General features: G+C 39.3%; 3 protein-coding genes across 8 annotated transcripts; 1 reads left to right on the top strand and 2 right to left on the bottom strand.

Moving 5' to 3' along the window:
- Positions 1-26,790: 26,790 nt before the first annotated feature.
- lrrc8db (leucine rich repeat containing 8 VRAC subunit Db) lies at positions 26,791-31,772 on the bottom strand. Of its 3 annotated transcripts, none has more exons than XM_026159287.1 (2): positions 31,226-31,772; positions 26,791-30,127 (listed from the first exon to the last, which is right to left on the bottom strand). In XM_026159287.1, exon 2 carries the CDS (start codon positions 30,123-30,125, stop codon positions 27,570-27,572), a length of 2,556 nt encoding a protein of 851 aa, XP_026015072.1. In that variant the 5' UTR covers positions 30,126-30,127; positions 31,226-31,772; the 3' UTR covers positions 26,791-27,569. The 3 variants fall into 3 exon arrangements, with proteins under 3 accessions (XP_026015072.1, XP_026015073.1, XP_026015071.1); XM_026159288.1 differs by lacking the exon at positions 31,226-31,772 and adding an exon at positions 30,442-31,206; XM_026159286.1 differs by lacking the exon at positions 31,226-31,772 and adding an exon at positions 30,260-30,435.
- Positions 31,773-32,501: 729 nt separating this feature from the next.
- lrrc8c (leucine rich repeat containing 8 VRAC subunit C) lies at positions 32,502-43,880 on the bottom strand. The gene is made up of 3 exons (XM_026159289.1): positions 43,747-43,880; positions 37,831-37,973; positions 32,502-35,490 (listed from the first exon to the last, which is right to left on the bottom strand). The coding sequence occupies exons 2-3, from the start codon at positions 37,966-37,968 to the stop codon at positions 33,244-33,246; spliced, it is 2,385 nt and encodes a 794-aa protein (XP_026015074.1). The 5' UTR covers positions 37,969-37,973; positions 43,747-43,880; the 3' UTR covers positions 32,502-33,243.
- Positions 43,881-48,095: 4,215 nt separating this feature from the next.
- On the top strand, positions 48,096-57,101 carry LOC113016679 (kynurenine--oxoglutarate transaminase 3). 4 transcript variants are annotated; one of them, XM_026159688.1, is made up of 14 exons: positions 48,096-48,302; positions 49,452-49,542; positions 49,824-49,885; positions 50,054-50,198; positions 50,322-50,471; positions 50,571-50,657; positions 50,910-51,032; positions 51,130-51,250; positions 51,501-51,577; positions 51,663-51,752; positions 51,826-52,012; positions 56,411-56,484; positions 56,580-56,666; positions 56,772-57,101. In XM_026159688.1, exons 2-14 carry the CDS (start codon positions 49,453-49,455, stop codon positions 56,826-56,828), a joined length of 1,350 nt encoding a protein of 449 aa, XP_026015473.1. In that variant the 5' UTR covers positions 48,096-48,302; position 49,452; the 3' UTR covers positions 56,829-57,101. The 4 variants fall into 4 exon arrangements, with proteins under 4 accessions (XP_026015473.1, XP_026015470.1, XP_026015471.1 ...); XM_026159685.1 differs by having other exon boundaries at positions 48,096-48,313; XM_026159686.1 differs by having other exon boundaries at positions 48,279-48,360.
- Positions 57,102-72,089: the final 14,988 nt, after the last annotated feature.

Genomic DNA, 72,089 nt, shown 5'->3' with positions numbered 1-72,089 from the left:
TTTGTTTTTTCTCTTAAATCATTCATGCGGCACAAAGTGTGTGTGAGAGCGTACGGAGTAAATTGGCTGAATATGTATATTTAAATATAAACGCCCTTAAAAAGCATTTTGTGTCATACTTTAAGCGTACAATGTGACGTTAAAGGTATTTCTTGGATGCACCGGTTAGGCCCCCGCAGCCGTATATTTTATAATATAAAAGCTGTAGATTAAATGTGTGTGTATATATATATATATATATATATATATATCATTAATTGCACATTTATCTGCATCTATGTGGGGTCCATATGTTCTAAAAACTGACTTCTTACTTACAGTAGAGCCTGAAACAGAACAATATCTATAACTGCAGCCACTAATCCTGCTGAGATGCTACGCTTCTTTTGAAAGGAGTGCATGTATGGAGCCTCATTGAGAGCCGTATGATTATTTAGAGGCTGTTAAATTCACACGCAGTATACACGGCTTGTGGAAGCGTTGCTCATATGTGCTGTAAGGACTGCTTTTATAGAGAATAACATCGATTTGACTTTAAATTTTCATTTAATTTTTTTGGAGCGCGCACGCGGCCCTGTCAAAGCACCGGCTTCCTTAGCGGATGTTTTCAAGTCACATACTGCCCCCTGCTGCGTGCGCAGAGTATTGCTGCACATCAGTTCCTGGCAGTCTGATCCTCTGGGAGAATCTGCTGGATTTAGAGATGCATTGTGGCAAACATGCAGTGAATAGGGTTAGGGAAATGCATGATTGTCCAAAAAGTGTTTTTGTTGTTGTTTGTGTGTGTTTGTGTGCTTCTGAAAAATACCACAATAGCAGCCTTTTTAAGAGGGGAAAGCTTGTCAAACTGAAGATTTTTTTTCTCCCCCAAATCTACTTTTATTGCAGTTAAACTCTGTTGAATATGTGCTGTGTCTTAATAAAAGGTAAAAGTCAGGGTTAGGATTGTGTAAATATTACGTTTAGGATGCGCTAAAAGTTCACAGAGTAAATGGAATGCAAAACCATTTTTTAATAATTATGCTCTACTGTATTTAGTAGCATGTACATATTTAATACACATTTAATACACTGTGGTGTTTGTAATAAATTCCTTTGACCCCTAAGGTAATGATGGTTCCAAGTAGGTGAACACCCCCCACCCAGAGCATCATAACCTGTGTTGTTTTGCAAGAAACTGCAGCTTGCAAAGGGCCTACATGGCCCTGCAGTAAAGAAGGAAAGATGTAAGGGCGTACATCCACAGCCAGTGAACACTTTAATAGGGATCTCAGTTCTTGTTTACAACAGGCTTATGAGGACCTGGCAGCAATAATGTAAAAACTAAAAAGCTGGTTGTACAGGTAGATTTCGGTCCCATTTGTCCAGGTATGATAAATTAACAGATCAAAGACACAAACAGACACACGGATTTATCCGTGTTCAGCTCTTCAGACCGGGGTTAATGGAATACTTATGGATGTAGTGCGTCTGAGGCTGTGGGAAAGATTGAGGTGGAGGTGGGATTTGGGGTCGCAGTGCAGATCACCGCCTCAGTGAAGCCCTCGCTAACCGTCAGAGCGCATCCCTTCGTCAGGCTGGATTAAGAGCATGTCAGGCTAGATGGAGCAGATAGCCGGGTTTATATATCACGAAGGACGGACATACCACAGCGACACTGACACACACATCCTGCCCTTTTACAGAGGATTTTGTCACGTAACAGTTATTTATGACTGTGGATATGAACAGACATATGGGCAAATTATTCTAGGATTACATAGATGATGCTTGAAAGCCATCATTGTTATGAATTTGAATTAGGCGATAATATATTTGGATGTGATGGGGTATTATTTTATAGAGGTGGGGATAGAGCAGTAATATGTTGCAGCTGTTAGCTCAGATGTGCGGGATTTGCAGTCTGGAGTGATTTGAATGGTTCAAATTGGGAGTGCGATGTGTATGTTCAGTTCTACAATAGGCTAAAGAAACCATGAGAATCCTCCACATTCCTCCATTTGTAATGAACAGCGAAGACTCAAAGTGTCAGTGTTTAGAACTTGTTTAGATTTGATCAGCTCTGAACTCATCCCAAACCAAGGTAAACCTAACTGCAGCGTCTGTAGCACCAACGCGAGCCAAGGGTACAATTGTATCTCAGAACGACTTGTCATTATACTTGGGCTGTGCAAAAATAAACATTTGGATACCGTGAAGCCAAGAATTGATTGTGGCTTTGGGGAGGGTAACATTGTAGCCCATGTAGCTTTGCCTGAGGCTGAAGCTTACCAGTGCTTTTATACATAGTTTATTCCTACCTGTTCTCTCTCCATGTCTTGGACCTGTATGATAGTATCTGCTTCAATTCCCCAGTCTGAGCAATCTGTTTGAATCCACAAGGTTGTGAATAAAACAAACCTGCTCTCCTGCTCAGCTTAGTGTATAATGCAGGACCTCGCCATTGGTCATGAATTGACAAAGTCCACGTAGAGCTATATCCCGCACCCTTACCTGCTGGAAATAGCCATACAGCAGATATGCTAGTATCAAGCAATGAGGTGGGAGGTATTGCATGACGGCAGAGCAAATTCCCATTGAGTAGGGAAGGGAAAACCGAGAAGATGAGCAGAAAAAGGGACATTCTTTTTGGAGGGAGTAGACTCCTGAATTCACCCCCTGAGGACCTCGGTTCAAGGTGCAGAGTGGACACTGGACAGGAGTGCGGGGTGAGGCATGCTAACAAAGCCACAGCCACCAGCCTGGTCTCAGGGAGGCACTAAGCCTGAATATTTCATGGCTCCTCCAAGCACAAAAAGACTGCAAAACTGACCCAGCTCATTTGGAGCCGTGTGCTTGCTGAAGGTCAGGACCTGAAAACAGAAAGGCAGAGGCAAAAGACTTGTTTGAGAAAAAGGCCAACTATCAACCATACTGCTCAATGATATAATTTTGTTTTTGCATTTTGGTTGTTTCTCTATCAGTGTAGATTTACAGCTGAGAACATCAAGTGCATGTATCATTGTCGAGCACTTGAGACTCGCGTTCTCTCCAGAATAAATCGAGTTGGTTCATTAGATTGATGTATTTTTCTTCTAGTTGTAAATGCATAAAGTTGCTTTTTTATTATAGGGAGCCTTGACAAGGTGGGCGTAAAATTCACATTCACTCACTTCTCCTAACAACACAAAAGAGAAAACAATGGGGTGGTTTATACCCCGCAGACCCTAAAGGGAGGCGTTTAGCTCCTTGTGACTTTGTGTGCAAAGCAACCCAAACTCCCCGCGCTGGTGCATGGCAGAGAACAACAGCAAGAACTCAAGGGCTGTCTCTGACAAAAGGGAGCAGGATAGCGGTGTCTGAAACCCTCGTGTACCTCTTCTCCTATTCCCTCCCTAATCAATATCAAAAGCAACAAAAACGCAGGCGCGAGGAAGACACAAAAAAACACACGCAAAAGCAAACAAATGCCTGTTCAGTGGGGGGAGAGAATTAGAGCATGGCGCCATCTCCTCGTCTTACCTGTCATTATCTGCTTTAGCTCTTAATGAGTGCTCCTCAACACTTGGTCACATCACATTTGTTTTATACAAGTCCCTTTGAACAGCTGAGAGATATTGAGCCTCCTTTGATCATAGAATCCGTCTGAATTTCAAATCAGAAATGAACCTCCCCCCATATCTCGAGCTAGGTCGTCTCCACATTTTCAGTCACTATTTTGTTTGTTTATACTCCAGCAAAGGAAAAAACAGCGAGTGAAATAAAAAGAAAGAAAGAAAATGTGATAAAGAAAAACTGAAGATGTGGGAGCCGGCAGCATGTGGGCTGTATACATTTTGTTATTATTAATTAATGTTTATGAATTTAACAATGAAATCTTAAAAGAATGAAACAGAAGCGCTGCCACAAGATGCTGCCTATATATATATATATATATATATATATATATATATATATATATATATATATATATATATATATATATATATATATATATATATATAATTTTTTTTTTGCTTTTTGCTTTTTTTGAAGGCAGCCGTCCTCTAATGATGACCCTTGGCATGCTGTGGCACCTGGGACCTCCCCTAGCACAAGGGAGGCTGATGAAAATTAGCCCATTCACATTTCAAACAGAATTCGGCCTGGCCCCTGATCACAGTGCTGGGGCCCCCCTCACGGTCCTGCAGAGAGAACACGCACCACCAAAAAAGATCTCCACCCGGCCAGAGCCTCTCCCCTGGCGATCATTGCGGGAACACATGGTGACATGACTGTGGGACGCGAGGGGTCTGGATGTACTCCGGCTGTTATTCCCTGTTAAAAGATTTAAACCATTGGGGTATGATAGGTCCCTTTGATGTTTGCTAAGCATAGAGCTAGGGAACAAGGAAGAAGGAGAAAGGGGGAGAGAGGTGGGGTGAGGTACAGTGGTGATGGTAGCGGTGATGCGGGGCAGAGGCTTGTTACTAGAAGGCAATCATCTTTGTGGAGTCACACCAGAGGAGGGAGGAGACGCGCAGAATCTCTGTTTCAACGCTGCTACGCCGACAAAGGGAAGATAAAAGACAGAGGTTGAAGCCGAGGCCAAGACCCACTGTGAAGCCAAGATTACTGCCAGCACAAAGTTTTGGCACTTCTACCACTACAGCAACTTTTACGTTCCTAATTGCCCCAATTTGGCTCTTGTATAGAAGTGGGAAAGGGTAGCAGACATCACAGTCATAGTGATATTTTTTTAAACTACAGGAAGAGTTCTCATTGGCTCTTCAGATCAGTATCAATTTCAGGTATGTACGTTTATGGTAAACCGTTACAACTTGTTGTTCTTGATTGTGTTGGGGAAAAAAACAAGTTCAGTGGGACTAATTATTCAACAGGTTGTAAACAAGCATTTAGATTCATCTGGTTTATTTGGAAAAGTGGAAAAAATGGTAAAAAGCAGAGTTATTAGTAAAGTTTTTGTGCACCTCACAATTGAAAGCAAAATGTATTGCTATAAATAAATGTTTCAGGTTTTTTTTTTTTCTATTTGTGAACTTTTGTTGGCAGTAGAACTCTAGCTTTGCAGCTATGCTGTCATTTTAATTTTTACTCAATAAGTTAAAAGTCTGCAGGTTTCGGGTATATGTCTTATCACAGTGTGCCATAAAAAATGAATCATTATATATAAATTTTTAAATAAATGTAGTTTTCATAATTTGTGTGGTTTAAATAACATTTTAGATCTCAGCAGTCAGTTATATATAACCATAACCCATAACCCAATCAGAAGCCTGGTTTCAGCACAAAAATGACTAAAATTAGTGCACTACTGCAGGCATCTAAAAGTGATTGTTGAAAAAGCTGAGTGTATAAGCATGTACAGCTGAGTTCAGCTTTTCTATAAGTAAGAGCTAGAATCAGAATGTGCTTCAGGTTTAGAAGAGGGTGGGTTTAAAAAAACAATCTCACCCACCAACACTTCTAAGGCTGAATAATTCACACGGTGCATCTTGTTTAACTTGTGTATGAACAGAAATGTCAAAACATTCATCTGTGGTGTGTTCGTGGTCAGGCCAGCGCTGTAGTTAGGCTAAGAATGTCACGACTTCAAAATGTAGAAAATACCCATATGTTCAGAACTGTTTGAACATAGTGTCAAAACTGGGTATCTGTGTTAATCTGTGTGCTAATTATGCAGCAAATCATGAATAAAGGATTTTAAAGTGTTATCGTCTTCTTCATTTGAAGTTCAGGTTCGTCAAAATTTATTCCAAGTATAGAACTTTTTTAAATGCTGGTAAAAATAAATAAATATATATATATATATATATATATATATATATATATATATATATATATATATATATATAATGCCAGTTTGCATCCATTACAAGTTGGTTTGTCAAGGTAGCGAGCTTTTAGTGCTTAAAATGGTTAAGAAGAATAGGATATAGGAAGACATAGTCATTAGAAGAGCAGTAATTTTACAAAGAATGGAAATGTGATGGAAATGTTGGATTTGTGATGGTTTCTTGTTTCAGTCTGCTGCTATATTTTGTCTTCCAGGTGAAACAGATTACAAGAAATCCATATATCCACGAATTTACAAATGCGTATAAAAACACATATGTATACATATATACATGCCCATATTTATGCTGCAGACCCTACCATATCTATCAGCTAAGGTCCTTAAATGCAACACGAACCCTGGTTACAGGTAATTGATTCATATTTGGAATTTGTTCTTAATGATGCTCCTGTGCTAATGTGACGAGAATTAATCAAAGACGATGTGTTTGTCATCTGATCTTTAGCTTAACAGCCAATTAATAGTTGATATATTTATATCAGTAGGAGAACTTTACTCTCTGATGAATGAGTAGATCATAATTATTGGAGCCTTACATTTGTCCTGTGTGTATGCCAGCATGTGGTTGCATCCCCCTTCCCTTCATGGTGCAACGTTTGGGAGACAGATGGAAGACGGTCTCAGCAAAGGGAATACTAAAGATCTGAAAGCGTTTTAGGAACAATTAAAATCTTTGATGGTTTAATCTGTTCACATCAAAAGCACCAATCCCTCTGTTTGATTTTCTTTTGATGACACAGTATAAAACTGATTAAGCCAACGGTTAGCAAACACTTTTGTCAACCACAGACTGAGAAGAGAAATGCTATACAGTATACAACCATGGCGCAAACTAAACCATGTTGTAATCTGAAAAAAAAAAGATCATTTAATAGACAATAGATGCTTAAAACTAGAATTCCTTTAGCAATTTTCAAGTAGAAAGTCAACTTAAAGTACAGCACCATGGACTTAAAGTGATGTAAGTGTTTTCTTTTTTTTATTATGGATGCGTGGATGATCTTTTGGTTAAATGTTTGGCTTCACCGGACGGGTGGAAGAATTTTGAATGTTCACAACATCAGAGGATAAGGATCAGGAGCCTTATCAAACTGCCTAAGAAGCATTATTCTGACCTATTTCATTGCTGTCTTTGTGCATGTTCATTAGACAGTTAATCACAGGAGGGAGTACTTCATAGGCAAAGGGATTAGTTGAGTCAGGGAGGCTTTTTGACTTTCTGACAGAGCTCCACCAGGTCACACCTCCTCACTTTCCTCCAGAAACTTAGCCTCATTTGTTCCCGTGATACCCTCTCAATTTAACATTCTCCAGAAAAAGAATTCATTTACTCATTTCTAAATGAACAAGGCAGTCATTCTATACAGATATGAATGTGTCATTTTCTCCATGCGTGGATGCCGGTTTCAATGCAATCACATCGCTGTCATCAAATTACAGTCCAGTAAGAACTGTCAAACCAAAAGTGTTTTCACAGCTATTGTTTTGCGAATTTACTTTTCATAAAACATGTCTTTTCCTTTGTAATTTACACATTCTTTAGTTGAAGTCATATCAGATTCCTGCTTGTCTGCGTCAGATGACCTTAGACCACTGAGATTTGCACTTGTGCATTGCATGCGGTATGTTTACATTTGTCTAAAAGCAGTGTAAATTGAATTCTGCTGTATGTTCCCGACACTGACTACAAGTGTAAAGTGGTGTGTACAGAGATGTACATACCACTCCTCTGGGGCCCAACCCTCCCTCATTGTTCCATCAAGGCTCAGGATGATGGCTCTGAGAGCAGGAGGAAAATAATCAATAACTCACATGGCATCCTGCATCCAGGAAGACTCTGCTGTAAATTAACTTGACAACGGGGATGAAAAAGGAGAGAAAGCTCCTCTGGATATCTGTTTGTCTGCTCTCTTCCTCACAAGCGGCGGGGAAAGAACTACCAAACGGGGAGCAATTGAATGCAAAGTGCTCGTTTTCTCGCCGACTTTTCTGCAAGCGCAGCCTACCCCCCGACCCCTTGAGGCGAGACCAGCAGAAACCCGCATCAGATCAGAAGGTGACATATCAAAAACCATGTCACAAAAAAAGTCAGTAATGGTTGCCAAAGATGTGGCAGCAGTTCTAGTTTTCCACTGGGCTCTTTCTATTGCTCCCCTGTCTATTGGGGTTGTATGGTATCAGAGGGAAACGCACTCTCAGGCCTGCCATGTAGAAGCGGGATTTGATCTTGATGGCTTTGTGACAGTTTGGGATGAGGGATAGCGGTTAGTGCTGAACAAGAGACTCTGAGCTGATCAATGGGACTTTTCAGACAGGCCTATGTGCAGAGAAGTTATGGGATGGTACCTCTGTGCTGCTAGAAAGCTCCCTTTTCCACTTTCTCACTTGTTAATAACCACTCTATCTCTCTTCCTTCAGTTTTTAAGAGCACAAGAAGGCAACATACACAGGCAGCAAGTGACCTACTGTCCGCTTCTATTAAAAATTAAAAATAGGAAGCTTATGTTAATGACAGATGTAAAATAAAAGATCCTATCATTTAAAGAAGTAACATAGAGATATTAGTTGCATCATTATAAGAACAAAGGCTGTCACAGAAAGCATAGTTGGTCACGTTCAGTGGCTGGTGGTAGCTAGTAGCTAGCTGTAGTTTGGTTTAATTAGCTAACAGAAATTCAAACTGCTATGCTTCACAGTAGCATTTACCTGAAGCTTATTCGACAGTTGATAAATGATAACTTGATAAATATTTCCTGTTTTTAAGATTTCTTCCTAAATTTCATCAATACTTTACTGAAACAAACTGGTGCTTGGACACGTCTTTCACCCTCTGCTGGCAGTGGACAGATACAGTAGTGACCCTGTTTCATCCTCAACTGTGACTCATGAATAAATTACAATAGGAAGATGTTCTGTGACCAATAAATAAATGCATAAAAGTTCATATTTTCCATTTTTTTAATAAGATTGTGCCATCTTAGGAAATATTTGAAATAAAAAATGGGATATTCTTATTTTTAAGTCTACAACCAATTCTCTTGATATTAATTTTGCCACAAGGCAAAAAAAAAAAAAAAAAGAAAAAAGAAAAAAGAAAAAAATCAATTCTGCTAATATTTCTTTTTTGCCTGTAAGACAAAAAAAAATGCTGTGACCAATGAAGTGCCATAGATACAGTGGGGCAAAAAAGTATTTAGTCAGCCACCGATTGTGCAAGTTCCCCCACTTAAAATGATGACAGAGGTCAGTAATTTGCACCAGAGGTACACTTCAACTGTGAGAGACAGAATGTGAAAAAAAAATCCATGAATTCACATGGTAGGATTTGTAAAGAATTTATTCGTAAATTAGGGTGGAAAATAAGTATTTGGTCACCTCAAACAAGGAAAATCTCTGGCTCTCACAGACCTGTAACGTCCTCTGTAAGAAGCTTTTCTGTCCCCCACTCGTTACCTGTATGAATGGCACCTGTTTGAACTCATCATCTGTATAAAAGACACCTGTCCACAGCCTCAAACAGTCAGACTCCAAACTCCGTCATGGCCAAGACCAAAGAGCTTTCGAAGGACACCAGGAAAAGTATTGTAGACCTGCACCAGACTGGGAAGAGTGAATCTACAATAGGCAAGCAGCTTGGTGTGAAAAAATCAACTGTGGGAGCAATCATCAGAAAATGGAAGACATACAAGACCACTGATAATCTCCCTCGATCTGGGGCTCCACGCAAGATCTCATCCCGTGGGGTCAAAATGATCATGAGGAGTGTCTCCGTAAGAAGCATTTGAAAGTCCTGGAGTGGCCTAGCCAGTCTCCAGACCTCAACCCCATAGAAAATCTGTGGCGGGAGTTGAAAGTCCGTGTTGCTCGGCGACAGCCCCAAAACATCACTGCTCTCGAGAAGATCTGCATGGAGGAATGGGCCAAAATACCAGCTACTGTGTGTGCAAACCAGGTAAAGACCTATAGTAAACGTTTGACCTCTGTTATTGCCAACAAAGGTTATGTTACAAAGTATTGAGTTGTATTTTTGTTATTGACCAAATACTTATTTTCCACCCTGATTTACGAATAAATTCTTTACAAATCCTACCATGTGGATTCATGGATTTTTTTTTTTCACATTCTGTCTCTCACAGTTGAAGTGTACCTCTGGTGCAAATTACTGACCTCTGTCATCATTTTAGGTGGGGGAACTTGCACAATCGGTGGCTGACTAAATACTTTTTTGCCCCACTGTAGATGACATATCAAATATGACACAATAAATCATGCTCATAAATTATTCAAATTTTCTATTTTCTCATAAACAGAAAAAAAAGAGTGTTCTGCCCTGTATGTGTCAGAGCACATACAGCGCTCTGTAAGTACCTGCATCATTTTACATTTTTTCATGAATTCTTTCATGCAACATACTGTACAGAATAACACAAATACCAATCTGCAGTTATGGAATTATAATCATATAAAATGACTGTTAGTACAAAAAATTATTTATTTCCATTGAAATGATGGCACCACCAGCAGGTGAAATTTCTGTATTCTGTTTACGTGGGAGAAGGTACTCTTTGAATTACGGCAAGGTTAGTCTTCCACATTAAGGTCACAGGCTTGCTCCTCAGAGATGAGGTGGTCTTAAAGGTCCCTCCTACCTGTTCACAACACCTAATCAAAGAGCCACAGACAAAGCCACAGATGAATGAACCACGTAGGGCACCCAACTCCAGTGCCATGAAGGCAGGTCAAAGAGGTGAATGGTCACCAAAAGAGAAAACGCGTTAAGGATCAAATGCCAGTGACCACGTGAAATCAAAGACAAAGACATACAGGAAGGCACCTTTTACCATTTAGAAGCATCTGCAGAGGAAGTGCAGGTTTCATTATGGATGTAATGGAGAGCGGGCCAAGGTCAGAAAGCAATCATCATTCTGACACCTCACCCAGCAGGCAGCGCTACTCCTCAGAGCACTGCCATGCAGCGCCGGGAGAGCCATCTTACACATAACAACAACAGACGATGGAGGCCAAAGGCAATGTCACAGGCCACCCTTCCATCGATAGCACTGCAAAGGACCCGTAAGAGAGCTTTCTCTTAGCAGAAAATAGAGTCTGTCAGCGTGCAAAATTCTGGGGCTTCGTGTCAGAGATCTCAGTCCAGTAAGTTATTTTAGGTGCGGATATTTGTTGGCTTGACATACTGTACATCTGAACTAGCTGAAGAAGCAGCGAGTCAAGAATAAGTGCCTCTTTTATATAACCACATCAGAGCTCGGCATATGGCAGGGCCTGTGGTGGTGTAAAGTGAAGACAGGAGGCAGAAGAGTGCAAGCCTTGTCCCAGGCATGAGCTGACATCCCTGTAGAGGAGCCCTGTAATTAGCAAGGCTAATGAAGAATAGGGCCGAGACTAATGTCCCCGCTGACCTCTGAGCCCTGTTGGCAGGGCGAGAGGGTGGACTTCAACAGAGAAGAACATGATACTATGCTATAGCCATTAACCCTGACCCAGCACTCCCCTCAGGCTTACATCTGGTGCAGGACTGGATCGGTACCAAGTCTCAGTGGGCAACAAGACTGAATACTTGGGTCCACAGGTAATGAATTGCCAGATAGGTCCTATTATATCTCATCTGCTCCAGTTCACTAACTGTAAATTCAACCTTTAGAAGACAGTGTGTTATTACCAGGTTGTGCTTTTCATGCCGCTGCTGTTGACTTAAAAACGCAATTCAAAAGTCCATCCGAGGCATCCTCAAGAGTGCTTGTTTAAAGTCTGCACACCGTGGGTATTCCATCATTATAAAAACTGCTGTTGTCTGTTTTGCACAGCATGGGTCCTCACACTGTGATTACATACTGGAGGAAGACACCTGTCACATGGAGCTGTTACTAGCTGTTACTAGCTGTCATGGCTTCTTACAGATTGGTTGCTGCTCATATGAATGCGTGGAGAAAAACTTACGACAAAGTGATTCTTGAAAAGTATTATTTTGTCTTTGTGAATCAGAAACAAAATGACAATTTCTAAAGAGGCAAAGCAATTACGGGGGTTTCACATCATCCCAAGTTTTTGGTTGAGGCTGTAATGTTGCTTGATTGATGATGAGATACAGAAGCTATACAATGCTGAATGAAAGGGCTGTCCTATATTATACATTCCCATTACATTAGTTGTGGTGATGCATTTAAACAACAGCAAAGCAACATGACTGACACCAGACACCATTACAAACAAAAGTCCCAGCTGATGTGTTTCAAGCTTTCCATCTAGAAGAAAGATAAACTTTGAACAGTGTAAAATAATTCTAGTAGGAAGCAGTATAAAGTCGTGATAGTTATTATGAGAACACCTACCATCGAAAAACATATGAAAAAGTTAATATTTTAATCTTACATAATGTTGCAATAGTCCATTTACTCCATGGAAAAACCTCTCATTTTGACCCCATCTTTAAAATTTTCGTTTTTTTCAAAGAAGAAGGTGATATTCACTCATTCCATGTTTTATTTTGGACTTCCCTTATACACATAGGACCTAAACATATTGGAGTTTTAATTTATCAATAATGCAGTAATAATCGTTTCTTATTGTGTAATAATGTCTGCACAGGCAATTGGCTGTGTGCACTGCCCATGTCTGTATAGATTCACTGCTAATTGGGTAACAGCAAAAGAAAGCAAAGTACTTTAAAAACTGTTGCCCACTTTTTCACACCATTGCACACAATTTCAAAGAAACCGTCAAAAAAGTTGCACAACATTTTCAGGTTTTAACATTCTCCAGATGTGTGCACATTCAGTTTTATATATATATATATATATATATGGAGAGAGAGAGAGAGAGATACCAGACAAAAAATATCATGCTATGTTTAAAAAAAAAGGTTAATCTCTGATTTAATAAGGTTATTTGCTTTAAAATATTCTAACAAACAGTAAGAGAATTAAAAGAAAATGGTATTATTAAAATTGAGTTTAAAAGTGTACACACTTTTCCCATTTTTAACCTTTTGCTATTGAATATAATGAATTTAAAGAGGTTTTTTGTGGTTATTGTTATAATTACAGCTGCACTTTAAAGTCTTTAAACAGCGGCATTATGGGAAAGAAAAAATATTGGAGGATAATGAAGTTTGAAATAGAAATACATATAATGTGAAATAAGGCTAAAAAACACACTAGCTTTGTCTGTATGTCTGATTGATTAGACCAAGTTGAAGAAAAGGACAGATAAATATTGTATAAACGAATTTATTGTGTAATGTGAGCAATCAAATTAATTAAGGGGTCCACAGCTGTTGGAGGCGAATAAGGCCATAAATTTTTCAGTGCTACCACTTCTCCCTAAGATTTTACAATAAATATTTCTGGAGGTCTTGGATGAATTTTTCATGGCTGAGTGGGGGAGATGAAAGGCGAATGAGGGATCCAGGGGACGGGAGCTCTCTGCTGCTGACACACCACAGAGAGGTGCATCGGCTCCAATCTTTATCAATGAAACCCAACAGGCAGTATTGCTTTAATTACCCTCCTTTGTCAAGCATTCCACTATCAATAAAGAAAGGCTGGGCCGCGCGAACGGCTAAAGGAGGAGCAGGAGGGGGAGGAAGAGGATGAGAGGGGGTGATATCATGAGTTCCTCTTGTTTTCTTGCCCTCCCACTTTAAGAGAGGAAATGATGTAACTGAGCAGTGATTGAACAGACAAACCTAGACCACCTCGTCATGCCACTGCAATACAACTGCAACCTTTTTGTTTTGGTGAGATTTCCTTGCGGTCATTTAAATCCCAGCAGTGTGGTGTCAAAAACAGCAGCAACAACTTTAATTCAAGTCACAATCATTTATTTATCTATGATATCTTTACAGGAGACAAATCAATAAAGCATGCAATTGCCATATATAGTATACTGCTGTATACTCACTGTAGACTTTATACCATAAATGAGTAACAGATGCCATTGATTTTCATGCTGTTGTCTAGGCATGAGGTATAGCCCGGATGAATAAATCAGAACTGGGCACAACTTGTATCTTCCCCCTCATTTGGTATTCAGCGAGGCTCCAGAGGTAACTAATTCAGGGGAGACATCTGTTTGGTGGGCAATACACCAGCAATATTCCACCTGGAATCGCATCCATAAACAGCATCCTCATTTTCCCCCTGAACTAAAATACGCAGAGCAGCATGTGGTGGTAGTGGCAACAGTGTAGATTATATCCATGTATGCCCAGGGTATGACACTTATACCAGGTTTTTTAAAAAAACAACAAAAAAACCATAGATTTTGAACATCTTTATGTGGAAGTAAAGGGGATGTCTGGTATCCAAGAACAGCAATTGGTGTTATTTATTATCATAAGTAACTACATTACAAATAGTACAGTACCTGCTGGAAATATGTTAAATCTTGTAGACTTTAGGTCATGAATATTTTTTCATAGTTTGAGCTTGGTGTCTTAGTCCCTGTTATGGGAAACTGCATTATTTGCTTACTTGGGGCTAAGTACGTGTTAGCAAACAATAGCCCTTTGTATGAGGCTATCAAGGAGAGAAACGTTAGCATTTTTTAGAGGCAACTTGAGTGAAAGATTCTTCAGTTATCTAGACTGCATATAAAAGATAGACAGAGCTGCCATGATAGCACCCTTTCATTTGTGGACAACCATGAGGCTTGGTTAGCAAGGTTCATCCATAAACTCTATGGTCACATCAAACAGATATAGATAAGTGCTAATTAGTGCTAAAAGGGTAACATTCAGTGCTAGAATGATACAAGTTCTGTAATCAGAAGTGAAGTAAATGTTGGATGGGCTATCACGGTTAACCCCGGTGTGAGCCTTTTAATCGTAGGGCAAAAATAATACAAACAAGAGGTCCAGATTAGTGACTCTTTTCCCAAGGTGATGCACGTCAGATAGCTAGCAGTGCCTTCCTATTATTCAAAGCAACCATACCCCTCACTAATGTATAGCTTTGAGTCTCAATAAAATTTAACTAGGTGACCCAGGATATATGCATGTTGATTTGGTAAAGTTGGACATTTTAACATGGGAGACTATGGAGATTAACTCCTTTTTGGAGCGAGCCTCAAGCGGCCATAGCAGTAAATTAATGCTCTCTGTGTGAAGTTTGGATTTCCAAATACTTTCTAACACATACCAGTGTATGGAAATTATATGCCAATAAGGTGTTCTGTGTTCTACTTGCAATGGTGTTTTCTCTCCTATTAATAGAAAAGAAAGCAGGCTTACAGGCAGCTTCTTTCAGTAGCGAGGAGGACCGATTGTTTAATTCTGTTATATTCTCACCAATCAATGCATTCACTTCAAAGCGATGGGAAACGCTTGCATCCAAAGTAGATTGATCAGTTCTAATACAAGTCATTAACATACAAGTTGTTAACAAGTGAGGCCTCTGTACTGTATCTAGGAATCAAGAGAGTCATCGATAAAGCCAATTTAAGACTTTTAGCGTCTTAAAAGCGTGAGTACGCACTCCTCCACTCCACAACAGGATCAACCACTGTTAAACCGTTTTCTTCCTCTCTCGCTCTCCGTTTTTCTGTCTGTCCTTCGCTCACTCACTCAGCCTCAGCCACTTAGCTTGAAGCCTGTACTACTGCATGAGACCACTGGTATACTTTACTGATGTTAAATTTATAAGCCAAACTGAGGGGAAAGTATTAAACAACCTTGTGAATAGCCGGGGTGTGCTTTAACCGAGGCGGCGTATCTTTTTCATCAACAAAAATAACTCTTCAAAGGCAGTAAAAGCATGCTTAGAAAGTAAAAGGCCATTTTAGCAGACGAGTCCAGCAGTGGGAGGAGTGAAAACAGAAACAATTTAGTTCCTGATAGCCCCCCACACCCCCACTCCAGTCCTCCCTCCACTCCCTGCCATCCACAAACCCTGACCGCAGCACTAGCAACGCGGCACATATCCCACCCCTTAAAAAGCTAAATCAAGGCTTTGAAAAACATACAGTGTCTTTAATAATTCAAGCATTGGTGGGTTTGAATAGCCTCTTTAGCATGGAAATATACAGACTCCTGATATAAGATCAGTCCCTCAGGGGGCTCCCTCACCATCTTACTGCATTGCGCCCTTTCTTAACTGCAACTACCTGTCTGATTACATTAAACAGAAAAATGTAAGATACGGGATTGTACGGAGTGTACCAGCAGTTTGAAAAATATATATTTTTAATGGGTGTACATAATTTTTTTTAAAGGAAAGCATTCTGAACTTGTATAACACTCTGAATGCATGAATCAAGCTCAAAGTTTTGCAGTAAGGCAATTATTGCAGTTGACTAGCATTTTTACTGGGGTTGTGGACTAACACAGGGTTGTAAATATTTAACTATCTTTGCACCCAATGCACATTCATATTTCATCAGGTTTCTCTCAGTTTATTCTCAAAGCAAAGTGTTGGACTGCATAATTATTTCAGTTTAGCCATTTTTTTCAACCTATTACTTCTATAAATACAGGAATTTGAGTTAAAGCTCCTCAGAGGGCTAATTTAAGAAAAGCATGCATTAATTAATACAACCTAGATGGAAAGGAAGAAATCCCTAAGTAAGTAAGCTGTTGGCAGATATCAAGGATGAGTTTTGCCTTCAAAGGAAATGGGGATGGATTTGAGAGGATGCAGAGGTTTAATCAATACTGTTGACTCTGGAGGTTGGCAGGTGTGGTTGGTGTGTAACTCTCAACAGAAGCATTTCCATCATCCAGGAAGAAAAACTCAACGTGGCCACTGCGGAAATCTACTCCCAACTTCCTAAGCCCCTCGGATGCCATTCAAAGTGTTTAATCTTAGTGTTTAATTTTGCCATTTTGCTGTGCGAAAACACGGTAAACTTGTTTATTCATATTCATTTTTGTCTTTGTCTTTACTGCAGTCACGTCAGGGTACAGACGAGCATGTGACCTTAAACCTTTTGTTGCACGCTTCCATTTGTGTGTATGTCCATTCTCACATCCGATGTGTGGAATAATGAAATAAATATCGAACTCTTAAATATTTTAGTGCATTCTAGGAGTAAAGTGGAAGTGTTTTTCTGACAGACCTTGCCTGCATCCCCACGCCCCCTCCTCTCTATTTCTCTTCACAAATGCATTGTGTGCACCGGCCGGCCCAATCCATCATTCAGCGTCTGGCGGGAGAAAAAGCACTTTCCCAGGGTGGGTGTTTTCTAGTTCTGCCAGCGCTGCTGTTTCAGTGGGCACCCCTGAGACCTCGCTGATGGACACTCTGGTCATCACTGGCAGGGTGCTTTGGGACTCTCTTCAACCTCGCATCCCTCCCTCTGCTTTCCCCCCTAGTCCCCCTTCTCTCTCTACCTCAGCCTGTTCCACTCACCTCGTGTTTTCACCAGCACCTTCCTTTGTCCCAGCAGTGTTGTGCACTCCCTTTTTGACAATGATGACTATTGTACCTGTCTGAATTCTCTCTTGCAAAGTGGTTCGGCCTTCAGAGACCAGCCACACTTTGTTCGAGGGCTCGGGCCTCTCAGGATGAGATTTTGACCGCATGAAAACAAATAAGCTATAATAATGTTAGCGGGGAGGTAAAGAACCCCATTTCACCACGTAATTGAAGTACTGTTTAATCAATCATTGCGTTTAAGTAGATGGTTCCATTCTGGAGGGATTCTCAGTGGTACAGCCGAGGTTCTGTACTCAACATCTCTCTCTCAGTGTCTCCCGTTCAGCCTCATTTTGCATCACAACCAGGCAGAATGCATAAAAAGAAGGTTTTGTGCATGCATGTGCTCAGAACAATTATGTAGAAATAAATCTATTCAAATTGAAGTCTGCTCCAGTTTTACTCCGACAAACTGAGATTTGATTTCCAAAATGCTCACTCGTCTCTTCTACACAAAGAAGCCAGCGGGGAGAGGGTGCAATCGCTGGAGAAAAGTGGGCTGGAAGGCAAATCTAGGTGATGCGTATGTTAGAGTGCCCCTGGGTCTTCCATGGGTAGGTAGGATCTGACAAAAGAGATCTGTACAGCAAAAAAATCCTCCACTCTGCTAGAGCATGGGAAATTAAGCCCAGATAAAGATTCTCTCTTAAACATACTCCCTTCTCTCTTTTCATCCCTCTTTTTCCCCCCTCCCTCTGCAGTGGCAGAAGAAATTACCCATTGTACCATTAGATAAACCCAAACAGCCCTCTCCGTAAGACCTCCAGTTCCTTGTGCAGTCCCAGCTTGGCGTCCCTCGGGTGTTTGTTCAAAAGGAAAACTCCGCGGTGCCTCCGGGGGAGGTTTAACTCATTGCAGTGGCAAGTATTTAGAGAAAACTCAACAAGTTTGAGGCTGTCAAAGCTAGAATCCAACTGTCAGGCTGAATTATGTCTCCAAGGCGTCTGATGTGAGGTAATGACCAATTGCATCATTTTGACAAACCCACCATCGATGAGAACTAGGGCAGACGGCGATTGCTTTTGCACAAGTGTTTCATTTGAATTTGAACTGCTGCTGCTAAGTGCATTAAATGATGCTGATTAACTAAGATTACGGCTGCAGCAGGGATGTGATTTCTGTTTTGATACGGAGCATAAATTGAGGCAGAGCAAACAGTTTTTTGAGTGGCTGATGAATAATTGAAAGTCAGCAGAGGGTACATCAATAAAGTGGTAATGAGGCGTATTTGTGTGAAATTTCTAATTCTCAAACTCTGTCCCTCTTCTAGCAGTCTAGTACTTCCATTATTACTGCTACTGTAACTGCTGCTACAGCAAATTATGACTGCTTATTGTTAGTGTTGTTATTAATTGCTACCTGTCTCTCGTGTCCGTGAGGTATTTTTAAAAAACATTCTATGTTTTCATATCTTTTCAAGACTAACCCAAAATAAATTGCAATAATTTAAATATCTTATGCAAGGTAGCTGTTTCTTCCATAATTAACTATCTCACATTTTCATTATCACAAATTAATTATTTCACCGTGCCATGGATATTATTCATCAAATGTAGGATATTTTGGACCTTAACCACTAATTCCCACTATTCCCAAACACTGTTTCATGCCCTGTGCCCATTTCTACCCCCCCAAAATAATGGTGCCGACTGCGGTTGCATACCTGCAATGATGCGTATCTATTTAAATAAATCCAAAATATATCCTGAATCCTACTTTGGTATCAGTTTTTCATCATATCGGTTGTCATGTCATGTTACTATCTCATCCTAAAACAGAATATTTCCAAACCCCAGCCTACACCCTCACCCCTATTGTTACTATCATTAATTGACACATGGTTCCTGTCGTGTCATGCAGCCATTTTATCCAGTGCTGAATTATTCTTGAACCTTGTCCTAGACTCTCTAACATATCCCTAAATCTGACAAGTGATGTCTCAGTAGAGGTATTTTTTCATGCCCAGTACCTGTTTCACCCCCAAATAGAAGAAATTTTAGTTCTTAACCAGGGTTAGTATTATGATTGTAATCATGATTTTTGTCATGTCATACACCCATTTTTTTTTAATCATGACTTCTCCCAGTCTTCTATCCTGTTATTATTAGTAATAATATTTTTTAAAGCTTATAACAGAGCTGTTTTGTCATGCCGTTTAACTATCTTAATCAAAAACAGAGCTGCCACATTGCTTCAGCTATTTGAGCTGAACTTGTGCCGATTCAGATGCATTTTGTCCTTTGATATTGTCCGGTATATAATTTGTGTTCATGTAATTTAAAAGCTAATCCAGGAGTGAGTATTGAAAGCTAGCCTAGGCAGTAAATGCTGCAGCATTTCTTGTTCATGCAACATAATTCTGTCAATAAAGATATTTTCTAAAATATATAAATTGCAGATATCTTATTTTCACATACACCAAAGCTATTTTGTTGTTATAGATTTCATTCAAAACAGATTCTATCCTAAACCCGACCCCTATTACTATATTTGTAGTAGCAATAATAGTAGCATCAGTACAATTAAACCTGTTTCTTTTTCAGTTTACACAACCATTTCATTCAGACTACATTTCTTTATTGTAACCCTAAGTCTGGCTTAAGGGTTAAGGAGCTATTACAAAATTAAAATAGACACTAACCTTTAGGTACACAAAGCACTTCAGATTCTCTGTGTTACGTCTGACTGGCAGGCTTTCAAAAAGTGAGCCTGTGGTGCCCTCTATCTTTGAGTGAAAGTAGAAAAGAAAGGATTACTGGTCAAATGGAAGCAATTATTTCTTGACAGTTTAATTCGGTTGCAGTCATTTGCACTTCACTTAAATTTTTATGACAAGCAGGCACTAATCTACGATTAATATTAAACCGAATAAGAGATTATTTTCCCCACAAAGAGGTTTCTATGTATAACTATGTATAACTGATGCTGAATAATTTGCTTTGAGAAAATGACAAAAGCAACACTTTGAATGTTTTTATTTACAACAGTGTCTACGGGTCACTTTCTTTGGAGTAAAACTGTTCCTTTGTTCTGCCTTTTTCTAACACAGTTGTGGCATGTTGTGTCCACCTGGAGTACTGTTGACCTTCTGCGAGGCAGCTAGCTAGTTAAAGAAGTCCATTTTCAAGGCTGTTCTTGCTCATATCAAAACTCCATTATAGATTTTACCTCCAGGGGAACCCAGGGCTCACAAGGTCCTTGGCAATTTTACCTGAGGAAGAAGCTAAAAGGATTTGAATCTCCAAGGATGGGTGAGGAGGAGGAGGGTGTGAGGACGAGAGTGAGGGTGGGATGCGCACCCCAGGACCCGAGCCCCTAATCTTTCTCTGCCAAGCAGGGAGCAAAGCAGAGCAAAAATGGAGATTTGGAGATGGTTCAGTGACACTGAACCCTGAACATCAGGGCCTCCAGAATTGGTGGAGGAGGCAGACAAACCTTGGAAAAACAAGAGGTGGAAAAGAAGAGCTGAGAGATTGTTGTCGAGGGATTGCCAGGGGAGCTGGTTTCTGCTCCCAGAAACAGAGCATCCAATACATTTAACATATATGAAAGAACAACAGCTCTCTCCTCACACCATCCTTAAGTATGTGTACTAACAAGACAGATGGAGGCCAAAGATGCAGACAGATCACATCAGGACATCTGTCACTTTATGGCAACAGCCTCCTTAATAAGTGACAAGGCTTCCTCACCCGTGGGCAGATGATGGGGGGAGGCGGGGGTTAGTGTCTGAGCAGTGGCTGTGGAAAGCAGCCGTCAAAGTCATGCAGTGCCCCCTTTTTTTTAAACAACTTGTTCCAATTACAGCCAATCACATGCGATATGTGCCCTTGATTATCATCCTGGGCAATAGACATCAAAGCTGCCTTCTATGGGTGCTGACATGTGGCTGTGCAGTAATTAGTGGACTTCACTGGAGAGAGTTTCATCACCAAATGTTTTCAATATACTGAATGTCTTAATTTGCAGGGAGGAGGGGGGATAGAGGGGTGCATTCATGTTGGGAGAGAATAATGCCCCACAGAAATAATTAAAGCATAATTACAGCTCATCAGCTGTGCAAGTGCTCACAAAGTGCCGTCGCTGAAGATCTGCCGCTTTCCTCGGGCTATCAGACAAGGAGCAGGCCACATTCACATCCAAAACTCACAGCACAGCCCCAGTTGGACCAAATAGATCCTTGTGTCTTATTACCAGAAATACCACCAGGAAAATGACATAACAACCCAAATTCAAATTAATTTATCTTGCTGTTACACTGGTGCTTATTATCCTCAATAAACACCTGCTATTGCTGAGAATATGTTGTCTGCCAAGGACAAACCAGGCAGCATGCATCAAACCAGGAAGCCCAGAATGCATAGCAGGTCGTTAAAGCAATAACTTGTCTCCTCGGCTGACGTGTCAAACTCTATGCTCTGTGCAAGACGGAGATGCACAGATTGAGGAGCCAGTCAACCTTTTAAATTGACATCATGTTAGCTCTGTCCCCAGGATGAAGCATGGCTATGTCCCGTGATGACCACTTCATACAAATATGGCTGGCAGTGCAGTCATGTAAGGAGCAAAGTGCACGCTAAGTGTTTGTGACGAGTACTAAGGCCATTGCTTGATCCCAAGGAAGTAATGAAGGCGGGACTGTAGGCCATGTGTTTTCTCCATCCACCTGATGGCAGACTTATAACAACCCGGGTGTCAGGCCGACTTAAAGTCATGCATCCTCTCTCTGCTGCTGCGCTCAGAGTTATCGTGACATATGTTTACCCCTCCCAGCCCAGAGCTGAGGATCCAAATGGCACAATGGTTGCCTTCAAGTCTGCTCTGATGATGTTATCCGCCCTCTATGTAAATCTGTGTTCATGTGTGAGTGTGTTTGTTTGCATGTGTGCATGATCTGTACGAATGCCAGGATAAAAACAGATCGCCCTCTAGAGGTGAAATACATGCAGAATGAACCATAAAATCACCATAATGATGCTGCTTCAAAAAAGAACATAATGGTAAACTGAAACTCTGCTGTTAAAATGAAAATTTACATATAACACATAATATGTTGTAATAACATGTTTATTATACATTATTTACATACATTTTTACGTTTTTAGTATATGCATCATAACATAATAAGTCGATGAGCACACCAAGAAACAGTTAAATCACAAATCACAACAATAGTCACCCCAAGAACCTTTATATTGTAAGGAAAATGCCCTACAATAATAAAGAGAGAACCCCAACATTCAGAAAACCCCCTATGAGCAAGCACTTGGTGACAGTGGAAAGGAAAAACTCAATTGTAACAGGAAGAAAACTCCAGCAGAACCAGGCTCAGGAAGGGGCGGCCATCTGCCATAATCGGTTGAGGGTGAGGCGAGTAAGACAGGACAAAAGACAAACTATGGTAGCGAGCAAGGAATGAATAATAACTAATGATTTAATGCAGAATGTGGTATAAATACAGAAGAAAAACTCATTGCGGCACACCATTAGAAGCAGCCGATGCCTTCTGTTTACTAAATCCAAATTAGGACGTGGTTCCACAGAAGTGGGGCCTGAAAGCTGAACTGAAAATATGTGTTAATTTACCTGTTATTGGTTTAGTTAAATAAATGCATTCAGCTTATATCTAATTACCTGTTATGGCATCAAACATTCAGGAACTTTTTGTAAAGAATGTTGTATAGTACATATATGACAAATGCAAGAAAAACAAAACGCCCCTTTGTCATCATGTAATAACCCCTTAGTGATTCACTATATCTATATTATATCATTCAAGAGCATGCTGTTAAACAGTGTCACCAGTTAGTAAAGGTATTAACTGGGACAGTGACCAGCTTTCAGCAAGAACCTGTGTTGTTTTCTGTTTCAATCAGTTTTGATTAGTGATACAATGCTTCACATTGGTATCGATATTAATACTGATATTGGTATCAGTCCATTACATGACAAAATTACAAGTTTGGATATCAGAAGTAAAACGGTATAATCAAACAAAGATCAGGGTAATCAAAGATAATCAAATAAACTTTGAATGCACTAATGGAAGCTGCATCTCAGGCACAGAATATAAATGATGCTTGGAGCACAGATGTCTAACTCATAAACCATAAATAAAAGCTGGATGTTACACAGAGAGATTTTCTGATTACTTGAAGCCTCAAAGACAGTATCTCTATCATTATGTTTTAAAGTCAGGTGTGATTAAATGGTAAATGGCCTGTATTTATATAGCGCTTTACTCAGTCCCTAAGGACCCCAAAGCGCTTTACACAACATTCAGTCATCCACCCATTCACACACACTGGTGATGGCAAGCTACATTGCAGCCACAGCTGCCCTGGGACGCACTGACAGAGGCGAGACTGCCGGACACTGGTGCCACCGGGCCCTCTGACCACCACCAGCAACAGGTGAAGTGTCTTGCCCAAGGACACGACGAAGGAGACTGTCGAAGCCGGGGCTCGAACCAGCAACCTTCCGATTACAAGACGAACTGCCAACTCTTTGAGGGCTTTGAGGGCCCCACTGCATGGTCATAGGCCTGCACTAATCCCTACTTTAGCATCTTGGGAATCATAATTTACAAATTAAAAATAATGCTGGATTGAGTAAGAGTTGAAACTAGTGACTGAGACCATGAACTCATCAGGATACTATTTACTTTACTGTACAGTCAGCCTGTGTTGGTCATTAGAAAGAACATTTGTTTAGGGCACTTTCACGTTGCTATCACTTTTCAGACCCAAACGATGCAATCATGTTTATTTCTATTTTCACAGTCTATAGTTGTGTCCACAGCTTAGCTCTTTAAGGGAGGGGGAAAACAATGTATTGATTGTGTATTTGCATTTGCAGATGTTCAAGGTTGTGATATCAGTACCAACAGACATGAAAAGGGGGGTGTCGAGCCAGCTGTAGTATAAATAAACCTTCATATATCAACATATATCCACAATGGGATGCTTCCTCATCTGAAGGTTTTTTTTTTAATATTTTTAGTTATATTGTAGGAGGCTATATTTTTGGATTTATATTCCATATACTACCCTGTAGCATTGCCCTGCTTTCATGACTTTTTGGAACTGACACAAGTTGCACATCTTAAGTAGAAAGCAAAATTAGGCAATTAATTTTGTATGCCTTAAACATGAGAGTCGTGCCTTATTGGTGCTCTAGAAAGACAAGCTGAATGTCAGGAAAAATAAAACTTAAAAATATAACATGTATAAGATAAAACTGCATATTAATATAAAATAATAAAATGGGCATGGAGCATTGTCATCGTAGCACAATGATCTGTGGCAGTGTGACATGATATAGTTCTGTGATATAAGAAGGTCTGTTTAACAGAGATGCTGAACTCATTTAGCTGGACCACCTACAATCCTATTTAATTTCAACTGGACTGGATCAGGAAAATACTGAATGATGACTTCTAAAGTTTGTTTTTAACCCTCTTAATCAGGGGCGCCACTAAGGGGGGCCCAAAACTTGCTGGCCCTACCAGTGCCGCCCAGTTACACAATTTAGAGATGATAAATGACACAGTTTTTGTTATTTATTAGTAAATTAAGTGCAAATCACTACAGTTTAATTTAACTGGCCCATGTTATTGTCTGATAAACATCTTAGAATAATAAGATAAGATGGATGTTTGAAAGCATATCCAATGTAGTAAATACTACTTGGAAAACAAAAACACACGTAGGAACAAATTATTTCCACAAGGGGGCAACACTACACAAGAAATGTATTATTATGTAGTTTCAGAAAGTCTTCCACATTTCCAATGTTTCTTTATAGTATGAAGTGTATCACGTTTGACACCAAATTAAATATTACAGATAGATAGATAGATAGATAGATAGATAGATAGATAGATAGATAGATAGATAGATAGATAGATAGATAGATAGATAGATAGATAGATAGATCTATTTCATTAATTTCATCCTGGATAGCTTTGGCATGTTCTTCCTGTTATGAATCCTCTCCGCCTTAGCTTCCTCCCACAGTCCAAAAATATGTCTATTAGGTTAAATGCTCATTCTAAATGGGCTGTAGGTATGAATTTGAATGTGTGAGACTCTTTCTGTGTTGACCCTGCAATAAACTGGTGATGAATGTAGTACAGGGGTGGCCAATTCCAGGCCTCGAGGGCCGGTGTCCTGCAGGTTTTAGTTCTCACCTTGTGTCAACACACCTGAATCACATGATTAGTTCGTTACCAGGCCTCTGGAGAACTTCAGGACATGTTGAGGAGCTAAATTAGCCATTTAAATCAGCTGTGTTGGTTCAAGGACACATATAAAACTTGCAGGGACACCGGCCCTCGAGGCCTGGAGTTGCCCACCCCTGATGTATTACATAGGCATTACTGGTTTTAACAGAAACTCTGTTAAAAAGCAGAAGGTTGTCAGGTAAAATGTGACTGTTGCCCAGGTGTGTGCAGGTGTCTGGTAAAACAACATGTCAGCAGTTTTCTTACTGGTGGATGAGGAGAAAAACCTGTTCTGGCTAAGCAAAGAACAAACAAACAAAAAGAACAGTGAGATATGAGACATCAAGGCTTTCACAACACAAATATACAGAATAATTTCTCATTTTTGTGCATAAAAGTATTGCAGTGCAATTTTATTATAATTTCTAGCATTTCATAATAGCAATAATAACTGTATAGCATTCCTTTATTATGTAACATAGCGCATTTTAGAAACAGGTTTACAAAGTGCTGTGCAGAAAAACACAGAAAACACAATGTAAGTACACAAAAAATACATGAGAAATATACTGATCAGAACAGTACAACATAACTAGACATAACAGTTAAAGTAAAAACAATAATTAAACAAAGCATCTTTGTGATTTGGCTGAAAGGAATATGGTGTCTATTGATTAAAAAAGAAAAAAAAAGATTAAAGACTGAAGCAGTAGCAAAAGAGGTTAATGGAAATTTCAACATATAGGTGTACATCTTCAAAATGCACGATAAGCCTAAAGAAGGTGGAATATGCTTAATGAGAATATACAGTTAATTGGGGTTTATTGGTTAGTGGTAGTACATGAGGAGGGTGAATAACAGAGAAGGTAAAGACTCAGCTTGTTGTGCATGAGAAGTGAGGTTCCTGACACTAACAGTTTTGAAATGTTTATAATAACAATATAGATGAAGTTGAGATTTTTAAAGGATTCAAATCACATCCTCATTTACAGTCTCCATGATAGATTTGGTTTTGTAGTTTTAAGCACATCTCTGTAATTGTAACTGAAATGCATTGAAAAAAATCCAAAAAGCGATGCCACTTCCCATAAACGGCACCCTGTTATCGCTCGTACAGATTCGATTTGAAAGTAGAGATAAAGTGCTTGATAAAAACAGTAAAACCAGTGAGCTCTGTTTATTATCCAGGAAAATGACAACATTGCTTCTGGAAAGAGATGCTTCTGTTAACTTTAAGTATTAAATATAAAATGTTTGTTAAAAGGGAAAACAGCAAAAACAACAGAAAATAAATAAGGCACACACAAAAACAAAGAAACTAACGTTATCTGATTAAAGTGCTGCCATTTTTGAGAAATAATACTTTTTTTGTGAGAGTTACATGAAAAGATTGATAGAACGTATTCATGCTAAATATAGAGCTACAGTTAGCTGAGCTCAACATTAAAGATTAAAAATACAGAGAAACCACTTTATTTTGTTCAACAAACAAGCTGAATACTGTATGCTACTTATTTAACTTTAAATATGCATGGATTTAATTTCATGGTCAGTTCACAGATTGTAGCGGTTTCCCCATTTTTCCAATCTTTTTGCTAAGCTACGCTAAGCTAATCATCTCCAGGTTGCAGCTTTATACTTCATTGTCAGATCTGGCTGGAGATACATGCAGGCATCAATCCTTTTAATCTCACTCTTTACACAAAATACTCATAATAAAGTTAATCTTAAAAAAACTAACAAAGTAAGTCACAGCAGTAAAAGGGGTACACTTTCAATAATATATTTTTTCCCATTAATCTACTATAGATGTTTGTGAATACTATGATTAAGAAGTATAAGGTGTTTGAGGTGCTGCTATGCATTTACAGTAACTAAAAATAAAAGGAAAGGGGAAAAAATCAAGACAAGACACAAGCCATGACATTTCCAGTGGTACCAACCCTGTATTTGCTATGTTTACTGTGTATAACCCTAAAAGCCCAACATGTGCACTAGCTGTTTTCTAGCACTAATGCACTTAAAAAACAAAGACTTGAGAGAAAATGGCCAACATTTGATGTCATATAGGATGTAACTACCGTCCATCACTTAAACATTTACATCCATTAGCAAAAGAAACACTGGTTTCCTGATTGATGCTCTCTTTTACTTCAATTGGAAGTGAGTCAAAGAGATGATCCTCCACAATCAGGCAGCTCCTGCGAAGGAGGGAACACTGACCGAGCTGAGCTGGGAGACGCTCCAGACAGTTTCCCTTCAATTCCAGATGTGTGAGCTGAGAAAGTTGGCCAATTTTCTCTGGAACAGAGGAGATACAGTTGTGGCCAAAGCATAAAGTCCTTAGTTTGGTGCATTTGAACAGTTGCTTGGGAAGTGCCTCGACTTTGTTACCGGTAATGGCAAAGTATAGGAGGTTCTGGAGAAAGCCCACCTCTGGTGGGATTACCACTATAGAATTATGGCTAACATCGAGGTGCCGCAACTTGAGAAGTGTGAATAATGGTGAAGGCAGAGATTCCAGCTTGTTGTGTGAGAGATAGAGCGACTCCAGGTTTTTAACATGGCTGATTGACAGTGGAATAGTGATGATCTTATTGTGCCAAAGTTTGAGACACGTTAGTCTTTTCAGGTGCTGAAAGCTGATGACCTCTTCAATGGTGCGAATGTTGTTGGATTTGAGATCAAGTTCCTGAAGGTTGTTCAAACTGAAGATGGCGTGAGGGATTCGTTCCAGTTCACAGTTATGCAGTTCCAGTTCTGCAAGGTTCATCATTTTCTTCAAACTGTTCAGCACTAAGAGCTTTGTACCATCATTATGAATAACCAACTTTAACAGATGTGGTGACAGATCGGTTATGTTTGTAGGGATCTTTGTCAGGTTGCTTTTGAGGTGCAGAATCTTTAGGTGCCTGAGATCTCGCAGAGACTCAAGTCCAATCAGTTTGTTGTTTTCGGAGTTCAGGTTACCCACCAAATAGAGTTCCCTTAAATTTTTCAACATGTATACCCAGCTAGGAATCTCTGCAACATCTGTGAATTTGACATGAAGGCATCGGAGGTGATCACGAAGGAAAATGAAAGCTGTCTGCTCAACTTTGGCAGGACAGTGGTAGAAGTGCAGGTCCTGAAGGTTTATCATTTGTGAGATCTTCGCTGTTATTTTGGCTTCTGGGATTAATTCTAGTTTCAGAATTTCCAAGTCAGTGAGATCAAACACAGCATCCGGAACTCCAGATAGCATGAAAAGATGAAGTTCCAACTTATCTTGAGGATTGCGCGTCACATGCTGGCGTAACTTGTCAAAGGTCCATTCATGGTTCAGGCTGATTTCGCGAAGTTTATTCTCACTCACCTCAGAGAGAAAAACCCCAAAACGCTTTGAATACAGCTGGTCGTATTGATCAACCATGTGGAGGAGGAATGCAAAGTCATTTTTAACATCAGGAATGTCACTGAAGCTGCTCTCCTCTCTGACCTTTTCAAAGGAATACTCTTTGAGTGGTCGCCGAAAAAGCCAGAACAGTGTGTATATGCAGATCACGCCATAAACGCATATGAGAGCAATATAACTAACAAGGAGCTTGTTTAACATAAATGCCATGTTATGTGTACAATGGAACTTGGTATATCCAGTCAAATGCTTTATTTCAGGCTCACACACATGGTCAAAATCTATATAAGCAACAAACGTCATTGTGTAGCACAGGATCAGAATAAATTTCACAGTTTTGATAACTGTCTGTATGGCATAGAGTCTATAAATCAAATCACTGTCTTCCACATGAGCACGGAATTTCCGAACTTTCTCAAACAGGGCCTTCGCTTGCTCGCCATCTTTCTTGTCCAGTATAGTCATGGAGGGAATTTCACTCACAAGCTTTTCAGCAGAAAAGGTAACCCCAGATTTAGTCAGCACCGGAGCGGACTGGTTCGGACTTCCCTCCTCGCTACTTGTGGACAGATGTTTCAGGAGAGAGGAGGCCCTGGCCAGCCTCTGCTTGTTCTCTGACGAATCCTCGCACGCAGTCTCAGACAGAGCTTTGGTAGTCCAAGGTGATTCAAAACACTTTCCCAGTATGGAAACAAAATGTTCTACTTTTGAGCTTGTTTTGGGGTATTTGAACCAGAAGTTGCTACTGACCATCAACACAATAGTGTGAATTAGGGCAAGGTATGGGAAATATTTTGAATACCAAGGTAGGGCGACATGGTAGCACATCTGGTTGACAAAAACATACTGCTGAAAATCCAGCTTGGTCCTGACGCCTGTAGGATAGGGCTGTCCGATGGTAGCTGGCTGTGTGAAGTGAATGGTAGGCGTGACGCTATCGGGAGGCCTTTTAGCCATGAGAGGAGCAGCTTGCTCCCCAATGGCACTCTCTTTGTTCCAAAAGCCATTGGTTGGCTCTGGTGCTTCAGGTTCCAAGAAACCCCCGGACCGCTCTGGAGTTTGCTCCAGAATGGGAAGACAAACCACTTGGTCCTTAGTTAACTGCATCGTTCCAGAAAATATGGCCAACATCAACATGACAATACCAAGATAATCCATGAAGACATCCCACCATGGCTTCAGTATTCTGTAAGTTGGCTGGATGTCATTCAGGGAGGCTACTTCTGTGAGCGTGAACATTCCTGCAACAGAAAACAACTTTAGTAAGAAAATGTGCATAGAATTATATAACAGTTGATGTTTTTGTACTGAATTGTTTTCACATAATGTCTCGGTCCATAATAAACCCACACATGAAGGAGTCTTAGATGTACCTTGTAAGCTGTTTACAGATATCCTCATCCCAATGGTACTCTGTAAAAGCGTTCCCTGACTTAAAGAATTAAAGAAATTGGGGAGGTGACATGTTGTAGATGTCACGCTGTAATGGACAATTGCAATTTAACTGGTCCAAGTGCAACCTTCTAACCGTTAATCCTGCCTTTTGTTCACTTACATTAAATTGACTCCACTGCAATCACATTTATTCTCGTAAAGCTGGATCCATTAGGGGTTTAGTGAAAAAATGCACAGCTAGTATCCCTGTCTCAAATTTCAGCTACAGCTACATTTCTCAGGAACATTTAGAGCAGACTCAGAGAAGACAGCCTCTTGGGATTGTAGCTTTAGAGAGGAGCCAACACTTGAACTGACACATGATCTGAGATGTCAGTGTGCAAAACAAACGGTGCTGTCTGCAGAGCAGCTGTAAATCCTAAGCATCTATTGCGTCTCTTTTCTGTGCCTGGTTTTCTCTGCACTTTACTCCGTGACACTGTCATAGTGGCTCTAGAGAGGCTCAACATGCTGAATACTGTTTGAGCACTGAAAACACGTGATACACAAACAGCTGCTTCGGTGTTGCTATTTAAAGAAAAAAAAAAAACTAAATATAATCGTTTACCCCTACGAATAAATCTGTTGTGGTTAAAGCATGAAGGTCACTGTTTTCCATGGGGCTGCAGAGCAGGCTGAGACCGGCTCCAGCAGCAAGACGCATCCATGCACTCAAAACAAGGGGTGGGGGATGTACGTGACGCCTTTAAACGCAGCACAAAAAATCTTCGGCTGCAGAAAATCACCTTCACATTAAAACAGTACACTCCGTGCAGGTTTAATTCTCTGTCCAGCTCCACTAAATTTTATAACACCATACAGCCTGCTAACGTTATTGAGCCAACGCACTGCGGCTACATTTAAAGACCTTAGATGATTTACACTCAAAACAGCCGCATACTCACCTTCAGGGAGTCTGATCCGGTTTTGCGGATGCCAGCAGTACCGAACAACGCCTCTTCTCACTTGCCATGTTTCCCTGATGAGATGAATCCGTCCATTCTTCGCACTAGTTCAACCGTGGGCCTGCCGGCAGAGCTGTAAGCAGCTTATCTGACTACCCCTACTCGGCTTCAGATGGTACGGTCCTCTGCCTCTGACTGGGCGAAACAGCCCGGCACGGCAGCACCAGCTGCTGGAGGTGAACACCGTTTGTTTGATATGCTCGTTCACCGGGGCCGGACCACCTCAGGACTTTGCACCAGGTCCGCGAAACTGTGCATTTTTTATGCGCAGGTGAAATCTTCCCTAATATTGCGCATGTTTTCTGTTCCACATCAGGACCTGATACGACGGCACAGAGCGTTTTGAAGCCCTTGTTTCAATTGACAGCAAGTGCAGGATGACCCACTGAAGTTAGGGACCGTGGCAAAAGTGCAAATGCCACATTTAAAACTGGTTTACCAGAAAAGTGCAAGAAAACACTCAATTTTCTGATTGTCAGCCTTCACTTTCAAACGGGAACATGCGAGCCCTTTTTTATTACACCTTTTAATTAATAAAAAAATCTTTACTGACAGCTGCAACCAAGCCCCCTTTGTTTACAAAGGCACATTGCATTCACCAAAAGGAAAAAACGTGACCACATCTTGTAATTACAGCTTACAATTTATGGGTAGAAGATTTCATGGGCTTGTAATTACTAAATACCATGTGATAACTGTGAGATAAGATTTCTTTCATTTTCCTTTTTTTTTGTAGATGCAAAGCATTTTCATAATTGCTGAATCAAATAACATTACTTTAAAAAATCTTACTGAGCTTGGATGTTTTTCCGAGATAACCATCGAAATTATTTTGTAGACACTTCATACCAAATACATATTTTTTTTATCCGAGGCCCTGTGCAATTTCAATAATAATCTTCTTTACAGTTATTAATCCTCAACAGCCAGCAGGTGATGCTTCATCCAACAACACAGTTGAATACAGGACATTGTCCTTTGTGCTGTTTCCTCTTTTAGACGCTTTAGATTTTGCATCACTGGTCAGTAAACCAATAAAATCAAAACTGTATTGCATTTTATTTGCAATATTCTGACATTTAAAAATTCCAAATGACATTTTTTTAAAAACTCAAATTTTATTGGTCAATGACATAAAAATACTGTTCATGAAAATGCATATTTCTTACGCTGCATATTTTTTGCTCACACTTAGAGACAAAGACAAAGACCAGTGTGACATCATCCTTCAGGCTTTTAATGCACTTTAAAATGACAGCTTCCTACAATAGAGAACTGTTTAATTCTAGTTTCATTCTAAGTTTCTAGATTCTATGTATATTCCATAAGAACTTTCCTCTTTTCCTGTGATCCATGTGAAGTAACAGTCTCTTAGATCTAAATATATACAGTACAGCCTAAGGCTACTGGCCTACACATAAATGTGTGGTCATGAATGTGAAGATTTACATTCAGTCATGACGCAGTGACTGGAAATAGGCTTTGCAGAAAGGCTTTAACAATATGGGAAATAAGCTTCTTCCTTCTCCACAGATAAAAGAGAAAAATCAATATCACTTTATGTATATAAAGCTAGAGGCAGCAGAGAGTTATTTTATCAGAGACTTCAGGGAGAAAGAGCTGACCTGGCTGTATCAGTGACTACTGATTAATAGACAGATGTGAGACTAAAATAAAACTTTTCTTAAAACTTTTAGAAAGAAAAGGAACACTTTCTCATAACGCGGAACTCTCTCTTTAAGATTGAGTAGTGGCCGTATAAAGTGTCCCTGCAGCAGCCACACTCAATGTGACAATAGATGAATATGTCATTTTCCTTCAGTTAATAAAACAAAAGAACAAAAAGATATCTCTAGCATGTTTATAATGCTTAAATATAACAATGACTTCATATTAAACAAATGCTCTGAATTGATAGACAGAACAAACAGCAGGCACTACGGCTACAGTAAGGCATCTCACTCAGCCTTCATTTGATCCCTGACATCTGAAGGCAGAGTTTCAAACAGTGTCTCCTCAACTATAAGGCCACTGCGCTTCAAAGCGCGACAGAAAGCAAGCTCCTGTGGCAGGAACTCAAAGTGGTTGCCTTTGAGCTCCAGGTAGGTCAGAAGAGCTAGATAGGATATTTTTGGCGAGAGTTTGGACAGCGAGTTCTTGCCAAGCTTTAGCGTTTTCAGCTTTTTGCAAAAGAACAGTTCATCTGGTAGATTTTCAATTTTGTTGCAAGAGACAGAAAGGTACTGCAGGCTCTGAAGAACTCCGATTTCTGGAGGAATGAAACGGATGTCATTGTTGGATAGGTCCAGGTAGCGCAGCTTGTTGCACAAGAACAGGTGTGAGGGCAATATCTCAATCTTGTTGTGGCTGAAGTAGAGGTGCTCTAAGCTGCCGAGTTTTTTGATATGCTCTGGGATGTACATGATGCTGTTGTACCAGAGTTTGAGGCAAGTGAGCTTCCGCAGATGCTGGAAGCTGACAATTTCCTCTATCGAACGAAGGTTATTCTCTTTCAGGTCAAGCTTTTGCAGACTTGTTAGGCTAAAGACTGCATGCGGAATGCGCTCCAGATCACAGCGTACTAGCTCCAGCTCTATTAGATTGGTCATCTTTTTCAGGTTGTTGAGCATTACTAGCTTAGTGCCATCGTTGTGTAAATAGAGTTGCTGCAGATGGCTGGAAACATCCACAATCGACTGGGGTATCTTGGTTAAGCTGCTCTTAAGGGAGAGTATTTTGAGACACTTCATTTCCCGCAGAGACTCAAGAACTATATTCTTGGAGGCATCAGAGCTGAGGGACCCAGTAAGATAGAGCTCCTCTAAATTTCGCAGGCCATACATCCAGTTTGGAAGTTCTCTGTTGTCATCGAACTTCACACGAAGCACTTTCAGGTTCTCTTTGAGGAAGGACGTAGCAGTTGTGTGCAACTTTAAAGAGCACTGGTAAAGAGACAGCTCCTGAAGATCTTGCAGCTGTGAGATTGAGGCAGGGATGGTGACATTGTTGATTAGTTCCAGCTTGAGTGACTGCAGCTCTGTCAGTTCAAAGACAGTGTCGGGTAAACCAGAGAACATGAACAGCTGTAGTTCAAGTTTGTTGTTGGAGTTGGTCTGGAGTCTCTGACGCAGTTTCTCTGCAGTCCACTCATGGTTGAGACTGAGCTGTTTCAGTTTGTTCTCACTGACTTCGGAGAGAAAAACTGCAAATCGTTTGGAATACAGTGGGTCATACTGATCAATCATGTGAAGCATGAAAGCAAAGTCATTCTTGACATCTGGGATGTCACTGATGCCCGTTTCCTGTCGCACATACTCGAATGAGTATTCTTTCAGTGAGCGGTAAAACAGCCAGTAGGAGGTGTAGAGGCTTGTTAATCCATAGACAGACACCAAGAACAGGTAACAGCAAGACAACTTAGAAAAGAGATGAGCCATGGTGTGATTGCATTCAAAGACTTTGTAGCCTGTCATGTTCTGGATCTCCTCGATACCGTTGCAACGTACTGTGTTATTTACGTTATTTACTAGAGCGCTGTTATAAGCAATGATCACAAGGAATTTAAACACCTTGAATACAGTCTGGCAAACATACATGAGGTAAAGGATATCTCCTTCCTCAACATGCAAACGGAACTTCTTCACCTTTTCGAACAGAGCTTTAGCTTGTTCACCCTCCTTTTTATCAAGAACACTTGCTGATGGCTGGTCAACAACAATCTTTTCGGCAATAGAACGCAGGGACTGCGTCTTCTCGAGGCTGCCTTCCCCCGGAGACATAGGAATGTTAGACCTAGAAGCGGTGCCCTTTTTATGATCCTGTTCTTCTGGATTTTCTCCAGACACTTCCGACAAAGCTCGTGTGGTCCAGGGAGAGTCGAAGCACTTGCCAAGCATAGAGATAAAATGCTCTATTTTAGAGCTTGAGCCAGGGAATTTGAACCAGAAGTTGCTACACACCATGAAAACTAAAGTGTGCATGAGCACCAAATAGGGAAAGTATTTGGCATACCAATGCAAGGCATTCTCATAGCACATTTGGTTGATGAAACTGTACTGTTGAAGATCTAGATTGGTCTTCAGGCCTGTTGGTACAGTTGAGGTGTTGGACTGCAGATGTAATGGTGACTTCAACCCTACTTCACTGCTGTTGTCTGAAGGCAATGATATTCTCTGAGGAAGGCATATAATTTTATCGTGCATTACCTAAAATGAAATAAAAAAAAAATATATATATTAGAAAGAAGAAATGCATAATAAGGCTCAGTCAGACACAGAAATGAGTGTTTTTCAGATTTCATGCAATGAAGGGTCCACAGTTAAGCTTTTGTTAACTTAAAGGTGAGCCTTTGAAGGAACTACCAATGAAAGCAAAGGACACTGCTAATTGACGTGTGATAAATACCATTAGAACACTAGAATGTCCCCTAGCAATCAACCGTCAGGTACAATCAATGAGCAACAAGCCTTTGTGGCTTAAAGTGCTAAATTGTTTCTCAGTTACGTTTCAAGGGTAATTTGCTTTCCCGAAAATAATTCACAAGAACATTTATAATGAGCACATTTTGACATTTATATCCTTGCAGGTTTCAGCAAACCAGCCATAGGGCCAAAACTGGTAACCCCGGAAACGGAGGATTAATCATAGGGTGGCTACAGTTGTCAAACTGCCTATTGGGTCTGTTGTAACCTAAACCATGATCTTTTATAACCTATGCAAACCTAAACTCGGTAGTTTTAATGGCTGAGCAAGAAAACATTTCTCAAGAGTTAAAATATTTTATGCAAGAAATAAAATAGTGGTGCCAACCCTCGACTCAAGGACATATGATCCTAAGACAGCATCATATGTTTGTCCTGAAGCAAGTATTACAGTATTTTTTTTGCAGGGAATATGTGTTGAATTAGAACATGCACTGCCTCAACCCAGGAGACATTACGCAATTAAGTAGTTTAGAGCATAATGGTCACTGTGATTGCTTTCCAGATCTGATAAGCCTTCAGTATCATAGATCTTTTCCTCAAACTGAATGTCCCATATCACGTGAAATAACAAAATGCTACCCTGCATCTTCCATGTTTTGCTGGCTGTTACTGGTCTGAATGTTCGCATGGATAAACACTGCTTCTCCAGAAAAAGAGAAGCAAAGTCTTTATGGCATTTCCCATCTTTGATTAGACAGGAATCGATGTCTGATCAAAACACCACACTCACTCCATTAGCTTGAATAACATAAGGAGGTCAAAACGAGTCAGTATTGACTGCTAAAGGTTGAACTATTTGTTAAAAATCAGACACATTTGCACTGTAAGGAGAGCCCTCTTCTGACTGCACCTGTGACACAGATACAAAAAATCCAGTACATCCCAGATACACTGCTGTTTTGATTTCTGTTTTTCTACCATTTAGCCTTGCTACTTTGTGCATTTTCACTAAGAGAGAGCCGTGCATGGATTTCAGTAAGCCACAAAAAGTTACCACATTATTACAGTGCATATAAAGCATTCTCTCATTAACTTTACTTGGGTGCTCTACGTAACCTGATTGCATGTAAACACACTGAGCGCTATCCACCAAATGGCATCAGTAAAAAACAAATGCCTTAGGCGTTTACTTGTAATGTAAATAATGAAAAACAGCTGCTTGACTAAGAGATGCTAATGACAGGAAATGGGGCTCAGAGGAGGAGATGTTATGTGGACTCTGTTTACCTGTTTAAAACTCAGATTCTCGACCCATTTTAGTGAGAAGTGAGGACATAAAATTAATCACTATAGTAAGCAATGCAGTTGCGCTGCAGATATCACAGACAGCAATGCAAAGTCAAGTCAGTGAAAGTCTCTGAAGACTGACTGATTGATCTGCAGAATTTTAAAAACTCAAACTATACAGTAAGTGACGAGATTTCTGTGTCAGGCAGCGTAATACGTTTACATAACTGACTTATAAACTAAACTTGGCTACAAAAAGAATTGTTCACTCAATTTACAACCAATCAGATCACGTCCAAACACTGTAATGGTGAGAATGGGAAACAATGGCAGCTTCCAGCCTGATAAATTTCCTGTTAACATTTTTCTTAAACTGTTTTGGTATCATTTCCAGGATTTACACTAAAGAGTTGTTCAACATTAAAAAAAAAGTCCCTATTTCACACAGAGAGTGAAGTCAAGTAGCGCCTCACAGGAGTTAGGAGTCTTCTGTTTACTAAAAGTGGCTGGGCGGTTAAAGTTTCCACTGGTACACTCCTGATGGGCTGAATGCCTCCCTTGCTTTACACAGGCTGGGTTGTAAAAGCACATAATTAGTGCTTTTTTGAGCTGGTTCCAAAGCAGAAAGCAAAGCAGTAATGTTGCCATCTGGGAGAGTATAGACTTTCTCTGAGTCTAATTATTGTTAAATTTAATGAGAAAACTGTAGAAAAACTTCTCTTATCACATAAACAGAATGTTTGAATCCAAACTTGTGGGTTACTGTGTATTAGCTACACTTCCATTAGTCTCTTTCTTCAAGTAAATACATCACGGTGAGTCAGTCTTACTGACCTGAAGAGTACATCCAAAGACGCCAATCATGAGCATCATTACAGACAGATAGTCAGTGAACACATCCCACCACGGCTTCAGGACTCTGAACGCTGTCTGCTGTTCAGAAAACTGCCGGAATTCCATCACAGGAATCATGGTGCCTGTTACAAAACAATGGAAAAGAACACCACATAACTCTTAGAGAGTACAATTGGGAAATGTATTAGCCTCAGAGAGAACAATGACATTATTAAATTCACAGGGCATTCCTTTTTAAAGCCACTCACCACCAGTGACTTTTATGATGCATCTTACATCCCTTTTGTTGTTGTTGTTTGAACTCTGTCACATCTTTAATGTTTGGCTAACCATTTTAATTTGGCTTTTGAGTATTCTGCTTTTTGCTTATCAGTCAAAGCAGTTACTTTCCTTTCAAAGCTGCCAAAAATGTTCATTTCTTAGGTTCCATTAAAGCTCCCAAACATTTTTACCAAATATCAAGCCATTTTTCCATTGTTTTCTTTTTAGCCTTGAAATATCAAAGCTTTCAACAATATTCCAGGACCAAGCCCACAGGCCTGGGCATTCATGTCATCATAAAGTAGGGTGGAGAAACTGTTAAAGGACACAATATGTGGACTGCAGCCCAACGTTGTGGGGTAATCAAGGCAATCTACAAACTTGGTCCACATCAAGGGACTGAAACATTAAATGTCAAGGATTTGTGGTAACATAACTGGGTGTGGAGGCTTCCTTCAAAGTCATTATACTTTGACTAACATTTCAATTAACAATGTTAACACTTCACATTAGCTTAATACAAAAATACTGAAGTAAAATTACCAATTTAAACAATCTGCATTCACTAAAAGAAGATTAAACACTAAATAAAAGTATCTGGATATAGATGAGTTTCTTTTGTGCTTCCAGTGTTAACTATTGGCCATACCGGTATGGTATTGGTCCAGAATTTCACAATCAAAACCCTGTATTTTCCTACTTCCCACAATCCAGATAGACTAGTTTTGAACCCTGAACTTTCTCTCTTTGCCCAAACCTCATCTCAAGTGGAACTCTGACATTGTGCAAATGCCCATCTCAAATGTAATTTATTAAGAGCCATTCTATACATTGGACTATAAACATTACTCATTCTGACAAGTGTTTAGACATGAATTTCACAGTCCAAAAGCCCACTGGTTTTGCAGAGTCGGTTCACACCTGGCAACACGATGACTAACAAAACTGATCATAACCAATCACAGCACTTAGCTTGTATACACAACAGCAAGTTGTTGGAGCTATTAATCTCTTTACAGGCTATTTAAAGATTAATTTTGTTAAAACCAGTAGCATGAAAAAGAGCAGTCCCTCACACTGTCATTATGTGGTCACCTTCTTTAAAGTACTGCAGCTGCAGGATCCTGTTTCCAGTGTCTGTCTGGCAGTAGCTTGGTTACACTGTCATTTAAACTGAAGAGGCATGTGACAAACACTCTCCACACTGATTTCTGTAGTAAAACATTCCAGTGTGAACTATATAGTACATAGCATGTCTCTACAACCGGAAAATGACTGAACGATCTAAATAGTCGTCAGATTATAAAGTGCAACATTTGATCATATGCAGCTCCACAGTGGTAAATAGCTACGGTCAATAAAACCTTGTCTTGCATTATTAATAAGTTTAGCCGTAAGGTATTCTTGAACATGTTGCTAAAAGACTGAAGCTTTTAGAGACGTCATGTTTTTCATAGTTCAATTAAGTTTTTTCACCTGGAGTGTCTTTATCGATTCTTCCATTTCACAATCATAACAACAGGAAGGAGTGAGAGAAGCTCTTCAGGAGATGTTTATACGAAACCGTGGCAGACTTTAAAGGGTCGGTTAGGTCACACAGCAAAAATTATTTTTTCTCACTTAGCTCCAAATAACAATGCAAATAAGTGTAAGTTTCAGCGTTTTGAGATATCCATCTCAATGGAATTTTGTTTATTGCATTTTTTTTTATTTGTCTTTAAAGAATTCTAGCAGCTACATTTTTAACTCTGGTTTGGCCACATTTCTACTCATAAAGAAGTTTATGATGTTGACAATTTAATCGATGCTAAATTTACTCAAGTACTGCATGTAAGTAGCTTCTAGAGTCAGCGTAATATGAAACTGTCATTTATACTATGTCGCTATTTGTGGAGGAGTTTTAGAATTCCTGTTTCAGATCCATGGCGTTCTGGCTGGACTGCAAACTGGTAGAAGACTGATTCCATCTTATTGCTGTTTTATTGCCATCTTGCCACAATAAAGTCACTTTGAAGACTGCAACTTATTAAATTTCTGTTTACGTGTAAGGACTCTGGTTCCGGGATACTGAACAAGCTGAAGTCATCCTACTAACAAATGTATAATCCAGCAAACAGAGTGTTAGAATAGTCTAATGTGCTTGATACGAATGCACGGACAACTTTCTCAGAGTCAGTTTGAGATAAGAAACTTCTGATCTATATTTTTAAAGTGATAGAAAGCAGTTCTAGTGACTGTCAAAACTAAGACCATTCACCAAAACAGATTCCTGACTTGCTCGCTGTATTTCAGAGCAAGGGATGATAAATATGAACACATTTTCTGTCTGACTTTTTTGGACCACCAGCAAATATTACCGTCTGGTCTGTGTTCAGTTCTAAAAAGTTTCGAGACATCCAACAATTAATGTCATCAGTTCAGCTCATTAATTTGTGAAGAGAGGTTAGATCATCAAAGTAAACCATGTACAACTGTGTATCATCTGTGTAAGTATGATAGAATATATTAGGATTCTTTATGAAAGCACCAACTGGGAGTATGTAAAAGTTAAAGAGTTATCGACCAAGAACAGACCCCTGATGGACCTGCATGTGTGTGTGCAGAAACACAATGACATCATTCCCCGCAAACAACAAACTGAATGTGTGTAAAACCAGCAGCACATCCCTAATTTTATAATATGAATTTCAGAGATGAATTTCACTGCTGTCCTAAAAGAAAAAGTTTGGCCTAAACAAATGTATTTACAAGTAAATTCAACTCAGCTGATAACAAGTAATTTGATGATCATTTGAAAACATGTAATTTGATGTAACTAATTTCTTAATAAATTATTTTACATAAGCACTGAATTTTATGGTGTTTTGGGTTTGTTTTTTTTCTAGACCCTGAGGGCCTCCATAGTTTAATGGGGTGGGGGGAGGGTTGAACGGGCTTCTGTGAAGCCTACACTGTGTTAGGCAGGGGCGGAGCGGGGGGGTGGCTTACGGGGCTTAAGCCCGGGTTGTTTTGTCAGAAGCCCGGGGTATTTTGGAGTGTAATTTTTTCATAGTTAGATGCCTGGCTGACAACTGTATAAAACAAAAAGTACACACAATATTCGAAGCACATAGTGCACACTGTGGGAATTTACGACTGTGCGTGAATCCCCCCCTGATATTGGTATGATCCAAGCTCAGGCACTAAGCGACTGAGCGAGGGGGCGGGGGGAGCTGCTGCCCGTGAGTGCGCTGTTGGAGAGACGGAGCCAGCCATACTAAGGAGAGCTTAAGTTTGAGCAGGTACCAAAGCAAATCATTCGTACCGTACAAATAATGTAAATATGACGGTGCATCACGAAAGATTGATATGAAACTGATCACTTGACCAATATTATTTTACTTGCTCTTCAAGTGAATCAACAAATGGCGAAATGAAAAGCCGAACAAATGCTATTTTTTAGAGAGTCTTAGCTTACGTGTGTTTATTTCATATTTTCAGTTCTTACCCTCCCCGACTAATTCGGTTTCAGTTATGTACTGAAATATAAGAATGGACATTAGAGGGTTCTTTCAAAGAAAAAACTCAGGTAAATGTTATTTTATATATTATGCTTTGTATGTTGTTCAGTATATTTCTATGCAAAACAAGAGGGATTTCAGTACACAGCAGGATATTCACATTTGTAACCAGATATTTACATACACTTTAGGGAGAAAACATAAAACATTTTTACTGTACAACATCAATTTAGAGTAAACTTTTGTTTTAGATAAATATTGAAATATATTTTGAATTAGTTAAATGTCAGAATAAAGAGAGACAGAGCTGTCTATTTTTTATCACTTTCATCAAATTTAGGAGTACATATACACTAAGTTTATTGTTAATTAATAAGAAAACTCCAGACGATTCCATTCTGAGCTGAAGAAGCTTCTGATAGGTTAGTAGAGTCCATGTGAGTAAATTGGTGGCACAGCTGTGGATGCATATAAGGCAAAACACAGAGCCTGTTTCTTTGACATGGGAAAATCAAGAGATGTCAACCAAAACACCAGGAAAAGAATCGTGGAGCTCCATAAGTGTGGCTCAATTTGAATACAATTTGGTGCCATTTGCAATTAAAAAACACAGACAGTTTCTCTCTTTACTCTTAAAGTTAACAAATATGTTTTTATATTTATCAATCTAAAAAAATAAACATTTAGTCTGATTTGATGTTACAATTAAAAAAGTGTTTGTGTTTTGATCTGAAGAGTTTGTAAATATCTGGTTTCAACTGTATATTTGATGATTGTCAGCACAAAGAGGGAGAGAGAGGAGCAGAGATTGAGATGGAGAATGAGGACAGAACAGAGATGAACAAGAGCAGGTGAGACACATATGTTAGTCAAATGGTTGCTTACTAAAAGTATCACTGTATCATAGGTACTCATGTATCTCGTACCTAGTGTTTCTTTTTAGGTTTGCTATTTTTCAGATTCTATATTTATTATTTAAGTTCTGCAGGCTTGTTTGCACAACAAGGCTAAATAATTATATAAACTTTTCTCAATCTAAATATTGTACTTTGGTAGAATTAAATAAATAAGTGTAGTGCAGGTCTATGATAATTTTTAGTGCTACTATCATCTAGTTCTGATTGTGGTTATGTCTTGGTTAAGTCCTCAGTAATCCTGCTTTTGAACTGTTGTAGTCCTGTTTTAATTCTGGATCAGTTCTGGGTCTGGTTGAATTGGGGTTTAGTCCCTGTGTCTTGATACAGCCCCGACTTCGTTCTGTCTTGCTGCTCAATTAAAAAACTAGTTTAAGGTGTCCTGCATGTGTGATATATATATTTCCCTATATGAAGTCATTCTTTTTTGAACAAAACTCAAAACAGAGCCAATTAATCTTTCAGTCATTTCTACACCCCCCCCCCCCCCCCCCCCCCTCAAAAAAAAAAAAAAAAATCCCACATGCATACTACCCTTTAGGGCTAAGCCCCGGGTGTTTCAAATGTCTGGCTCCTCCTCTGGTGTTAGGTAAAGGAAAAATACTGTCTTGGTACTGGATGAGTCAGCCATTGAATTGAACTGACCAGGCCATATCCTTGTCCCTTCCTGACAGGAAACTTGTCTGAATCCCAGATATCCAAAAACAGACATGTTTGGAACACACCCAGCCACAGGCATACAACAAGTCCTGTCTCATTAAGGACATGGGGGGAAAAAACCCGCCCGCACTGCGGGACTGGATTTCTCTTTTCTAAGGAGCTACTTTCAAGTCTTTAGACTTTAATGTAAAACGGAAGCGCCGGGAAAAGTGCTCACACAGTAGGAAGAACTGTGATTCATCTTGCAGTCGCACAAATCATCCATAACTCATCCTGTTGGGAGCTACAGTTCGACCTTAAAACGTTTTTAGTGGAGATTCAGTGGTGCTCTCTTACAGCGGTGATGTCCACTTTCCTGTAGGCAGATTGCTCTGTAGCATATTCAGACCCTATTTATATAACCGGGACGTAAAGTAACGGTAATCGGGATAACTTGTAGTTTGAGAGGCGCTCCGCCGAATATAACTGCGTTATTGTAGCTCCGCTGCGCGTTTGGACAGTGAAAATCCGTCTATCGCGTCGGTTCAACATCACTGACAGTGTTAACGGTAAATATTTACCTTCTCTGAGATGCGAGCTGGACTCGAAGATCTGAGTTGTCGGGTTTCAAGCGATGAAGTCTCCGATCATGATGTGCGTGGCCGCCTTTTCTCCTCTGCCTCTGACCGCCAACCTTCCTAGATCCTCTGCCAGAGCATGCAGGCATGTATACTGTGAGCCACAGGGGCGTGGACATCTCAGGAAACCCCAGCAGATGTTTGTAATGCATGGAAACTGCAGCTGGCTGCTAGTATTGATGACAATAGTACTAACATTAAGGCTTATTAAAAATGTATGCATTTATTTGACTTTCAATACAGCTGAAAAGTAAAATTCCTTTATTAAAACTCATCAGTATACTCTCAGAGTATCGGTCTCAAACAGTCAAGTTTTTTTTTCTTTACTCAACTGATTTGATCAGTCTTTTGTTGGATGTTTGTTACATTGCAGATCACAATTAAACAAAGTGTGTTTACAGCAACAACATTAAACTGTTCACGCAAGAGCAAATATGCCAAATTTAATTGATCAAAAATGAGATATGTTTTAACACGGGCCTTTCTAATGAATGCATGGTAAGTATGTAAGTAACATAATATAAGGACTGGCAGTAAAGTTTTTTTTTTTAAAACTCCATAAAGTATTAAATGAAAGGTGCTCAGTATGCAAAAAAAAAAAAAAAAAAAAAAAAATCCTTAAAGATGCAAAAACTTTACTTTATGATTCTACTTTATTTCCATCTGAAATGTAAGTATAGCAACAAAACTGAGGCGACAGTACAAATACATCAAATCCATCCCCCCCAACTGATGAGAAAATGTTGAACGTTTAAATTAACCTTGTTGCACTAAAATCAAGCTGAACAGCAGCAGCAGTTTCATCATTTGCCTTGAGATTCACTTTAAAAGTGCAGTCTCATATTGATTCTTTTATTTTTTTTGTTTGGGAGGTTCTTTGTAGGACATCAGATCAGGAACCAAATTGCTATTCATGCCGTAGGCTAAAAGGGACGGTAGACTTAAAGTGAGAGGAGTTAAAACAGCTCTTTTCAGGCACAGGGTGAACTGAGGAACTCTGAGTCATGCAGCCGTGTAACAGCCCGCGGTTGCTTTACTCTGTTGCCCTTGAATAATTTAACAGTATTTTTATGCTAACTAATACGTGCAGGCCCATGCTCCTGACTGGTGCTTGCATATGCCCATCATCCTGCCTTCCTCACCTGTCTGCTCCTTATGAATTATACCTGCTGCCAGTTTCATTGGTCTGGTGCCTGGTAACATGCTGTTAATCAGGGCAGCTGTGATTTAAAATAAAAAGTCTGACCCATGCCTTTGTTGTTTACCGGTTTATTCCACTGCACTGCACCGCCTCCACCACCTCCCTACAAAACCCAAATAAAGTACTTAACTCTAACCCTTTTCATTCTGTTATTTAAAGTCACTCCTCCTCCCCTCCTCCCAGTGAGCTGAGGTCGTAACAAGAGGACTCCAAGAACAAAAACATGAATTTGAGGAAATGAGCACAACGGATCCCCATTATGTAAAAGCAGTGTAAAAATGAACCAGTTTGCCTTTGAAAAGCAATTAAGTAAAACACAGATTAGTGAAAGTATTTAAAAGTTCTGTAGCTTCCACCACTGAATTCCACTTTAGGAATTAGAGACTCTTTGTGCTATACTTCTGTTATCTTGCAGGAAAGCTTTTAAGTTGTTTTGAACACCGTTAGCTTTTGTGGCTGTTGCAGACATCAACTAACAAGTATTACAAATACTGCCTCTGTTTCCTGCTGCACAGACTGATAGTGCAGTTCGAGTGAGCTGTTACTATAATGTAAAATATTAGAGTGCCATTAAGACATCGCCTCGTACTTCCCACTGCCATCAATTTTAGTCCAGCAGCACTTCCACTGCATCTTGTAGAGAACTTAAAGAGCAGATGCTACCCGATACCATCTTCTTGAAGGCTAATCTATTCACTTAGTGAATCACTTTGCAGCTTCCAAACCAGTATACACCAGTAATATTTTAATTGTTTTGTATTTTCAAGCACATACTCTTCTCAGTTTAGGTCCAGTTAATGCAGTGTAAAACAATTGGCATGATCTATGAGATAGATCATTTATCACGAGGGAATACATAGCTCAGAATAGTTTTAATTTTCATTACTTGAGGTGTTTTGTGTAGTTTATATCAGTGAGAGTACTGTTTGCATATCCACATAACCAATATGACGCTTTTTCATCATCCACTGTGAAATGTTGGTTTCTCTAAAGTGCTTGGCCTTCTTCCAGTCCTTGTGTATTGACACTAATGCTTTAGGACCTCTATAGATCTTTTTTGACAGGAGCTTTTATGGTTGGAACTTTCTGTTCTTTATTTTATAAAATTACATCTGTGATGAAGTTTCTTTTCTCTCTTTCTCTGGGAACAAAGCTTGATATAGTGATGTTGTGATGGTGTCCTAACATTTGATTTGTTTTTCAGCTCTATGCAGTGTCCCCTTAGAAACATTCAGTGTAGCCATGATTTAAAGTCGAGAAAGCCCCTCTTTGGTTAGAATAACATTACGACTTTTATCACTTTGACTTATTTCTGGTGCCACCTTTCCCACTCTCCCACTGCTACTTAACAAGAATTGCTATGTTGGAAACTTGAAGCACAGCCATATTTGGGTGAACAAAGGCTGCAAGTTTATTTACCTGACGATTTGATCTAATCCACGTCCACATTTCATCTGAAAGCTGTTTCCATGGAAGCATACAGCTCAGACAACCTTACCCTTGTACAAAGGAGTTTGGTTGCTAAATAAAAAATATTGCAAATTTGGAATTTATTTAAATCTGGGAAAAAAAGTTACTACATTTTTAATGAGGTCATTTAGCATATTTAGTTCTACACAAACTTTTTGTATTTTGAAATTTGAATTGGCAGAATTTATTCAAAATGCAATGAAGGAATAAAAAAATGGAAATATATTTGCACATCTTTCTTTTGATAATTTGGTTATGTATTCCTGATTAAATGTAATCCATTTGAAGACAACTCAGTCTATGGGTTTATTAGGAAAGAAATAGTTGGAAATAAATCCATGAAAATCAGTGGGGTTGAGATTTAAAAGTGATGTAACACAAAGTTTACTGTAACTGTAAAAATCATATAAAGCAATAAAAATCTGATCCGAAGGCAACGTGCTGTTGAAAGTGCTTTCTTGGCAGGTTTCTCAGAAAGGCGGTCAGATATTTAATGTCTTCAAATATCCCTACGGACATATGATTGAAAATTCAATAGGGATAAGCCAGAGAAAAGCTCTGGCAAGGCATCCCATATTCCTCTGTGTTTTCCTACCTTGATTTAATATAAAATATAGAAAATAATGTTGTTTTTCCAAATAATAACAGCAGTAAATAAACACTCATTTACTAAAATTTACAGAATTAAAGTATTACAGCCCTCATTTCTTTATATTTTCCTAGGAAAATGTAAAATAGGTGCACAGGTTTAGTTGAACATCTGCAAACATACAAAGAAATACAGAATGTAAGGCAAAAACTGCATTTGTACAAATTTAATGAGCTTAAAAGTCTATATATGGTATGACCACGTTTATTCTTCATCATAGCCTGACCTCTTAGACAAGCTTTCCGGTAATTTCCTCAGGAATAGTTCTCCAGGCTTCTTGCAGGACATTCAGAGCTCTTGTTTCGATGTTAGCTACATTTTGTTCCACTTTCTGTCCAGATGATCATAGACTGCTTCAATAATGTGAGGTCCTGGATCCAGGGTGGCCAACCCATGCCTGATTGTCTTCAGTTGTATGGTTTTCTATCTATGTATGCTTTTAGTGCATTGGCAGCGTGTTTGGGACCATTTTCATAAGGAACAAATTAAACTACTGCCAATCAGATGCTTTCCAGATAGTACTGCATGGTCGATGCTCAAAATGCCAACAATTTTGACAAGATCCAGAAGACCACTGCCTGACATGTAGCCCCAAACTGCATTTATTGTCCAATTCACCCAGAAATGTTCGATAACCTTGTTTCCAAATACAACCCTGCATATCTTGTTACACATTGCCAGTCTTGGCACAGACTCATAAACAATCCACCCAGGACTGTTTAATTGGATGTGGTGGCTGTTTTGTTAAACGTGACATTAACAGCATCGACTGGCTTATAGATGCCGACTCATTTAATAATGAACTAATGGACAGAGTAAAAAAAGTGACCGCAAAGACTACTTAGGTGAAATCATTATTTGTTACCCCACACGTGACACAAACGTCACCTCACAGGCCTGTGTGGTAGTAAAGTGCTGCCTTCACGTCCGTTACGTAAACAAATAATTGAAGACGAAACGTGAACTTAGGAGTTTTAACGGTCCTCATGCTGTTAAGTGTTAAGTGACTTTCGTTGGATTTCTAAAAATTAAATAAAGTGTGTATTGCTTTTCCTCATGAGTCGAGCCATTTACTCATATCACTAAGTGTCGCTAAGAGTTAAAACTCGCAAATTTCCGGTAGCTTTAAAACGCAGCAGCAGTGACGTCTCCTCCTCCTCCTGACCGCTGGACCTGTTTGTAAGTGTTAAGTAAGTTCTGATCGCAGAGCCAGTGCCTTAACGTCTACGACTGCATGGTATGTGATGTGTGAAGAAGGGCTGATAGCATTGGTTGTCAGCAGAGGGTTATATAGCAAGGCGAAGCTAACGGAGCAGCTAATCCCTAAATCAGCATTTTTGCTACCGTTAGCTTCAGCTAGCTGGTGCTGTGTAGTCATCTGCAGCCCACGATAGCACATGACTCAGATGTTTCACTGAGAACATCCACGTTTATGTCAGCCAGCAGAGCTGCATAAACCGACTGAGGGAAAATCAGCAGGTGAAACCGGTTCATGGGTTTTCAGCGTCTCCCTACCGGATAATATCTCCCCGGTATTGCCCAGCAGTACCCGTGATGGGACAGTGGGCTGAAGTGAAGAACATCTGCGCCACCTACTGTTGCAGCTGTAGGCAGTTAGTTTTTTTATTGCAATGTATTGACCATAGTGCAGAAAATATCAAAGCCCTAAGTTGAAAGTTTGAAAATGAACTTTAAGAAGAATGTAAAGATCCGAGATAACCACGCAGATGTCTTGCTAAACTTAATGTGTATGAAACAAATGCAAAAGAGCAAGTGTTTTTAAAATTGTCCTTTTATTAATTTTGTTATGAATGTATTGAATTGATTTGTTAAAGAATAATTCTCCTGTTACAAATTTAAAAAGTATTACATTGAGTGCATTAATAGTTGTTACCACATTTGAAGATTGCCCGATCCAGTTACAGATAATTAATCTTATAATTAAATCTGTCTTGCCACATTTTTGGCTGCACTTCTTTGCATTGAAATCCTGAGGTTATTTTTTTCTTTTTAAAGTGATCTGATGAAAGTAAATTCACCAAAAGGCAGAAAGCAAAAACAGCGTTTAACAGTTAATTTGCCAGACTACATTCTTCAGTTTGGGGTGTCGGTGATAACTGATGTCTTGTTTAAAAAATAAAAGAAGAAAAAAGCAGGACTTTGTCCTTTACTAGAACGATAAAACCACAGTTCATCCATGCGGAGGCATCTAACTCAGCACAAAGTCATAGTCACAGCAGCAAAGGTATTGCACAAAGCTACAGGTTATACTGGGAAAGCAGAAGTAAACTATCTCACTTTCTTTTAATTGCCTTTCTTTTTGTGCAGCATGAGCATTGCACGACAGGTCCTGAACTGCTCCAGGTTTACATGTCGATCAGCTCACGTAACCTGCAGAAAGACATTTACTACTTCACAGGTAACAGCACTTTAAAAAGATTTGAACTGAGCCACAGAGGGTATGTGATATGTGGTTGTTAATCGGCAGGATGCACTGATTGAACTGATTTGTTAGCGATGTTTGTAGATGTATAACTGGAGAAGCTACACAGCCACCGAGCAAAGTCCTGAAACGTTGATGTTTTCTCAAGATCGAGCTAGTTAACGATTATTTTACCACCACCCCAATTTCTTCTATGTTGGGTGACTGGAAATGATTAAGTAGTGGAACCTGTCATACTGTTTTGTATTTTGTTGCAGCACGTAATGATGTCACGGCACACACATGCCAAAAGAATTGAAGGACTGGACAAGAACGTCTGGTGAGTAAAGCATTTGTATGTCTTTGTAAGAGACGGCAGGAGTTCTGTTAACAGACCACTTTTGTACCACTTTCAAATATGAAAATATGCCCTTTGTTTGCCCGTTGGTCAGAAATATGTACTAATTTCTGTTGTTTCTAGTGAAGCTTTATTCCTGTGTTACTTTAGGGTGGCTTTCACGGCACTGGCAGCCGACCCATCTGTTGTTAACCTGGGCCAGGGCTTTCCAGACATTCCTCCACCTTCTTATGTCAAGGAAGCGCTAGCGAAGGCCGCATCAGTTGACAGGATGAACCAGTACACCAGAGGCTTTGTATGTCTTTGTGGATCACAATCTGCAGAGTTTCGTGTGTTAAAACTCCCATACCATCTTAATGAATACTGCATTATTATGGTTTTTCTGTTCTTTCACTTATGCTCTGTGTTTATTGAAAAGGGGCATCCATCATTGGTGAAGGCCCTCTCTCAGGTGTATGGGAAGGCCTATGGACGTCAGATTGATCCCTTAAAAGAAATTCTGGTCACGGTTGGTGGTTATGGTTCCTTATTTAGCGCCATCCAAGCTCTAGTGGAAGAAGGGGATGAGGTGAGGACTTCGCTCCCGTGCTTCATATTCACAAACGTTCATATTTACATCCATAAATGTTCTCCCAGCGCATTCACTGTGTAATTTCCCTTCTTCCAGGTCATCATTATTGAACCTTTCTTTGATTGTTATGTACCTATGGTTCGTATGGCCGGGGGCAAGCCTGTGTTGATACCGCTAAGACTTGTAAGTATGGCCATGTGTTTAGTTTGCATCCCCAAATACAACTTAAAACAACCTGCAAAAAAGAATATAACCTATTCTGTACAACATATAATTAAACTATTAACATGAGAAAAGAGAAAATTCACTGTTAGAAAGATGTGCTGTGCTGTAAAGAGTTCATCTGAATTCAGTGCATGGAGCACTGTCTACCTGCTGCTCCGGCCTGAGGATGTTAGCAGATGTCAGTACCTTTAACACAAATCAACTTTTCAGAAGTCTGGAAAGAAGACGATCACAAGCGCTGACTGGTTTCTGGACCCAGATGAGCTCGCAGGTAAATTCAACTCTAAGACAAAGGCCATCATCATCAACACTCCCAACAATCCCATTGGAAAGGTAAGCACACAGCTAAGTTATCTGTCACTGTGTTTGAAAAAGCCACTGAGACGATGACCGTTGCTCTGACCAGTTCGTTCCTGTCTTCTTCCTGCAGGTTTTCACCAAAGACGAGTTGCAGATGATCGCAGACCTCTGCATTAAACATGACACTCTGTGCTTCAGTGATGAGGTTTATGAGTGGCTCGTCTACAGGGGACACCAGCATGTCAAAATTGGTATGTGTATTGGTCAACAGGCATTTCTCCAGCTACAAACATGAAATGTAGTTAGGAGCGACGGCCATGTCCAGCTCGAAGAACGTAATCAAGATTGTGCATCAAAATGATGTTTTTTCACAAACTGGCGCCTGCTCCTATGTGTTTTTAAATTATTAATTCTACCTTTATGACTGTGAACCAAATTGTTGAAGCACATAATTACTTTTTACTTTGTATTTGACATTTCAACATTGTTTTCTCTCTGCAGCAACTCTGCCTGGAATGTGGGATAGAACTGTTACTATTGGCAGTGCAGGAAAGACGTTTAGTGTGACTGGATGGAAGGTAAGTCGTGTTAAGCCATGTTATTATTTAACGATGACTTATTTAATCACTAATCTGACCTTGTTGTGACATTTGTATCTTCTAGCTTGGTTGGTCTATTGGACCTGAGCAGTTGATGAAGCATCTTCAGACAGTCATGCAGAATTCCCTGTACACTTGTCCCACACCTCTGCAGGCGAGTCCACCAAACATCCCAGTTATGCTGGCTCTTGATTGTACTTCAGTTCTAAAGTTGTTTTTCTTGTCAGGAGGCAGTGGCACAAGGTTTACTCCTAAACTATGAGCTGATGGATCAGCCTGAGTGTTATTTCACTTCACTGGCAGATGAACTTGAAGGAAAGAGGGACCGCCTGGCTGACATTGTGGAGGAGGCTGGCATGACTCCCGTAATCCCAGAGGGAGGCTACTTCATGCTCGTGGATGTCACAGCTCTTAGTGAGTTACTGCAATTTTAAACTGACATCGCAAAACACTTAGTTATATGTGACTTGTGTTTCTTACAGTTTGGTATTGTGTTCTAACTTCAGCTGGGTCTAGTTAACAATTTTCTGTTTTCATATTTATACTGTGTGCTTTGGGGTGGCTGTAGCTCAGGAGGTAGAGCAGTTCTTCTGATATAAAGAACCTCTATAGGAAAAAGTGTCTGTATGAATAGGTGTGGATGGGTAAATGAGGCTAGTTGTATAAAGCACTTTGAGTATCCAGGCAGAGCAGAAAAGTGCCTTATAAGAACCAGTCCATTTACCATTTCCTTTAACTCAAAAAAGAAAGTAATCTCAACCAACGGTTGCTATTGATGTAACAAAGACAGTTACATCATTAACCCTAAAAAATATCTTCCCCCAAAGGAGTTTTTAATATGCAGTGAGCTCAGTGAGTGACTCAAACGAAACTTCACACAACGAATGTCATGTACACCGTTTGTTTTTTGGTGTCCCCAAGTGACCAGAAAATCTATTACTGCAAGTTTGATAAAGTATGCATATGCAGGGATCGATGGGTGCTTGAAACCCTTAAAAATGCTTGAATTTTAATGTTGTCTTTTCAAGGTTTGAAAAGTGCTTGAATTTCAGATGTGGTGCTTAAAAGTACTTGAAACTGTATTTCATTTACCACAAAAAAACTGACCGAATAGTTTTCTTATCAGTTAGAGAAATAAAATAAGTCACAAAGTCTAAAAGTAAAATTTCTCCGCCTGGGCTGCCTAGCACCTCTCCATGTCAGTCTGTTTCAATGTGTGACCCCGCCCCTCCCCCCGGACAGTCGGGGATGAGTGCGCTAACGTGCCTGGAGATGAGTGTTTGATGGAAATGACAATGGTAGACTTTGCGCTCTCGAGTCACATGATAGGTGAGTCCTAGTAAATCATTTTTGAGAATGTGTACATAACACGTGCAAATTTTTAAAACTATTACTATTATTTTGCTAGCTATCAAACTTGCTGGAGAAATGATTGAAATGCACTGAATGTGATGCAGTACGTCAGCGCTGTTATGGCAGTTAGTTATGGCATGGTGATTTATGGAATATGCTGTGAATTTAGCTAACATTACTTAGTAGTAACAGTAATGTGAGTTCACTCAAGTAAAAGGTTTAAACATTAGTCCGATACTTAATTAACCAACTTAAGGCTTAAGGAAATAATGTAATAAGAGGGACTGATCCATATGGGCACAAAGAATAGCCACTTTTTTTGTGCTACCAAATTTCCCTGGTGGTGCATTTTTCTATGTTTTAACAAACGGGAACAAAGGACATTTTTAAATAACATTTTTTGTTTTAATTTTTACATGGCCTTACTGAGGTGATGCTAAGTTAAACATGCATTCTTTTTTTGGTAATGTGCTGGAAAAGCTTGAAAATGGACATTGAAAGTGCTTAAAAAGTGCTTGAATTTGACCCTGTAAAATGCGTATGAACCCTGCATATGTAGACCGTCATGTGGATAACTTATGAATACTAGATCGAACAGATTCCCATGCCTGTGTGACAAAACCAGCCCAAACGCCATCCCATGAATTAGCCGGTAGGCATAGTTGGTAAGGCCAGACAGGTACAGTGGTTGGAGAGTATTACAACATGTTTTGTGTGTACTTGATCACCTGCAATCAGTTAAGTGAGATTTGAGTATAAATATATTATTCATTAAATGTAATTTTCATAAGAAATAGGCTGGAAAAACCCCCAAGCTGCAGCAACTAGGGCTGAACGATATATCGCATTTGCGATAATATCGCGACATGATCAAGTGCAATTTTCTAACCGCAAAGGCTGCGATTATACTCTGGACATGTCCAAATTCATGGGCTGCATCCTCCTGAGGCCGCATTTGTAGACCGATTACGTCACAGCGACGCGCCGAAGGCTGTCCAAATTACTACCATATCCCAGAATTCATAGCGCGGCCCAGCCAAACTCCAGTTTCCAGCAATGGCGGCCGCTACTAAGTTTTAAAATTACTCATACTAATCTTTCTGGGTCACAAAATAAACTTTTAACATATTTTCAGGCGAGAAAGTAGTTGTGTAAACTAGGGCTGGGCCATATTATACCGTTCACGGTAATACCGGTATAATGTTAGGCAACGATAGGAAAATGAAATATTGCGATAGAATGGGAGTAAAACGCGCATGCGCAGTGCCTTTGTTTTCATACGCACATGGCCGATTGTTGAGTGAAACAGATGAACCAGAATTGGTTTGTAAAAATGGTGCAACTTCCGTGATGTGGAACTGGTTTGGTGTTTGTCCGTCAGATACACAACACAGGTCAAACAACACTGCAGCATCACTTAGAGTTAAAAACTGTCTAAATTCTTTCATCTTTAATAAAACGATCAGCATTGCTGCTTTACCAGGTGTAACTATAAAGTTTAACTTCCAGGCATCCATGAAAACAAAAGTTATTACATTTAACGGAGTTAGAAGTTAGCAGGAAGCTAGCGGAAGTTAGCTCGCTAGTTTCGCTAGTTACCTAAGCATGATATTGCATGTTCTGACTGAGAGATTTCTGAAAAAAAATCAAACGTACAGCTCTGCTATCACTTCCAACATAAATGAAGACAGGAAACTAAACAGCAGTGACGTTTGTAGGGTTACTGAAGTTGGGCTAGCTGGTATATAATGATGTGCTACGTGATCGCTAGCGACACAGCTATGTTAGCATAACATAAACAGTGAAGCTGGAGGACGAACACTAACACTTTTCCACTTATAAAAGTTAACGTGAAGGTTCTTCATGGTTAGAGACAAATGCAATCGCATGGCAGGATGCTGTAAACGGACCAAACTTCAGTCAGGAGAACAACTGAGATAATCCATCCACAATACCAGGTTAGTCATTAATATACTGCAACAACATGGGAATAGAGCAGCTGCCAGAGAATTCAACATTAATGAATCAATGGTACAGAAGTGGAGGAAGCAAGAAGAATGAGTTTAATAAAGTTTGATTTATCGGACTGCTTTGTTTCGCTTAATGTGCCTTATAATCCTGTGCACCTTATGGTCCGAAAAATACGTACTGCACACTGCAGTTTAATGTTGCAAAGCACCTCTTTTTAACTTCAGTGGATATTATACATGGTTATGCTCAGTATATGTCAGCCCATTTCTACTGGAAATGCCTTTTGGTTAAACTTTCAGCAAGGAATTTGCATTTGCACTGTTACATTTTTATAAAGCTTTAATGTACATAAAAACCAGCTTCTTGTTTAAGTGAAAATAAATGGAAGGTTGTCTTTTTGCGCTAGTAATGTTGTGGAGTTGTATTTTGTCTCGCATCAATTATATCGTCGGTTATATCGTTATCGCAAATTTTCAAATATATATCGTGATAAATATTTTTGGCCATATCGCCCTGCTCTAGTGTAAACATCAAATATCTGCTCGGTTTATCAAGATATCCCATATTTGCAAAAGTGCTTCGACGTTTTCAGAGGCGTCTGCTACCCACCAGCTCGACAGCTAGCCGGGAGCTCGAGGGTTACTGATGCGGCCGAGAACGGCACAACTCCCGGCACATCATTTTCAGATCACCGCGGAGTTTCGCTGCTCGGGTTAAACGTAATATATAAGTCACTTAGACAACCTAAAAATGTTATTGTTGGGCTTTTTTCAGTGTTTTGTTTGTTCGTGAGTAAATCGGTTTGGCTGAGATTAAAGTTATTAGATTAGATAAAATAAAACTTTATTAATCCCCCGGGTGGGTTCCTCCTTGGTTTTCACACAGCTGACTAAACGTCAAACAGAAAACTTATTAAACAGAAGTATGAGACAGTCGAGAATTTACACCAGTGTCTGGTTATATTTTAGATAGCAAGAAGCAGACGGCCGAGTTTATTAAACTCCACCGAGACAGCGGTGACGCTAATCAGAAGGCTAGACCGTCCAATTTCACGCCTTTAAAATTTAAAGGCGTGTTTGTGTGTGTGTTTATACAATTGCTATTATGTTTGCACTTTATGTGTAATGTTACTGACTGCAGAGATCAGTAAGATGTGTGTATTTTTTATTTATTAGTTTTATTTATTTAATATTATTTTTTAATTGAATGACTGTCTAGTAGTTCACAGATGTCGAAAAACTGAGTGTGGTAAAGCCACATTGCTTGTCTTTGTTTAATAATACAGAAGACAAAGACCTTAAAAAATAATCGCATCGCAATCGCAATATTGGGGCAAAAAATCGCAATTAGATTATTTTCCATAATCGTTCAGCCCTAGCAGCAACACCTCAAAAATAACCCAGTAAGGATCTGCTGACCTGACGACTGGTCAGTGAGACTGTTCCTTACCCTTAAAATGTATATCCCCCCTCTCTGTGTTCATTATAGATCAGGACCTTTCACATATGGATGAGGATGAAGCCTATGACTACAAGTTTGTGAAGTGGATGATTAAAGAAAAGGTAAATATTTCTTCATTCTACTATATTGGAAGCAACATGTTTTTAAAATGTTGGGTTTTTTTGTTTTTTTAAATGGAAATATATATTTTACACAGAAACTAGCAGCCATTCCAGTTACAGCATTTGTTGGAGAAGAGTCTACGAAAGACTTTGAGAAATATATTCGCCTTTGCTTCATTAAGGTAAACACACAAAGTGTCAATAAACACAGTACCTCTAAAATTATCCAGTGAAGATGAATCTTGGCTGAGGTGCAGTTTTTATTTTTCCTCCGTTTCTCTTAACAGCAAGATAGTACTCTCGACGCAGCGCGGAGCATCTTGAAGAGCTGGACGAAGGTTTAACGGGAGGTGCTTCGGAAGACTTCTACACTAACTGGAAATTAGCCAAATGTATTAGAAGAGTTGAATATAGAGTACATAATTTGAACTGTACAGTGTGTTAGGAGAAAGGAAACCCAAATATTGAATAGATGAAAAAACCTTAGTCAGTCATTCTGTTTTTGGCTGTTATTTGTAGAGGGTTAAATCGTGAAACACAACAGAACAGGAAGAAAGAATCTGCTGTAACTGTGCCTTTTCTGTGTCCTTTCCACTAAAGTCTTTCCACTAAAACTATGGGACTGGTTTGTTAAAACTTTATTGTTATCAAATGTTTTGTAAAATTTTAGTGCTAATCATTGGATTAACAGCAATCTGCTGGTACCAAACATCCATAAAGGTTTAAGACTCCTTTTAAAAAGTACAGTTATTAAATGTATTGACAAGGATGCTGAAGATGTAGCTCCCAGGCAGGAGGAAATGGGAACGATATCAAAGGAAGGAGATACATGAATATAGTGAATGAGGACGTGCAGAGGGGTTGATTTATTAGAAGTGGATGTTAGGGATGGAGTGAGCTGAAGGCCGATGATGCACTGTGGCGATCCCTAAAGGGAGCATCCCAAAGAAGCTTGAGAATTAATGTATTGACAAAATTTGGTGTTATTTTGTTTTCTGTTTCTCTGCTTAAATCATTTGATTTGTTCTCATTGGTGCAGTTTGTTTTGCAGTGCAGGCATGCTCACTGTGAAAAAGAACACATTAAGACATTACTAAAAAATAAATAAATAAAATACAGTTAAAAGCTTTATGGAATACATAGAATTCAGTTAACTAAAGTACAGTAAAACCACTCAGAGGGAAAACCAGTTAAATTTTTCGAACCCGTACCAACATCAGCTTTAATGATCCAGGAACAACACCAACACAGGGATACGTTCTTACCTTTTACTCCTAGTTTTGGATGTGAGATAACATTTGAGGACTGTTTTCAACTGTTGGATTAGAAATTCTTTTTGTAATGTATGGGAACAAGTGAATCTCTAAATAATCCTGGCCAAAAACAAAAGGTCTCATACAGCATTGTGATACCACTTGCCTTTGGCATCACAACCATTCAGGTGAGTTCATAACTATCTAGGAGCCAGAAAGAAAAAAGAAGTCCAATTAGGACTCCCTCTTAGTGAAGCTTTTAGTGAAGTCTTATAAGATTTTTTTTGCAGTCATTTTCTCATTTCAGCGTAATGGACTGAGATTTTAATTTTGTAAAAACGGACAGAAATGAGATTGCATGTCAAACTGCTATTCATGCCACGTGACTGTAATCGTGTTGCTAGCCGTGTAGCTGTGTTACGTGGCTGCTAAGCTACAACTTCAGCCCTCAATTGACAAAAGTTCAGTGTCAGCTTGAATACTTATAAAAATGTGACGTCCTGTGTCGTTTTAAAGCTGTTAATGCAGAGACCGTGTACGCAAACTTATATAAAATGCTTAAAAAAATTTCCGGGATCCCCATGAATGCAACATTTATTGCCATGCTCCTCAGCACCAAAACGAATTGCACTCAAATGCACTTGGGGAAAACACCTGCTCAGCCACCACCTTTATCCTACTCTATAATCCGCTTTCAACATTTTTACTCACCCCTCTTTTCTTTCTCTACTTATTTCTCAACAACCAGTCCTTTCTCATCTCTGCTTCCTGCCTTTATTACATCCTCTTAGCTAACACCAACAACAATCCCATTCCCTCATATTCTAGTTCTTCTACATTTTTTTTGTCTACCCTTACATCATATCTTTGGCTCTAGTAGTGTCACCTTCTGCTATGACATGGAACTACATCAACTTGACAGCAAATACTTCCTGGTCATTGCAACCCCAACAGGTTCACTTTTTTCCTTTCATTTACAACTGCTTTTAATTCCATTTTTCATTCTTTAGCAGTATTCAAGTATTCTTATGACTCTCTTCTTCTGGGTAGCGACGTGGAAGTCCTGCCATTTCCCCCTGGGGATCTTCTGCTCCACTCCATCCACGTGTAAGCTTGTCTGAATCTGTTCCTTTCCTGGAAAAAAGACAGAAAGAAAAACACCCCCTAGCCTAACCTGGATTATTAATATTATCTAGCAATTCTTAGCCTGCTATTTTCTGCTTTTTATCTTAAAAAAAAAAAAATAAATATCAGCCTGACTCTAACTCCACATATGATATGTATGTAGGTATGTATGTTTTCAGTGGTTTCATTTATACTGACACCTCTATTTTATGTATTTAAGTTTCACCAGTTGTTACTTTAGTACCCTTGCTGTGTATGATGCACTCTTGAGTATGTTTGGTGACTCATAATGTGTAACAGTAATCTTCTGCACATGTATTGGGCTTGAGCTTCCTTATGCAGGTAATCTGGAGATGCCATTATAGCACACGTTTTTGAACAGGCTACCCATATACTGAAATGCTACAGGGTTTGAGTCCGTACCAGATCACTCCCCCCTGCTTTCTCCCTCCTGCCCTGTCTACTCTCTACTGTCCCTGTCCATAGCTATAAACGTACAGTTAAACAAAAAGGGGAAACTAATTATTAGAATTACCATTCAGATATTTTAACTTCTCAAAGGTGTAGTAATCATGACTTTCATGAAACAATTCCACGAAAAGATATAAGCATGCAATCATGTTAGTGATACAGCAAGAAATGTCACAGCTTAATTGTTTAAATAATAAAACAAGTGCTGTACATACATTGTTGATACAGCAAAAGTAGTTAAAAATGTGAAATATCTAAAGGCTGCTTGCAACATGGAAACTGTTACCAAAAATGCAATTCCTAGATAATGATGTAGTAATTTTGTATTAAAAGTAGTGGATAAATAGTTAAATAGATATCTATAGTAATTAGAGTAGTTAAGAAAATAATCAAGCTCAAATTTTTTTATATATAATTAATAGTTAAATGACATGAATTTGATCATAGTTTAATCTATATATTTATTTATAACATTACAAGAAAATGAAGCACTGCTGTGAACCACTTGGGGGAGACAAAGTACATCAGACTGAAAGAAAAATCCACTTTTAATGTGATATTTAGTGTTTTGGATTCCCCTGTAACATGAGTGATGCAAGGGAAAAAATGGCTCAGTTAAAGAAATAAACCTGTCTTTGATTTTAAATTGATTGTTTTTAAAAACGACTTCTGCTTTTACAGGATGGAAATAACAGAGAGTTCAAAATGATTCATGATCTTTGAAGAGTGTTGGTATTTTTACTTATGTACTCTGGGATTTCCTGCTATAGTGTGAGGTTTTTGAGTGGGAGATGTTGCGTGTAAGCATGATTGGTCTGCATATAGTCATACTAATGAGTCTTTTTTAAGGGTCTTACTTAACAGAATGTTATAAGACTGGTCATTTATTTAACTAAAAGTATTTTGTATTTGTTGTTGAGTAAATGAAACCCTACTTCAAAAGTGTTTTTAATCACAGTTCTGGGCTTTTTTTTTTGGTAGAATGTGAGCTGTTCTGTAGCGAACAGGCAAAACCTTGAATGTTATAATGTGAACCATCTTGTAAGAAGTCAAAATGCAAGTAAATTACTGAGTTTACCTAAATTATTGAATCTAACTGTCTAATAATCACACAACAATGAATTTCATCATTGTGGATACTAAACATTTGATGTACTCCAAATATTAGCTGCATAACCAATACACCCGGTGAGGAGGCTGCGGTATCTTTCCTTTAAATATTTGGAGTAGCATGATGGTACCTGGACAAATGATGGCATTCCATGCTTAAAACATGTCTCTGTGTGCTCTGCAAATTGTGCACCATAAATACTGAACTTAAAGCCATTTCCAGCTGTCGTAGCCAACAGGGCTGTGCCTGCATTTAATGTCGTGGAGGAATCATTATCTGATGAAATGCTTTTAATTGTAGCCTCAGAGTTAATAGTTAACGTTCCAAGCTACTTGGCATGAAATTGTGCTGTTGGTAGGGATGAAGGTGCTCTGTTCTGCTAGGCAAACAAGAGGGCTGTGATGAGCCTCCCCCCCTTCGACCTCTAGATTAACATCAACACACCGTGACTGTGTGAACCTTTCAGTGTATGTAGCTGATGATGTTATGGAAACTAGCAGCCAGTTTTTTACATAATCACACACAAAAAAATTACACCTGCCTCTTGAACAAAAGATCCCTTTCCTGTGCTTATACCCTCCTGTCACTGAGGCCTGACTCAGTGTCCACAGCCTCATGGTCATAAAATGTCAGCAGTAATTTGATCCCTGGGTCTGTGCTGCTTTACCCATGAAGAAATCATGAGGTTGTCCCTAATAACCTGCTGTGATTTGACTACAGTGAATAAAAGCTAAAAGGATTTAATGTGTTTGAAACTTGGCAACAGATGGCACATGTTTATCAGTAATATTAATTACTTAGACCACATGACTTTTCAAGTGATTTCGGGACAGTTTTTGCTAAAGTAAAGCAGGCACTACCAGCATGTTGATCATTTACTGTACAATGTGTATGTGTTGATCTATTAAATTCAGTTCTGTGTTTAGTTTGCTATGTAGCTATGTAACAGTATTTTTTGTATGTTTGTGTTACCTAAGACAAACCTAAGGCGATCCTTTGGTTCCTCTGTCACAGAAACTAGTACAAATGTACATTAGCATCGTAACACCAGTGTGTGAGGTGTAGTAAGATCAGTGCAAATAAATTAGATGGGTAACATCAGTATTCACTGCTCCACCAAATTTCTATTCTTGAATGAATTTATTAGTTACATTTTAACCAGGAATATCATCAGGTCTATAATAAAAATAAATATGAAATGGCCTGAAATAACATGAATGCACAGGCTTCTATTAAGTCAGGTAGCACAAACTCATTACCTTAACTGTATGTGCAACACTTAAGTGCATCAATATTCACCAAAGCAGGAGAAACATTGTATTGAAGTTATGTGAACATTGGCACTAATCTCAAAATAAATCTGGTTGTTAAAAATAGTAACCATACAACTCTACCAGATCTCTTATCATGGCAAAGTCTACAGCTTTGTGTAGACCGTCACCCCCTTCGTATACTATGAAGGTACGGAAAGAGGACTGTTAATGTAAATATGTTTTATTTTTTAAAAAGAGAGAGTTGAACGTGTTTTAAAATTCTTTCAAGACTTTACAATTTAAAATAGACAGGAATATCTAATCTTACAAGACACACCTTTTGAACTTTTATGTGATTCCTGTATGATAAGATGCACTTTAATGAATAAATCAAATGATGAGCCTTTTGCACATTTCTTATAAGCTTCTGTAGGATGAAGTCCTTCCAGATCAGTTCAAAAATCAGGTTATTCTTTTGAAAGGACTTTTGATTAGCATTTAAAATAACCATGAAACGTTTATTTTTTTTTTAAAAAGAAACTAAAGAAAGCCACTGGGATTTAAAATTGCTTACTATTATTCTCTCATATCTCCTTACCATATACTCTTTATTTGACACTGGCTACCCTCTCACCAAGAGCTCAATGTCTTTAGATGTGAGCAGTCTTTTGAAACAGAGTATGGTAGGCACAAGTCACATGAGGTCATGTTGATTTTGTTCCATTTACTTCACTTTAAACTTCTGTTGGTTTCATACTGTGTGCCATATCAAGGAGAATTTTCAGTGCATAAGTATATGCAGTTATATCAATGTACTAAGCTTCACAGTGGTAATGCACTGTGAGAACTGGTGCTGGGAACGCAACAACTGCAGTTGAAAAACTGAATAGGATTATAATGCAGCCTGCTGTTGTCAGATATACTTAATGTGCAGTCACTAGATCCCTGTGGATTAGATGTCTGCTGGTATAATAACATCATAATTTATGTTAATTATGATTATTGTGTCAATAATCTAATGTCACAATCCCGTTATGGCGTAGGATTTGGGTTATTGCTGCCCTTAAAATGAGACCAGATGTTTGTGGTTTTCTGTGCTACCCCTAGGTGGCCATGTTGCTCATGTTCTGTAGTTTAAAGTTGCATTGCAATGATGAGGTCTGATTTAGCTGGCACAGACGACGGTCTTCATGAGATAGGGGCTTGCATTTAAAATGTATGGCAAACACTTCATATGGATCAAATTAAGGGTCAAATTGTAAGTGCAGAGCAGAGATACTCTGGGTTTGAGTCTTTGGTTACAGGCTTTGGGTAAATCTCCAAAAATGCTGGATCCTACATATCCCATAATGCAACTCATAGGCATCTTTTTAGGTCCATTCCTCCCAGCCAGTTCATATCCTCCATCTCTACTTTGTGATACGTAAGGTTTTTTGTTTTTTTTAAGTTATTATAAATGCCTAGCCAAGGTAATCATACTGCCATCAATACGGCATCATGAAGACACACAAAAAAAGGTTCTTTTCACAAGCAGAAATGGGTGAATTTGAGTGAGTGTCCCTTTAATAATTCTTGCTGCAACAGTAGTTTGCCGAGTTCCAGGGAACAAAAGCTTTTATTTAGAGCAGCGTGCAGAAGTAATTTTCTACATAAATCCATCTCGCAGTAGAATTAAGCTTCCGACTGAAAGCAAAAAATGGCCCAAGAGATCACAGATGGATCAAAATAAAGCACCCATCATCCAAACAACAGTCATCAAAACATTTATATTGGACTAATTCTGCAGAATTTTCCCAGCATATGTCATATAGCCATTATGGCCGGGACATAAATATCTGTGAGAATTTAAAGGGTGTACCACTGCACCCTCCAAATGATGTCCGCTCTCACACAGGCCATATGGCAGTGTGTGCCCGGCTCTTAATGCCAGCCCCTGCTCTCTGCACATGGGCTAACAGCTTGGTGGACACATAATTAATTTGCTTAGGCGTCTGCCATTTATTTTCCAACCTAGATTTTGTTAATTGGACAGAGGAGGTTAAAATCAAATGAATGTTTCTGGGTATGTTAAGGCTACTAATTGCATGGAATTTACAAGATAACGCTTGCTTGTGGGAATACCGAGCCAGAGGGTTGAGGGTGGTGGTGGGGTGGCGGTATTGAGGAGGAATGCGGTGGAAACGTCATATGTTTTTACTAATGTGCTGAGCAGGGCTCCGACGGAAGTCCGCAGAGGACAAGAGATCAAAATTTGAATTATAATTTGGAAAACTGATGAAAGAAACTTAAGACAGGCATGGCCTACATGGGTTATATTATTGTAATGTGTATTTTTTTGTTGTTGTCCTGTGTTGTTTAAGCCTAACAGGACCTGACATAGCCTCCTCCCGCCTTTTTGTGTGTTGCGTCATTTTGCCCATGCTGCTTTTTTTAAATTCACTAAGCAATAACTGTCTGTGCAAGCAAAGTTGAATCAGACTTGGAATATGAATTTAATCAAGTTAATTGACTAGTAAATGCAAATGTTATTAGGAGGCGAATGTGCAGCATAAATCTCGGCGACGCCTGTTTTTTGTATTTTGTAAACATCAAAAGATGATGATGAAAGTTGTTATCTAAATGATCAGAGAGATAGAAAATGTGTATAAAGAGAAACCGTTAATTAGAAATCTTGAATATAAAATAGGTCTCTCATTGTGTTATGCTCTCATTCAATACAGTTCCTCCATACTGAATAATTAATACTGGCAGTATACTCGGATAGCAAATAATTAGCTGAGAAAGATTAGAAACATTTAGGAATGTCTCATTAAATGATATCAGGCGCAATGTATCAGCTGCTTTTTCATTTACTGCAACTTTTTAAAGTCAACATATCTTCTGCCTCAAAAGACGGGGTTTTTGAGGGTGGGTGTGGGCGCTGAATTGTGAGTTTTTAAGTGCTGAGGCATGGAGACTGTGCCGTACGGGTTAATGACGATACAAAAGCTTGAATTCATTCAGACTTTGGGGGATGATCCAGTTAGTCAGTGCCTGCAGCAGCTGTGTGGAAGGGGTGTTCGTATGGTGCCCCTGGAGCCGAGCGAAACAGGGCACGTTGTCCACGGTGGCAGTCCCTGCTGTTGTTAATCACCCAGCTACCCCCCCCCACCCCGCCTCCTCTGATTCTTTCTCCCTCTCTTTCTCCTGCACTGATTTTCAAGCGCAGATTAATCAGAGCATGGGGGCCTTGATGAAATTTTGCTGTTATTGTTCCCAATTTTAGCAACATCTTTTATTGTCTTCATCATTCATTTACAGAGGAAAGGGGGGGGGGGATGCTGTGTCAATTATGCAAATGATGTTGCACACTTTTGCAGATTGCTTCATTCGGTTGCCGTTGTTTGTTAGATTTTAATTATTAAATATTATTATGCTCATGTTTCCTTCAATTTTCTGAAGCTTTGTTTCAGTTTGATCCCTCCTCCAGCTGCTCATCCCTCCGCTCTGAGCCAGAATCAAAGGAGCCTGGCACGCCAAAGCCAAACAAACTCTCTTCCATTTAATGATTTTGAAGTTAGTACCTCGCTCTCATCTGTGTGCTCAAAAGTATGATTGGAAAAAGGCAGACCACATCCAGTTTAATGACCAGGAATTGAATTCAAGTTTATTCAGAATTGACATTCAATTATGTAGCACCTAATGATATTTTAATCTCTTTTCTTTAATTCCCAGGAATTGGCTTTTCAAAGGCTTTGTCTGGCAGCAACACAGACGGCCTGAATAAAGAATACAGATTGGTATTAGATCCCAATGATGATAGGGAAATTAAAGCTTTTATAGTTCACACACTCGGAGAAAAGGAAGTGTTCCCTTATTAGACATTTCAACCTGCTTTTCTCGAAGGCATCGCCGCCATCTTTCCTCTGTAGTGATAAGGTGGAAATTTAAATATTGCAATAGATTCAAGAAAGCATTAATCAATTTCTGCTTGGTCTCATTTGAGACTACATGATTATTTTAGATGGTAGATGGGCTGATTGTGATTCAATCAGACTGATTGATCCCTACAAGTTCTATCATTTGTCATATTAAGTCATAGCTTAAAATATATTTTGGTATGTTCCAGAGCAGAATTTGGTCAAAAAATAAAAACATATCTTGTAGAAACTGATGGATACAAGACTAAGGGTCTGCATGGATAGTTTGGTCTGACCAACTGACCATGTGACTGAGTGACCAACACCTCTGCCTTCTACAGTGTAAGGAGTTAGATGGTTGATACACAGATATCTGTCTAATACAGCCTGAAAAGTTTCGCCTTAGTTGTTAGCAGACTGTGAGAGAAGTAAGGCACTTGCAGAGTTCTGAGTGGAAATCAATCAGAAAGATCAGTAACTCGAGGTCTGCTCGCAAAAAACAATCAGTAGCTGAACCAGGAAATGGATTGCATTAGTTAATGTTACCAGACCTAGCATTCACAGGTGGAGATACTCATTCTGTTTCCCAAAAGCAAACATGCTTCTCCACATGTTGACCTGTCTTTGGACGAGATGCTGAACCCCAGACAAAGATGCAATCCTGTTTGTTTCCAGATGGATTTTATTAGCAAGTTTGAATTATCCCAAAACACCTCAGGTCAGCTTGTTGTGGTTACTCACAAGGGTGCATTTGTTGTGGTCTTTGAGAGCTAAGGGTAAACCATCTTGCAAAAATAGTCACCTGGCATCTTTCACGCTCAGTTTTAGTTAGTACAAAGTTGTTCTTACATTTCATTCAGTTGCATTAGAAAGGTTTAAAATTTTTAGTCTGCCTTCAGATGGGGCCCTTGCTCTTATTTTGAAACTTCAGTCACTAACTAGGTAGCCTTGGGCAGCACAGCAGTTAGCACTGCTGCCTCACTATAAGAAGTTCTCTTCCCCAAAATTTCTAATTTCATTTTGAATAATTAGAATACATGCATCAGTAAATTAAGTGGGTTTGTACGTTATCCAAGTTGCCAGACAGTCAACATACTAAACAGAATTTCACTGCATTTGTCAGCGCAACCTGGAAACACACAACCGGATTAAAGTCTGTGCAGTTAATCTGTGAGCAGACAGATCAGTTGGATACCAAATAAATGAGCTATTATAGGGATTTACTTGGAAAAACAAAAAGGCACATACTCCCTTATGTAAGCACAACACTCCTCAGCTTATTACATCTTTGTATGACCTTTTTACATAGTATTATAGTGCAAGATGGTGCAAACATGGTTAACCACAACAGTGGGCCACAAAGATACATTTGCTAACTTATGGGTTGTAGTGATTGTAAAAAAAACAAACAAATTGGGTGCACAGGGTGACTGGGTGGGGAGTCAGCCTAGTCCTGGCAGGCTGCTGGAATTATACACTGATGAAAGTGTGGCTTTCCTGGCAGCCCTTGATGCCATTCAGCCGCTTCCCCAGAGAAGATCTTTTTCACAAAAAAACTAAACAAAACTTCTATTCTTCATTCTTCTTTAGTAATGTGAGAACTACACCATCTCATATGAAGAACATTGCATTGGCCGATTTACTAAATGAAGATATTTTAGCTCCGTAACATGTTTCCTGCAGCTGGAATGTACTGCTAAATAACTTGTGTGCATGTTGCAGCTAAGTTAGAGAGTAGCAGTGAAAATTACACTTTTATTCTCCACTAAAACTAAAAAATCATTTCATTTTTAACAAATGTGGACCTACAATTTACTGTTTGGGTTCTGACTCTAGCTGAGAAGTCCTGAAGAATTCTTGCAGTTTGTGTGATCCACATGCCTTTTCTCACCGCAGGTTACTGGTAGAATTATATACCAGCTGCACCTTCGACTGCACCGACTTAAAGGGCAAGGACGGGATTATGAGTGCGCCCCATGAACAGTGTTATGAAGGAGATCGGCTGGTTCGCGGGGGGGTTGGAGGCTGGGTCTGGAAAAACATAAACCAAGGAGCACTTTCTCGCTGATTACTCATTGATGTTTTCCTGCCTTGTGGGATGCTTCTATTTCTGACAGTTGCTCCAGCAGTGGGTGTGTTCAGCAGCATGCACGGCGCCACTCATCATGTTGGCCGTGGCTGTGGCTGGGAGGAACAGCTGTCTGTGTTAACGAGGCCATAGCCACGCAGACCAGTGAGGCGGTGGTGCTCGAGCACACCAGAGCACCACTTGGGCTTCAGAAGGCCCCGGGATACGTAAACAACGACTTAATGAGAATGCGTGCCATTACTGTAATTAACACAGCTCACGTCAAGCACTGTCAGCTTTCAAGAGTTTCAGGAAGGTCTTGCATTACATTGAAACGGCTGGCATGCAATGACTAGAGGCCCTTACTGCAACGTTCGCAACCCATCCTGTACAGGATACAGTAAAACGGTACATAAAAAGATTATGGTCCACCGTCTGTGATTTTTATGAACTACAATAACTTGTAATTCCATATTTATATTTTGTTTCTCCTTTTGAAAGAAATGCAAGTTTTTTTCATTATTTCAGTACCCCCCCCCCCCCCCCCTTTTTTTTTAAACTCATGACATGACGGAAGATGAATGAATGTTAATATGCTGATCCTTTCATCCACCATAAAGACATATTTCACAGGTTGTAGTTTGCATCTGCTAATTCAGAGAATTTAGAATCAGCAGAACAACACAAAGTGTCAGTGGACCAGTATCACCAGTGACAGCCCTAATTCCACTCTGCTTTTGCTGCACGTCACCTCTGTATTGCTTAGCCTCTTTCTCAGCTTAATAACCTTGTCTTGACTGAGGGCCAGACTTCTTGATATCATCTTGATGTTACCTCAGATAGCTGTTGTCTGGGTTTTTTTGGGTGGTGGTTGGTACAGTTTAGTGTTGCTTCTAAGACACATTAGTTAACTTAAAGGTTGTAACTTTAGTCTAAAAAAACAAATAAAGATCCCATTAGGCCTGATTTCCCTCTTTTGCATTAATCGTGACAGGTTTAGTTCAGGTCACATTAATTTCATAATTCATTTCAATAATAATTAATGTTCAAGAAACCCACTGAATTAAAAAGATGAGTGCCATTTTTTCTTTTTTTTTTTCAAAGTGTGTGATGAATTGTGATTTCAAATATTAATTAAAATTGCTGTTATTTTGATTTTTGCCATGAGCAGGGCTCAAATACAACTAACTGTATCTAAATGGGTCTACATACTACAGTACCCATAAGCTGGGTGCTGTTGCTATGGAGAAGAAACCAGTTGGAGGCATGAGTTGTAACAGTAGCGATGTCAAAAGGTTTTGTCACTGCAGCTAGCAACACTGTAGCAGCTGAATTTATTCAACCTGATAGGATTTAAAAATTTTGCATACTCAAACTTTTGCATTTGTCATTTTTTAACAAACACTCAGATATTTTAACATCGCTACATAGGTTTCCAAAATGCATAAATACTTCAGATGTTTCTTCACAAACATGTTCATTACGTTTTTGGAGAGTCAGATACAGATGCTGCTGTTGAGCCATCGATTATGATGACCTCTGTCGCACTTATTTATGCAAACCCTCGGTTTATCGGGGATGACAAATATAAAACAATCACAATAATGATGGCGGTTTGATGTGGAAATTAAAAACATACAGTATCTGTTTGTACGGTCTAATCGTCAGCGACTGTCTGTGTGCAGTCATTTGAACTAACTCTGGATGCGGCACAGTTGCTCGAAATGGTTTTTGCAGGGAAGCGGCATTATTAACAGTTAATCACAGAGTGAAGTTGTCAGCGGGGGTGGTTGCAGTTTTCATAATGGCCTAATTTCTAGCAATCGCAGACTAATTATCTGCATTTGCAATTGTTGTGATTTTCCTTTGTGACTATGCGGCAACTTTTAATGTAGATTTTATAGTCCAGGGATGAGTTGTTGGATTACGTCTCAGGAAAGCTCCATAGGGCATAACTGCCCCATAAAGCTGTGACATAATTGCAGTATAATTAAGAAGGTAAATTCTTAATAGGTGCCTGTTTCATAACGTGTTATAATCCGCTTTGTATCATCAGGAATTTTGTAGTAGGATGAATACAACTAAACATATAGTGTTTTTAATAAAAGATCCAGATAAGTTGACTAAAAAACAATAAAAATCCACATTAAAACAGCAACATACAGTAGTTGGTGCATGCTTTCTATATCTGAACAGACTTGCAGGAGCTCATTAGTGTGTTTCTTAATATATTCAACATTATGGGCCCTGTTACCTTGCGAATGCATAATTTAAATGTGGTATTAAGTTATATTGGTCTGACTGTTTTGAATTACTTTCTGGTTTTAATTTCAGTTTTGTTGTGCTCTAATTAATCTGATTAAACTCTGTCAGTGGGTGTATGTTAATAGTTATGTCACAGGCTTGTGTATGCTAATAAGTTTTATGTGTCCACTAGTTTTCCTGAGGTTCACAGTATAATGGTGATCTAATGACAGTTTGTAATACTTTTCTGTGGGTAAACAAATCAACTGTCAGCTCTTTTTAAAGTACACTTCCATGATAAACTGTGCCTGTCTGACGGCGCAAGACAAGGGCAGAGAGGGTAAAGAGAAAGGAGAGGCAGGAGTAAATTATATCATAAATGAAAGGTGAGCAGCAATTACAGTAATTTGAAGTCAAAAGCAGGAAGCTTATTGTATTTAGAGGCAGGGAGGAATCATCTTTATGAATCTCTATAATGGTTTCAGGTTACTGTATAGACAGAAGGTTGTTGGGGTCAACAGTTTTGACGGTGTTCCCCTGAAGGCCCTATTTTCTGTCAGAAAAGCGGATTATGTTGTGGAGGGTTTATACATTAACTGAATGAACTGTGACAGCCAGCAAATGTGTCTAAATCTGTGGTTATTTGTAGAGACTCTGAAGAATCCCTCTCCTTGTTTCACGTGACTTTTTCCATTTAAAGAATCTCAGAAACACTTATCAGACTCAAAACATGTACCTCAGATTAGAAATGCAGCGAATCAGGTGTCATGACTTGTCTTTTATCCTGTCTGCCTCAGCTCACCCCAGCTAGTTGTGGCAGGTGGCTGCCCCTCCATGACACTGGTTCGGCTGGTGGTTTCTTCCTGTGAAAAGGCAGTTTTTCCTTCCCTCTGTCACTAAGTGATTGGACGTCTAAGTGTTGGGGTTTTCTCTGTATTGTAGGGTCTGCGAATGCTGTTGTCATTTGGTGATCTATAAATAAAATTGAATTGAACTATTTTTTACAATAATTTACTGCAGATACTTTCCCTTCTTTGCTGGACTCTCTGAAATTGCCACTGACAAAGCTTTTATTTTTCGTCAGTTTGATGAAGGTTATTGCTTGCCGCCTTTGAATTTGCATGATACAGTTGTCACAGACACACTATCCGAGAGACTTTAAAAGAGAGAATCAGAAATAGAAATGTAGTATGTAAAGTGTTTAGCCATCCACTATAACACGATTTAATTACTGAAATGGTTGTGTTTACATATGTGTTCATACTCCTACACATATTTTCAAGGTTGAGAATGAAACTTTCAACTTAATTTAATGAATTTTGAACCTAATTATAAAAAGTCTGTAAAACTGTAAAGAATTTGAAGGTGTGACTAACGGTTAAGACAGTATAATACATTTATTTGAAATTAGTTTTCATCAGTTAGATCTGATTCACAAGAAAAAGGTGCACAAATATCTTAAATGTATTTGTATTAATACTTATTTTATTTATTACATGCTTCATAAAAATGTACAAAACATCCTCATCTTGTGGTTTTGAGTGACTTGAAGATCTTGACTGTATTTATATTATACAATAAATAGGACTAAGGACTTGATGATATTTGCTTTTAAAATAACTTAAGAACATGCGTACCTGTTTCCCTCTATTTCAGTATGGTAGATATAACACTTATTATGACTCTCTATATAGGGTCATCACAAAGTCAATTAAGCTTCAGGGATATCAATCTGTCTAGTTAGGAAGCATTAACCATTGTGAATCTTTTACCTAGTTTGGTACAAATTAAAGTTGGATTGGAGAGGAAACAACCAGACAATCCCCAAAGAGGGTTTAGTAGATGGTGGCACGGACCATCCCTCTCTCTTTATATCTCCTGACTGATTTTCCTATAGTATTTCTGCATGAGATGGTACCTGCTGCCCATTCAGAGTGCAGAGGTTGTCCAGTTCCTCCAGGATGCTGTTACAAAGTATGCTGTGTCTCTCAGAGTGCAGATAAATAACGCCAGCTGGCTGACTGTTTTGAACCCCCTTAAATCCAGAAGCTCTCTCCATCGTATAAATACTTACCTCAGTCTTGTTTGTCCTCTCTTCTGTCACTCTCCCTCTTCATTTTCCTTGCTTTAACTATTAAAGCAGCTTGTTTTGTTTATAAAGGTTTTCATGGACGCAGCATG

Source organism: Astatotilapia calliptera, chromosome 23 (assembly GCF_900246225.1).
Source record: "Astatotilapia calliptera chromosome 23, fAstCal1.2, whole genome shotgun sequence".
In the NCBI taxonomy this organism is placed as follows: Eukaryota; Metazoa; Chordata; class Actinopteri; order Cichliformes; family Cichlidae; genus Astatotilapia; species Astatotilapia calliptera.
Note: the sequence above shows the minus strand (reverse complement) of the source record. Positions and strands in the feature narration are given on the sequence as shown.

Bases quoted from the DNA above. Each gene is read 5' to 3' on its own strand.
- lrrc8db (XM_026159286.1), bottom strand. From the start codon at position 30,287: ATGAGGATATCTGTAAACAGCTTACAAG. The intron at 30,128-30,259 runs GTACATCTAAGA...TTTCTGTTGCAG, and splicing joins ATCTGTAAACAGCTTACAAG to GAATGTTCACGCTCACAGAA.
- lrrc8c (XM_026159289.1), bottom strand. From the start codon at position 37,968: ATGATTCCTGTGATGGAATTCCGGCAGTTTTCTGAACAGCAGACAGCG. The intron at 35,491-37,830 runs GTCAGTAAGACT...ATTTCATTTTAG, and splicing joins TCTTTGGATGTACTCTTCAG to GTAATGCACGATAAAATTAT.
- LOC113016679 (XM_026159688.1), top strand. From the start codon at position 49,453: ATGAGCATTGCACGACAGGTCCTGAACTGCTCCAGGTTTACATGTCGA. The intron at 51,033-51,129 runs GTAAGCACACAG...TTCTTCCTGCAG, and splicing joins CCAACAATCCCATTGGAAAG to GTTTTCACCAAAGACGAGTT. The intron at 52,013-56,410 runs GTGAGTTACTGC...TGTTCATTATAG, and splicing joins CGTGGATGTCACAGCTCTTA to ATCAGGACCTTTCACATATG.